The following is a 72,089-nucleotide window of genomic DNA, read 5'->3' as shown; positions in this document are numbered from 1 at the left end:
ACATCTTGAACTGGTCTCCTAAGTACCATGGTGCTGGTGAGGATCACTGAGATGCAGTACACTCCATCCTGGCCTCATTCCAACCAAACAGCCCCTGTCATCCCTCCAACACAGTCCCCAAAACCCTGCATCACATGAGTTCATCCTGTTGCGAATTTCTGCTAAGAGTCTCTAATACCTCTCTGTAATGCTGTACAGGTCCAAAGGACCAGTGAAGGCCACATAGAGTGGCACTTCTTAAGCCTAGAAGGAAAGTGGATGAGTTGAAGTATCGCCCAATTGCTCTAATCAGCGTTGCTTCTAAGCTGCTTGAGAGACCGACTGTTACCTCAGCACCAGGTAGGGAACTGACTGGGCCACAGTGCTGAGGGTCAAGTGATTAGACTGAGGATGCCTTTGAGGCAGGACAGAAGGTTGATACTGTTTTTTTATTTATTTTTTTGTTTGTTTGACCTTTCATGAGCATATGACACAGTTTGGCAGCATGGACTAGTCCTAAAATTATACTCCATGGTCCCAGACAAGAAACATTTATTTCTTATGCCGATGATTTCTAACAGAACAGCAATCATCAAATGTGGAGATGGTTCAAATCTCCCATGTCATATGAACAATACATTTCCCCAGGGATCGGCACTCACTCCAGAGCTCTTTAAAATATATACAGCTAACCTGCCACTCAGCTCAGCAACTGAGTTTGTGTATGCTGATGTGATCTGCCTGGCTATAGCCAGAAGGAGCTTTAAGGAGCTGACATCCCACCTGTCATCTGGCCTTGCCTAAGTACCTTTTCAAGTATTGACTTAAACTAAACTCACTAAAGACAGTGTGATCTTGTTTCCACCTCACCAGCCAGTTAACTCATTGACAGCTGCAGGTCCTTCTGAAGAGCCAGACAATCACGTTGGAACAGTTGCCCTACTTATTTGGGAATAAAGCTTGACCACTTTCTGTCCTTTCGACAACACACCAAGAAGACTTGCTAAAATCCAGTCAAGAATTGAACTCCTCTACAAGCTTGTTGGCAGCTTATGTGGTGCTAGTGCTGCAACCCTATGGACATCTACCAATGCCCTAATTATTGCATTTGCCAAATACAGTGTGGCAGCATGGGGCTCAATTCGACACTGTGACAAGTTGGACTCACTGATCATCTCTGCCCTTTGTGTCATTACTGGACAATTCCAGTCTCCAACCTTCTGGTCCTGGCTGGCATTGGTTCCCTGGCCATTAGGAATGAAGGCAGTACCCTGGCTGCATTACTGGGCACAGTCAACTATCAAGACAGCTTATTTCACAATTTCATATCAAAGCCACATCAAAAACTCTGGAAAAAGTCAAGACACACCTTTTCTGAAATAGTTGAGCCTCCCAGAGAGTACATCAGACACGACCTTTCTAAGGAGCAGCAGCAAAGTGGGACTATATTTTGGATTGATGGTACATTTCTTGGCAGATAGACACCTCAGATCTGCTCCCCTAGTCACATGCCCTTAAGAACAACCATATGAAATGAAAGATTCTTCTTCACAGGAACAGGATACATTGTGGTCATGAGCCACATAACTTACACCTTTACTATTGAGGCTTCTCGAGGTCCCCATCCTGTCCCCGTGGAGCTCAACATGCCATCTGGTTATGGACTGCCTTCTTTATCAACTTGATGGTGGATGGATGCTATGATGTCTGAAGATGGCACTGCCATGTTAGAGTGCTTACATCACTTACAACAACTAATTCACTGTTTGTGCGATCACAAGCTATACACCAGAAGACTTTCTGCACTGAGGATGGGGTGGAACAAAGAGGCCTGTGTAGAACCATTTTATCAATCTTATGTCAGGCAAGGATTTCTCACCAATGGTGGAATCCTCATTATCCTTTGGGTTCACTTCACACTGCTTCAGAGGCACAATATGGACTTAATGAAAGGCAGGATTTGTCCTTCTGAGTAAAAATTCCCTACTGTAGTCTCACGAATATTTCAAGAAACACTCACAAGACAGCAGATATTCCATTTTAAAGCCATGTTGCATCTTGTCAACTTTGTAAAATACAGTTCCTTATATTTAAATGTATAGGCATCTCTCCATAATGATGTATGGACATATTCTGCCTCCATGTATACCATGTGTCTCTTGCTGGAATGTATCATGGAAGGGCAGAGAAGGAGAGAATTTGGTGGTCTGTACAATCTTCTGAATGTTAAACCTAAACCACCACGGATGGATATTTAACCATATTTAACACAGAGTAAGGACTTCTGAAGCTCCCCCATCACTGGTATCATAAGATTGTGTGCTATATATTAAATATAGATATATGGAAAGTCCCCTATTTAAAGTTCACACTGAGTGGAATTCTCTGGAACGAAATGACAATTTATACTTTAAGCGGTGTTGTTGTAGCCATGTCGGTCCCAGAATGCTAGAGAGACAAGGTGAGTGAGGTAATATCTTTTATTGGACCAACTTCTGTTGGTGAGAAAGAAAAGCTCAAGAGCTTGTCTCCTTTACCAACAGAAGTTGGTCCAATAAAATATACTACCCCACCCACCTTGTCTCTCTAATTTATGCTTTGTCATTTAAATGTTCCTTTAATTTATGGTGCAAACACTGGACTAAAATTGGGCTTCATCAGTCATAGTCATAGGAAATATGCTGACATCCATTGTGAAACATACAGTTGATTGAAGGTCTTGATTAAAAACGCATCTGTCTTTTAAGAAAGTAACAGCTACATTTGCAAATCACTTTGTTGACCCAAGACTCTTGTCTAAAAGCTTTTCCACTGTGGCCACAGAAAGTCCAAAATGCAGCAGAACCACGTATGTAGCAGTGAGCTGCAGGGGCAGATTTCAAAGGGTCTAAGACATTTATGAGCATGATTCCCATTGACTTTCTGTGGGATTTTTTCTCTTAAATTCCTTACAGCCCTTTGGAAAACCTCCCTTGTAGAAGCTACCCATGAGTATCTAGCTGTTCCCTGGAACTGTGCATCAATTGTCTCCATGGGAATAAGAGTACCTCTGCAGATCCACTGGTTACAAAGTCTACATGGCTGAGAGTATGGGACCCCACTAGCTATGGCCTCTTTCTGTCCAGCTGCTCTCTCTCCAGGCTAGTGTTGTTGTTATAGGTATGGCAGTAGTGCCTTGAGGCTCCACTGTGCTAGACATTATACAAACACAGAGTGAGACACTCCATGGCCCCAAAGAGCTTACAGTTTAAATACCCAAGACTGACAAAAGGTGGGAGAAAGGATGAATTTGCCCCATTTTATAGCTGGGGCACAGAGGTAGACAGAGAGTAAGTGATTTGCCTGTAGTCACAGAGGAATACAATAGCACAGCTACAGCCTACATTTCTGGAGTCCCAGTCCAGTGTCTTGACCATAAGACCATGTTCCTCTTGGGAGCTTAGCACAGAGGATTTCACCCACTCCAAACCCTCTATTGTTTCTTTGCACATACCTGGTGCAGATCATTAAATGCACACACCTGGTAAATTCCTGCAGATCATTAAATGCAACAGTTAGGAACTGTGAATAGATAAGTGAAGAAAACATTTCCTAAGAAACATTTCATTTATGTTTAAAAAAACCCTACATTATAGTTCTATATAATTTGACAACTAAAATATGCATCTGAGTATCTGAATGATAAATTCTCATTCCTTGTAATCACATATTGAAGGACAAACCTTATTTTCAATTAATCTGCACATTATATTTCAATAGCACCTGTAGGTCATTAGTGAAGTGACATGCTGTGGGGGTGGGGGAAATCAAATGACAATGTAGGTGACACCTGACATTAACCAAACGCCAGAATTTCTGATGAAGGCATCAAAATTAATCTGAAAATGTTACACCAGTTTTAGACATTTTCCTAAGAGACTGAAAATACAAGAGGCAGTCAGATGACATTTTGATTATAATCTCAACTGGCAAAGACCTTTCAGAACTTCCCTTCTCCTCTCAGACAATTAAAACCTGCTGTCACCTTGATCTTTATTGCATTTCTCCAGGTTCTGCCTGGTCTGTTAAGTTCCTCATGTTATTGATCCATCCTCAAGACAGGGTGTTTTGAGCAAACCACTATTTTACACGTCAATATTGCTAAGAGGAGCAAATGGCTCTTTCATTTCATGTATAAGGAAGATGAGACAAATATACAGGGATCAACCGAAATCAGCACTATGTGATTTATCAAGTCACACACTGGTGCTTGAACAAGTAAAGCACAGTGGGCCAAAGCCGTGACTCAGCAGGGAGAGGAAGGAAGGAGGGGACTTAAAGTGACAGTGCGCTTATCGGGGCGGCTCTAGCTTTCTTGCCGCCCCAAGCATGGCAGTCAGGCAGCCTTCGGCGGCATGCCTGCGGGAGGCTCGCTGGTTCCGCGGCTTCGGCGTACCTGCCGCCGAATTGCTGCCGAATCCACGGCACCGGCGGACCTCCCGCTGGCATGCCGCTGAATCTGTGGGACTGGGGACCTCCCACAGGCATGCTGCCGAAGGCTGCCTGACTGCTGCCCTCGCAGGGACCGGCAGGACGCCCCCCGCGGCTTGCCACCCCAGGCACGCGCTTGGAGCGCTGGTACCTGGAGCCGCCGCTGTGTATTATTGTTGTTTTATTACTGCTTGGTACTTCCTGTCAAAATGCTTGTGGTGAGCCAGGAGTGGCGAGGGGCTGCAGGAGGGCCGTGGGCTCTGGCAAGATGCAGCCCCCATGTGACAGCACGAAGCCTGCCTTGAGCCACTACCACAGCATCTGCTGTGTACGAAGCGCGGTGTGTCAGCAATGGGAGGATTCTGGGGGCCCACGGGCGGGGGTGATGGCTGTGCCCCCTCGACATACTGGGGTCAGTGGCACTGACTGGGGACCACCTTCAGTGGAGCATAGGGGCACCAGTTTAATAATACTCTGTAGGGCCCCATAAATCCCAAGGACGGCCCTGCACAGCCCTAATGAAAAATGCCCTAAAGCAACTCCTTTCTCTTATACGAAGTGGGGACCACGCTGGTGGCAGTATGTGAGTCTACTAACTGATGATGACAACCTCAGTGGCAGCACTATCAAAGGATGTCTTGCAAAGTGATGCAAAATACTGCAAGAAAGGCTAACATTTCTACAGCTGCCTTATTGTACTGCTGCTCCTCCTGCTGCTGCCCTGGCTGCACGCTTACCAGGAACAATGAATTGTGCAATGGCCAGAGAAAGAAAGATTTTTTTCCCTATTAAAATTATGTTTAAAAGCATTCAGTTTCACCAGCAGTTGCAGAACACCCTGCCTTAGTGGATTATAAAGCACCATTTTTATGGCGAAGGAAACTGTCATGTCACTGAATGTATCTGGAGCATACTGCATACAACTGTATTGATGAAATAGTGTAGTTGCACGAGTGATCCAGGGAGAGCTCTCTGAAACCAGGGCTCTAAGAGATGCATGAGATCAGATACCTAAGAAAAAAATAGGAAAGTTGGAGATGTTTTGTAGGGGAGAAAGTAAAAGTTTATAGTTAGAGAGTGAAATCCTGGGTCCAGTGAAGTTAAGGGAGTTTTGGAGTTGACTTCAGTGGGGCTGGGATTTCACCTAGTGTCTTAAAACGAATAGCCTTGAGGAGAAGAGACTTTTCCTCCCCTTTTCTCTTAAAAAAAATAATACACATACAACTTATAGGAGCTGCTCCAGACAGCCTACCTGCCGGGTGCTAGGGGCACCAGTGGGCAGGGAAGGCACTGACTGGGAAAGAAGGAAAGCACATCCTGTACTTTCTTAATGGGTGGAGCCGTGGGGACCCTTGTGTGCTGGAAGGGCTTTCTGGCACAATGTCCCCTGTTACTACTGCTAGGGGATTGCAGCTCGGCATTCAGGTCTGCACTTATAGCCTCAGTATAGATCTGTACTCAGCACAGTTCTAGGCACAATTGAGCTCAATGTGTTTTCATCCTTCAAACCGTTCACAGCACCAGCCCTAAAGACCTGGAACAAAAGTTTTTTTCCTTTTTAGTGCACTCTGTCTTTTTTTCCTCCGCTTCTTTTAACTGGATAAACTTTTTGGCAGTATTAGTTTAAACCCCTGTAGCTACAAGTTCAAGTACCCATTGATGGCCTTTTATGTGGAACAAATGAGCTCATATGGGTCCTACTTCAACTTGAATGGACTGCCTACTACAAATGCATTCTCGATTACATTTTTTACCACCCACTCTTCATGCAGATAGAAAATCAATTGTTTTCTCATTGTTGTCTTCCGAAACTCATTACTGCTGTGTCTGTACAGAGGATGCTTATTGCATCTAACTCTTGGCACAGTGAAAGAGTGTCACTTTGGTATGTACTGTATGGCCAAGAATGATTCTGGACAGTTTTCTTTCAATTAATTTCAAAATGAACTGGACCTTTCAACATCTCATCTGCACTCTGCCCACTAATTCATCTCCCCTGGACTTATTTTACTATTCCGAACTCCTAAGCAGCTTCAGATTGTCACTATTTCTTAAAAATCAACTTGCCACTTTCTCCCAAATCTGAATTTTCCATACCAGAAAAGTCACTGACCTGAGGCAGTGTTAAGTCCTGTACCCCACAATCCTGCAGTGCTAGAAATGGGAGTTTTATAATATTGGATTCTCAGTACCAAACAACACTTGCTTCTATCAGCTCAAGGACCTGAAATACTGGAGTTTAATTAAAGTTATTTTAAAATTATTTGTATGTTTTTCAAAATCATTGCCTTAAACCTTTTTCTTCCTCTGGATCCTGTACAACTGGACTCATGGTAACTAAAGCACCTGGTTCTAAAAGTGGAAGGTTACAAAAATAGTCCCAATGACATTTTAATAAACTCCCTACTAAAACATGTCCAAGATTTCCTGTAACACACACAGCGTATACAGAACATATGATGTTGGTATTAAAGGTATTATTGATTTAACACACAAGCCAGTGTATCTGGGGACAAAGTGTGTATGTGTGGGTTGGAGGAGGCAGAATTAGTGTGTGCTGTGCCCTTTCATAGACATCAGGATAGCTTCTGGAGATATTTGGCCATTGAAGTCAATGAAGGATCTGACCCATTGTGACTAAGGCTGCATACCTTTCTTCTAACTCCATCATGGACTTTGGTTTTACAGTCACAGTCAGGTCCATATGGCATATATATTTATTGTCCCATATGGCATCAGAGCCCTTTCCCAAGCCAACAGAACAGGCCATTTCCATTTTGCAGAGCAGTGTGGCCATAGATATGCAACCTAGTCAGAGTTTACTTTTGTCCTTTGCACAAGGCTATATGGTATTGCAGAAATCACTTTTTGATCGAGGACTGCTAATTGGGTGACTCTTTTGTTTGTGTTGATTAGTTAACCCTGGAGGATACGCATATTCACCCCATATTGAACTTTAAAGTATTTGTTTTGTTAAATCGTTAAAAGGAAAACAAAAGGAGACCTGGTGTGGGGAAAATTACCTTGGGTGATAAATGAGAGTCATCATTTGCTGGATAAGTGTAGCACTTCTAATGCACCAGCCTTGCCTATAATAAAATTAACATCAGTTACTATTTATGGAGTCCATTTTTCTCCTGCATTTAAGGAAAATGCCAGGAACACTAACTGCTGTTCCAATAAACTTGACAGGCCTCCATCCACTATTTACCTGAAAGTATTGACACTGCATCTTTTGGATGTTTTTGTAGGTGTGTTCAGAATGTTTTCCATTGTGAAGATGCCAGAAAGCAGAAGGTTTTAAAAAGAGGCGTCTTGAGGGTAATATGGCTAATTTGCAGACTCCAAACAGAAATGTTTGCTTCTAGGATCAGATCTTCAAAAGACCTCAGCACCCACAACTAGGGCACTGTTATGGAAGACCTCAGCTCCCATTTAGGTGCCAAAATAAATGGCCAGATTTCCAATAGAGCTTAGCATGGTGGGCACTGTAGAATCCGAGATCTGCCCCCGAGAGCCAAGTACTTGGAACTTGACTTCAAGCCTTTTGAAAATCTGACCCATAAAGAATAATATATGTTCAGTTGTTAAAGTAGATTGAACCAGGAGGGGACACTCTCACTGCACCAGACAAAGAGGAGGGAAAGGTGTAGGGGAGTGTGGTGTACTTAAGCCAGGGAGAGTAGGGGGAGCTGAGCTTCTCCTGCTGCTTCTTACTTTAACCCCTGAAAACATATGTTGCGTGTAAAAGCAGCTCCTAATTCCAGACTAGGACTGGATATGAAATATTCAACCAGATAGAAAAGGTTGATTGCAATGGTTCCACTGGGTAGAGCTTAGTCCTAGGTCAGTAACCAAGAGCAGGGATTTTGTATAGTTTCCAGTTAAACCTTCTCATTATCAATTCTTTATTTGGTGAGTTTCTCTTGAAGGCCAGTTCTTTAAAGGGATGCTGTCAAGGGGTGCACTCACTGCTAATGGCACCGCCTCCTGGTTGCTCTGGGGATTAGCTCTTTCCAGGTGCTGCACCCTCCTCTGGAGGTGCCTTCACCTGTCATGTCTTGCCTAACAGCACCTTTCTCTCCAGGAACTGCAGCCTAAGGTTAATTGGCCTAATGTGTGGGGGAGGACACCCCATCACACACCCTCCCCCTCAAGCCTGTAACCCTCAGGGGTATGGTTGCCTCCTACCCTGCGTCTGCTGAAGTTGGGCTTGCCGGTCATCCCTCTCTTTTTCCGCCTCACCCACCAGGAGATGCAAATTACCCCAGTCCTCCAGGGTGTCCCTAAACTTTTCCCTGTGGAACTTCAGGTCTTCCTCAGCTATTCGCAGGGCTTGCTCTGCAGATACTAGCTTCCCCTGGAGCTCCCTCAGTTGTTCCCTGAACTCCTGCAATACCCCTTTCTTTAGGGTCTGAGTCCCCACAGTAGCCTGCTGCACCTCTGTGATTGTTCCTATGTCCATCTGGGACCCCCCGTCCCAATCATTTTATTTTTCTTTTCTCTCCCACCACCCATTGGGTGCATGGGTTATAGACCCATAATTCCTTCCATCACTACTGCCATTTCTGGGCTTTCATCATGGGCCTGCAGTTCCTTCTCCTTTAGAACTCTTCCCTGGGCTGCTTTTCCCCTCCAGTAGGGGCAAAGCCTATTTAGATGTCCCAGCTCCTTAGGCAAAAAACAAGCCTTTCCTCTACCTACTCCTCTAGCAGTTGGCACTCTTTGGGGCCTCCTTATGGCTCTCAATTCCTGGTGAGCTTCTTGAACATAGTGTATAAAGGGGCATCCCCCTTTTCCGGTGTCCCTCTGTCTACAGACAAAACATTGTCTTGGCTGGGCCTCTGACCTCCTGGCCCTGGAACTTCTCTCCTGTTCCCAGCCCATACAGCTTTTCTTATTCTCCTCCCTTAGATGTCTAAATAAGTATTGCTGCTGCTCCACCATCTTCAGCAAATACTCCTGCAGGTATAAGTGGGCCTCCCACTGTCTTTGCTGGTTTTCTACCACCTGCCTTAATAGAGCCTGGATCCACCCTTGCTGTTTGTCAGTCCCCTTCGGTGAGAACGGCAACCCAGGGGTCCAACCCGGGAGAGTATAGCTGCCTTCTGCAAAGAAGGCTTCTGCACAATGCAACTCCATAGTCTCTGCCTACACTTTAAAGTATTCCTGTTAACACAGCCCTTCACTCTCCTCTTGTATCGGGGAAACCATGTTATAATCTTTCCTTATCTCTCCCCACCCATCCTGGGGTTAATCTGCACGACAGTTTCTCTTGTCTTCATTAACCCTCATCTCGGAGTTTCCCATTATGTATGATCACTCATTCTCCCTTTGTATCAGGGCTCTTTCCAGGTGCTTCACCCTTCTCTGGCAGCACAGGCACTGACTTCCTGATTTCCCCGGGGATGCTCAATGTCTGCTCCACTCCTGCCCCCAGTGCCCCACCCCTGCCCACCTCTTCATGCCCCTGCTCTGCTCCCACCCCCACTCTGCCCCGCCCCACCTTTTCCTGCCCTGTTCTGCGCCCCCTCCCCCGAGTGCAGCCCATCACTCCTCCTCTTCCTGCCCCCACTCCTCCCCCAGTGCCTCCTGCCTGCTGCTGAACAGGTGATCAGCGGCTGGCAGGAGGTGCTGGGGGGGAAGGGGAGGAGCAGATTGGCGGGGCCCACCTGTGGGTGGGAGGCACTGGGAGGGTGGGGGAGGATAGAGCCCTGGAGCACCCATGGAGTCAGTGCCTATGTTTGGAAATGTCTTCACCCATCTTGTCTTGCCCTGCAGCCCCTCTCACTCCGGGAACTTCAGCCTAAGGTTAACTGGCCTACGGTACCCATTCAGGCCTTGTGTGGGGTGGACATCCTATCACAGATGCTTAATTCATTTGTGATATGATTTGCATTTCCTTCATGCATGCATTGATATCACCAATGACAAAGAGTTAAGCTCAGTTACAAAAATAATATGGAAAGAACCCTCCACTGTCCTAAAGCAATCACTGAAAAATAATGCAAATATTTGGACATTACATTTTAATGAGCCACTGTTGGAAAGCAAATTCAATTTGTTTTTCCTCTTTTTGTAGCTGTACAGCTGGAAAAAGACAATGACTGTAGAAGAATATCTTTGCGTTTAATGTGGATGAAGAAAGGCATTCTGTTAAATATTAAATTCCTTCACAAATTTCCTAAGCATACAGAAAATAAGAAGTAACAGGTTTAAAAAAACACTGTAAAATTTAACTTTATAGGGTGACTTCTTTATGGCATATGCAGTAGCTGCCACATAGCATAAATGTATGTTTTTCATTATATTTTTATTATGCATTTAAGGCACATTAAGGAACAAACAACCATCAAAGAAAAGAAATAAGAAAAGTATTAGATTTAGAAAGTAATCACATCAGTTTTATGTATGGTTATATTTCCTGAAAACAGAGAAAAATGCATGTCAGATGTCCTTTCAGGCTCTTCAGTAAGCCATTCTTCCTTGGAAGAACAATATTAATAGATGTTTTGCTATGTTTGTCTGCTATTGCATACACATTGTCTTTTTTATTATAGTTTCTTATGAGTGTGCCCATTCCGGTTTGAGCAATCCAATACAGCCTCTGGAAAAATATATTACTTCTATATCCTTTCTCAAATGAATGTTACTTTGTTTCCTCTAAGGTGGTTCGGGTCAAACATTCAGGGTTATGCCGATGCAGTTTAAAGAGTCTTTTCATAATCCACAGATTAAATATATGTAGATATAGAAGACATCCTATTTTTATTTTATCCTATTTTGGTTTTCCCACTGGAATACTTAGCCATATAATAATATACATAGCAATTTTTTGTAATTGTTCTCACAGCACTTCACAGTGTGTTAATGTTTTTGTCCTTGTGAGGTAGAGAAATATTATCTCCATTTTACAGACGAAGTTGTTTCCTTCTATCAGCTGTTCCCTTCTGGTTCGCCGTGTATCTCTAGTTCATCAACAGAAGTTTATCCAATAAAAGATATTACCTTATCTACCTTGTCTCTCTGTTCCCTTCTGGGGTATTCCTTTACCGATGCTAGCACGTTTCAATCTGGAGCATGGCCTTTGAAAATAGTGATAGATGTTATCCTAAAAGACCTGTGGTGAAAACTTGGTCTCACTGAAATCAATGGCAAAATTCCCATTGACTTCCATAGGGCCAGGATTTCACCATTGGAGTTAAGTTCACATAAGTTCACAGCACCGGATTCTTAGCTGGAGTGAAATCAGCCTATAGAGCTTCCCGGGTTTTCATTAGCTGCGTTTACACCCACAAAAAGTGGATGTCCTGTCTGAATGATCTCTTCTCCTGCAAAACTGAGATGAAAATCGCCTGAGAGCAGAAAATCATGAGATTTTCAAAACATCTTGGGAAAGAAATTCCCCAGGAACAGCTTTTAGTAATATTGTGGTACTTTTGTCTCCAATCCCTGCTGGAAGACAGAAGTATAGTGGCACAGACAAAATGTGGCCTTATCGGCTTTACGCTTTCTGTTAGGGCTATCAAACAATTAAAAAGATGAATCGCGATTAATCGTGAGATTAAAAAAATAGTCGTGATTAATCACAGTTTTAATCACACTGTTTAAATAAATGGTATTCTTTTATTGTTCAAGATTTTTGGATATTTTCTACATTTTCAAATAAATTGACTTCTATTAAAACGCAGAATGCAACGTGGACAGTGTTCACTTATATTATTTTTTATTACAAATATTTTCATGTGTGTGTGTGTGTGTTTGGGGGTGTGTATGTTGGGGGAAGTGTGTGTGTGTTTGGGGGAGTGTGTTGAGGGAGCACTGTCTCTTTAAGCAGAGCACTCAGGAGCCGGAATACTTTTTCAGCCAGCAGCAGCTGCTGTTGACAGCACTCACTCCTGAGTCAGTTGCACCAGTAGACCGGCTCCCCTGTTCCCTGCCCCCAGCTCAGAGGCAACCGGGTACACTGGCGGGGAAGGAGGACACCCAGACATCAGCCACCCTGTCCCCCTGTACCCGCTCTGCACAGCAGACAGGAAGCAGGCTCCCGGTCCAGAGCAGCTTGGCCAGGGATGGCTCCATGGGGTGGTGGGGGAGGAGGTGGGAGCAGCGGTGGAGCAGGGTGGAGGGAGGAGGGGCACCCCTGCCCCAGAGGCACGCAGCAGTGCCCTTCTGAGCACAGCACCCAAGGCAGTGGCCAACCATGCCAACCCCTAAGTAGGGTGACCAGACAGCAAATGTGAAAAATCGGGACGGGGGTGGGGAGTAATAGGAGCCTATATAAGAAAAAGATCCAAAAATCGGGACTGTCCCTATAAAATCGGGACATCTGGTTACCCTACCCCTAAGGCCATCCCTGTCCAGCAGGGAGGGAATGGTGCAGGCGGCAGGGGCCGGGCTCCTCTTTCCCCCTCAGAAGGTGTTTAACTAATTCTCCCAAATCGCCCACAGTCTCGTCTCCAGCTGCCTCTTGCTCACTGCCACAGCCTGTACTTCCCTCCCCACCAGGCTGCCATGGTGTCCGGTCTCCAGAGGTTTAAGATTAACGCTTGTTAAAAAAAGTGTTCATTTGTTTTGAATTAATCGCATGCATTAACTGCGTTTAATTGACAGCCCTTTTTTTCTATAAATGTCAAGATATTTATTCATTTGGACAAATGTCACCTCAAAGGCTAATTACTTTGTCTTATTAATGACTGAATTTGTATTTATGTAAGATTAACACAAGAAATTTTCTGAAGTAATGAATTATTATTTTACAAGCATCACTAGTTTAGGATCCATCTTACTTTAAAAAAAAGGGATTTTGGGATTCCACATTTGATGCCAATTAATAATACAGAAATAGTTTTGTATTATTTTTCAGAGTTAGAATAGTCATCTTTACCGAAACCCTCAAAAAAAAAAAGTATGCCATCATATGCTATGAATTACTTGTAAAATAATTTAGTTAGTACTTGTATTATAGTGGTACTTTGAAGTGCCAACCGAGATCAGGACCCCCTTGCAGTAGGTGTTGGACATATACATTAATAAGAGGAAGTTTACAGTCTAAATGGACAAGAAGACAAAGGGTGGAAGACAGGAAGTAGTATTATCCCAATTGTCCAGATGGGAACTGAGGCACAGAGGACTGGCTTCTGCCACCCTTACTCACTGTGATGTACTACCTACTTCACAAGTAGTCCCAGTTAAATCAAATCAGATTTCATTAGGGCTTGGAGTAAAGATCCGTCTGGGCATATCCAGTTGCAGGACTCAAGTCTTAGACTATACACTTGCTGTGGCATGGATTGTGTCTTGTTGTGTAACTGTAGCACAATGGAACCTGGTTCACATCAAGTGATCACTAAATAATTACAAATATCAAACACGTCTGAAAAATCAAAGTCCATTTGTGAACAATGTGCAGATGAAAAAAGGCCAAAATTTACCACCTAAACCACTTATAATGAATATATCAACTGATGCTAGGACACAACTTCTTTTTTTCCTTTTGGATTTACCTTTAGTTTAATTAACATGCTGCTAAAATGTTATAAGATTCTTGACCTGTGTGTAATTTTCTGTCTTGTACTTATTTTTTCTAAAGACTTCTTGAACCTATTGTATCCATCTTGAGCATAAAACCAAAATCAAAATCCATTTCTAGTTGCATAATACTTTATTTAGGTAACAGCACAAAGAAGAATGACCAGCAATTGTACAGTATGTGAATACTTTCACTAAGCTATAATAACATTTCTGCAAGTCATAGAAATATACTGCTTGACAGTTAAAACAAAGGTCTGGATTTCTTCTGAACTTAAATTAACATCTAATGCAGACCAGGAAAGGAAAGAGGATTAATCAGAAAAATCTCAGAAATATTCATGTATTACTGTTAGTCATAAAACATTAACTCATATTACATTTACATTTTTGTGAAATATTAGGCGAGTTCCCACTTGATTGAATGAAACAACCAATGAATAACAATAACCACTGGGCGGGGGAGGGGGGAGAATGACATGTTCATACAGTGATAAAAGGGCTATTTCACTTCAGTAACATTAATAAAATTCTGGGAGCAAAGAGAATTGCGTTTCACTGGCCTTTAAGAAAAACACACTGAGCAAACAATATTTACCATCTGTTGCAGTGTTGACTTTCAGAGTGAGTTATTTATTTTGCTGAAGAGTCTATTGAAAAGCAACAATGGGGTGATCTGTTGTTCTCCTAGGGACTTTTGAATTGATGCACAATGGGAAGAGTATTCTTCTGGGATCTCTTTGGGGTGAGTCAGTGGCAACAATGAAGAATTGTGTTTTCACTCTCAAATCAATACGGAGCTCTTATAGTTACTGTTTATATTAACACAATTTCACTTTACACAGCAGTCATGTACTCCTCAGGAGGTCTCAGTCCTCAGGTAAAGGAGGGAAAATAAGACAATTAACTTATTGTAGAAATAGAGTTAGTATTTATTTTTCTGTTCCAAAAAGACTGAGAGATATATGTGGTTGTCTTTTCAGAGGAGCTAAAAAATTTACTGAATGGTTCATAGGCTAATGGCTTTAGAACTTGATCTATATCAGCCAATATTTTAAAAGGTTCTATACACTAATGAGATGGATTTTTTTCATTGCCACTCCCCAGGGAGAAAATATAATCACACAGCTGCTAAGGTAATTATATATATATATATATATTGGGAACAGAATAAATGTGTAAAGTGTATTGGCGTTCACAAGGTATTGAAACACGCAAAGGATCAAATTCTGGGTTTCCTCCTCGGAGCTATTCTGGACCTGGTGGGGAGGATGGAGCTCTAGTGGCTGGGAGATGGTTCCCTCAGACATTCTGCCTGCACGGCCCAGAATATCTCAGTGGTGAGAAGAGGCAGAATGCCCTAAAACACTGCTTACTGATGCTCCAGAAAACATCCCGCTTTCAGACATGAGGCAGGGAGCAATAAAGGACCCAGTGTGGCCCCACCCTCTATCTATCTTACTCCCTTACTTAGTGGCTGCAGAGTTCTGCTAGACATGTTAGCCAAACCTCCGGCTAGTGGGAAATTCTAGGTCAGCATTTTGTCTGTCTACGTGAGTTCACTGGGTGCAAAGACATTTCCTGCACTCCCTTCCCAACTGCTGTTGTGTAAGACAAGACAGAATTTATCCCTGTAGGAAGAAAGGAACCTGCTGAAGCTTTAAAATGATCATCCTAGGTTATATATTTTGCTCTATTTTCAGTGCAGTGTTAGAGACGCTGGGCAAAATTTTGTTCCCTATTATATCGATGCACCTCATTGGCTGACTTATTGCATGCTTAGGCTGATCCAAAGAACACTGAAGACATTGGCACATTAGTGGACTTTGGATTAAGTTCTTAGTCAATAACTGAACTTTCTTGCTTTTTATGAGCTTGTTTTGGATCCATACCATTAATTTCCCACAATAATCTTCTTTCTGTTTTTGTATTTAATTTTCTTGATTAATTTAAACTAATTTGTAGTCAATTATCATGCACTTCATATAATTAGAGTAAATGTGTAATCATGTCATTAGGACAGTTAATTGCACTATTTAATGATGTTATATAATTTTGCTTATTAAACCTAATGAATAAAATAAAACACACATGCACAGCAGACAATTTGAAGGACCAATTCTCAGCTGATGGCTTCCACAGCACTAGGGAAAAGAGCAAAAAAGCTTTTAGTCCATATTATTAGGTGCCTGCAAACTGGGTTCAAACAAGCAAACAATAGTTTTGAGGAGGAGTATAAAATATGTATCCAAGATATGCAATTTCGGCTTCATACTTCTGATTGCGAAGAAATGGTGCCATAGATTAAGTAAATAAAGTAGAGGGGAAAACCAATTCCTTCTGTGAGACTTTCTGCCACACTTTAACTCTGATCAAATTTTTGAGACTAAGTTCTAGATCCATGAAACACTGTCTGAAAAACAGTAGTGCAGAGAGGTACTGCTCTAATAAGCTACCGCAGACGATAATTCTCTGCATTCTCGCTATCATTACCTTACACGGCAAATTCTTTCCAGTATTAGAAGCCTTTGCAAGGTTAGCACTCACAAAACAGTATTCAGTTGATTAATGATTTTGGGAGCCAGTCCTTCAAAGTGCAAGTTATAGGGCCAGACTCTGATCTCACTTTAAATCAGGAGTTACTCTAATTTAATCAACAGGTGTGGTGTAAAACTAGTGTGAGATGGGAACCAAGCACAAAATGTTTAGCAACATGGTAAATTGCTCTGGGGCCTTCTTCCTGAGCTAATAGGTTGGCATGTATGGTAAGTTTAATGACTCGTCCCAGGGAAAATGGGCTGGCAGAACAGAAGGGCCCATTAAAAGAAATGCCAAAGTAATGCATGAGAAACCAAGATAAGACCATATGTGAAAGCCAAGGGAAGATAAGATGTTGAGCAGTAGAGAGTGATCAGTGGTATCCATGGCATTAGAAAGGCCAAAGAGGATGAGGAAGGAGCAGAGGACCTGAGATTTGGGCAGGAAGAGATCAGAGAACAATGGGCCTCAGCAGTCCTTTTGTGGTTACTGAATAGTATTCATGTGACAGAGCCTATAATTTGGATAATCTAGAGGACAAACACAAACTGGTTGGTCCAGGAGATCTCTGCCCTCAGGTATCAAGGCCCTTAAAGAGTCTCAGAATGGGGCTGACCTAAGAGGTGCCACAGATGGTGGACAGTGATCCATACAGGCATAAAAAAGCCCTCTGATCTTGGGGGACACAGAGCACAGTGACCTGCTGTTATGGTGATATTCCATTATAAAGCTACCCTGAAACTAAGACGATCTCTGATCCTTTGGGGGCCTGAGCCTGCATGCACTGAAGTCAGCAACCCAATATGGTAATTTCATGGTGGGTTTTTTAATTATTATTTGTATTGCAATAGCAGCTATGGGTAGGGTTACCATATTCTGTACCTCCAAATGAAGGACACTCCACGGCCCCCGGCCCCGCCCCCAGCCCCGCCCATACCCCCTCCCCAACCCCGCCCCCTCCCCAAAGTCTCCGCCCCCTCCCCTGCTTCCCGCGAACATTTGATTCGCGGGAAGCCTGAAGCAGGTAAGGGGGGTGTGGGGGGGAGGAGGCGCAGCACAGGCTAGCCCCCCCGGCGGCTCCAGCCTGGGTCGGCTCGGGCCCTGGGGTGCCGGCCCCGGCCCACCACCCCCGGCCCGCCCAGCACTGCCGGCCCCCGCCGGCCCGGCTCCCGGCCGACCCGGCTCCCGGCGGGCCCGGCTCCCCGCGGGCCCGGCCGACCCGGCTCCCCGCGGGCCCGGCCGACCCGGCTCCCAGCCCGGACCCCGGCCCGGCACCGCGCCCCCAGCTCCCCGTCCGGCCCCGCGCCCGGCCCTGCACTGCGCCCCTGGTTCCCGGCCCGGCACCATGCCCCCGGCCCCGCACCGCCGGCCCCGGCCGAGCACCACCCAGCCCTCCCGATTTTCCCGGACATGCCCGGCTTTTGGGGATTTCCCCCCGGACGGGGATTTGAGCCCCCAAAAGCCGGACATGTCCGGGAAAATCCGGACGTATGGTAACCCTAGCTATGGGCCCCATTGTGCGAGGCACTGTGCAAACACATAGTAAGAGAGTCCCTACCCTGAAAACCTTACTGTCTAAATAGACAAGGCAGACAAAGGCTGGGAGAATAGGAATATTATTATCCCTGTTGTTCCTTGATGATTCTTACCCCTACCATTTCCAGATGGGGAACCAAGGCACAGAAAGACTAAGTCAGTTGATCAAGGACCTCTGTGGCAGAGCTGAGAAGTAAACCCAGATCTCCTGAGTCCAGTCCAGTCCCTTAACCACAAAGGCATCCTGCCAGAACAGATGAAAATCCTGAATTTTTCAGATGTATTAGTAGACTAGACATTTTAACATCAAGAAATGCTAAGAGAAATCTTTGCAATCATCCTCTCCTAACTTAGTCCTGCTCAAAGGAAGAATGTATGTAACATTTCTCTTAGTTTGGTGTTTTTGTACATAAGATGCATTGTGTAATACTTATGAATGCTCAAATATTTTATAATTCTGTCATAACGAGCAGGAGAATGTCTTTTCTGGGGAGATGGTAACATTTCATTGTTTCCCCCCAACCCTCCCCAATATGAATTTTAGCTGAATTATAGTAATTTCGCAATGCACATAAATGAGAACAATGTAATGACTCTGGAGGCTGTTGAGGACATATCAATCAGCCAGAGATGTCTGAGTCAGTGAGGGAAGCTCTGGTAGTGGGAAGATTTATGAGTCAGGTCAGAGGGTTGCCGTTGATTCACTAGAGTTTGTTTATGATTCTGATGCTAGTAAATGTAAGGGAGAGTGGGCCATTTCGGGCGGAGTGTTGTGCCACCACTGAGCCCATCAAGTATAACTCTCCTGTAGCTCCCCACCACATAAGGGGAGTTTACACACCGCAAACTAAAGAATGGTGCATAAAAAGGGGGATAAAAGCCATGAACCTGCATTTTCTTCAACTGATTTGCACCCTGGAGACTGCTTGGAGGGAGCACTCTCCATGATCTCTTGACTTTAGAAACCACCTTTGTTTTTTGTCCCATAAGCAAGGGGTACAAGATAAGGGAGGATGCATGCTATATTGGTCTGCCATAGTATACTACTTGACAGCTTCAGCAAGGGAAGATTGTTACTTCTTAGCAGTGTTTCTCACACGTAGTTTACCACAACGGAACTCCATTGACTGTTCTGGCTTTCTTTTTGTTTGTAGGTACAATTCAAGGAGTGGATTTTCATATATTAAGCTATTCATGCCACAGATTCTGCTTTGTCCTAGTAAGTGAGACCAGTTTGGATGCTCTTGCTAATGTTTCCTAGGTTGGAATATGGGTAAAATGGAGGCAGGTCATTCTCAGTGGAGGACCCTTGACTCTCAAACTGTGATATCACCATGATGGGTGTAATTTTAGAACTTGAATAAAATAGTGTTTTGTGATATAGTGCTATTGCAGGGAAGGATTTTACTCAGAGTGTGGTAAAGTGTGCAGGTTACTTGATTATTGTTCAAGAGCAGATCCTAGAAGCTTTACTATGCAAGTAGTCCTTACTTATGTCAAAGTTAGGATATGCAAATGATATACAAGGTACTTTGTAATGTATACACAATCTCTAATGAGAAGAACGCAACAGGAACGGGAAATACTTTTAGAATAGTTTTTAGAAGGTTAGAGAATTTAATCCTATCTTCTGTGCTAGGATCAATGCACAAAGGATAGCTCCTAAAGACTTCTGTGAAGTACTAAAGACACACAGACGTGGCTGAAAGTTCTCTTTCCCCCATGGAATCTGTAGTAAATAGAGAAAATCTCATTTATTCTCTGCATATTAACTAAACCTGAGTCAAATTTACTATCTAGATATAGTCATAATCATGGCATTCTTGTTTAATCACTGCTCTGCCAATGTGAGCTAACAGATAACAGAATTACCATGATCAGAACCTAAGAAATCTGCAAACTTATCTAAAACCGTATGCGTGTGTGTGTGTATGTACACGTTTGGCATTTTAATACTATATTATTTTGAAATGTCTGCTAGAATGATGTACTAAACTTCATTACTGCACCTTTCATTCAATATGGCCACTTTTGGTGTGAGGGCTAGGCCAGATCAACTTTTTTACCATAGAAACTATTTAGATAGAAAACTGGGTTTTCAACTAAATGAATTTTTTAGTCAAAGTGTCTTCTTTCTGTGGGAAATTTCAACTTTCCATCAAACAAAACAAAGCAAAAAACATTTTGTTTTTTCACCCAAAATAAAAAAAATCAATTACGAGATACTACCTCATGGGAGCTGTGCTTCATGCCACAGTCTCCTAGCCCAACTACCTCTTCCAGAGACTTGCACGATGCATTGTGTTGGGTGAGCACAAGGGTGAGTGTGGTTCACCATGGGAAATGTAGTTTGACCAGGGAGCCCAGCCCATAGAGGAGAAGGGGGGAATCTGAACTAAACTTCATTGAAACATTGTAGTGGCATTTCTGAATAAAAATATTTGGTTTGCAGCTGCAAATTTGGGGCTGCAGGTGGATTATTTTTCTTCCAAAGAGGTTGAAATTTTGCATGGAACATGTCTCCCTTTTTCTTATTAGCTCAAATGAGAGTCTTCATCTATGCAACACCTGCCACCTGCAACAACCTTCCTGTATCTTTCGGTCTCATTAAGGCCTTGACCCAGTACAGCACCTAAACACGTGCTTAACATCGAGCACATGAACACCCCAAATTACTTCACGTTCTATATACTAGAAATAGTGTTTTGTAGAATTCATATTTTATAAAAATGTTATTTTAATGTTTCATTTATTATTCACTTTAAGAAACGTAACTAAAATATATATATTTGTACCTGTGCCCCAGAAAGCCTATTGACAAAGGGTTCACAGTCGTATAACAGCCACTTCTATCTGGTCTGACAAACTCATACACCTAACACATCGTGTCATGGTACTTATAAGGAATGCTCTGTAAGGTATCAAATGAAAATGTATATCATGCTGGTCATTATAATCGTTGTGTGATGCATGTATGGGTATCAGTTGAAAAGTTGTGAGTATGTACTAAAAGTATGCTCAAACCATGAAATCAGGCAGGGCTGATAAACAAGTTTGTCCCAGACAAACTTGTTGAGATGTCTGTCTGCCTAGGTCTTGAATGGAAATGGAGCAGGGTAAGCCAAAGACAATGGGAATTTCATTCACATCTGACGTCAACAGGAAAAGCAAGTTAACAAGAGGATGAGAAAAAGGGACCTGGCCCCAGCAATCTAGGGAAGAAACAGCAAGAAATTTTTTCAAAGAACTGTGAGAAGTGGGGAAAAAAGACACTGTGGTTATCCATCACTGAGGGGAAAAAAGAGGTTGATGCCTTTTTTATCCAAGAATGGTGGATCCCTAGCCATGTGAGTTGGTGATACTGAGAGGTGGAATTAGGTGAGAAACTGTCTTAGACAAGGATTATAGCCTGTTAAGTTTTAGTCACTAGAAAGCGTATTATACTTTTGTTTTATTTGTAACCACTTTTTGTTTCTATTGGCTTTGTTTAGTAGCCCTTAAATCTCTGTTCTTTTTTAATAACCTTATTCATGGTTTTACTGTAAATTCATCTCAGTGCAATGTGGTGTGACTCCTCAGCTGATCTAACAGGCTGGTGTGTATACAATTCTTTGCAGACAGTGGACTTGGTAATTTCTGTGAGTGTCCAGTGACAGGAGCTGGGTACTGCAAGGGAATGCTCTTCAAGGAGGTTCGGGGATTGGAATGCACTTGAGGTTAACTTGCAGGGTAAAGGCTAGTAGAGCTTTTGAGGAGATTGTTTGGCGGCAAGGGGCTTACAGACTGGCGTATCAGGGAGCTGACACACAGTATAACTCCAGCAGAGGGTAACAAGCTGACTCTCGGACATGAACTCCCTGAGAAAAAGTCACAGTACCCTAATTACACAGCTCGGAATTTGGTCAGGACGGTTGCCGACAAACCAAAAAATTAGATTTTTACTTGGGAAAAAAGAGAATGGTTTGGAAAATAATCCACAAGTCACTCAAGAACCTCCATAGAGCTGAACTATAGATGACTCTGCCCATTCTGGCCTATGTGAGTGCTGAAGGACAGGAATTATGACAAGGGAAACAACCCAAGTGAAGCACATTAAACTTTAATTTCAAAATGCTTGTCACTAGCCTGGCCCTAACATATTCAGCTCTTGCCCACCTTACATATAGCATATCATGTGTTATCAATGAGTCCTCATGGCTTACATCAGACAAAATATAGCAGGAAAAAGATTCAAAAATGGAGGCTGGGGAAATATAAATAAAGATATAAGGAAATGGCACCTTCTGAAGCAGTTAATGACCCGCTCATTCCTTTGCTGCCAACAGTTCCAGTTCCAGATTACTCCAAATCTCTCTTGGTGCCTTTCCTGTTCTGAACACCTTTACCAAAAGGCAGCCGCTCTTTCCCAGTACCCTTTGTTTGTTTTTCTCTACAACCAACAATGTTTCTATAATTGACTATATCTTCGTCAATTGCCTTTATCTCTCTCTTAGAATTTTCTAACTATTACTCCCCTTTGTCCATTTCCTTGAAAATGGACATCAAGTGAGAAACAAGTCTCAGTTGGATAGTCTTATCTTAATTTATGAATCTATGCAACCTTCGCAGGCTATTGTATTCTACCACAATATCCTGCTGAATCAGGTATTATTAAATATAATTTTGGACAGGAAAAATAGTTCATAAGATTGTGGACTTTTTTTCCTTTCCTGAGAGGAAGAATAATGTTGTGGTTTAGACACTGAACTCAAAAGATCTGGGTTCAATTCCAAGTTCTATCACAAACTTCCTGTGGGACTAGAAGCAACTCTCAGAAGCTCTGGTTCAGGACAGCCCGCAACTAAAGTTATGTATATGCTTAGATCCTAAAAGCGTCAATGTGACTAAAGTGCATGCTTAAAATTAAGCATGTCCTTAAGCGCTTTCTGAATGGGGTGGACTTAGGAACATGTATTAAGTACTGTCTGGAACTGGGACTTCAATCTCTCTGTTCCTCAGTCCCACAAGCTTAAAATAAGGATAAATAATACTTCCTTTCTCCAAGCCTTTCTCTGTCTCGTCTATTTAGATTTTAAGATCTTCAGGGGAAAGACTTTTTCTTACTGTGGTATGTACAGTGACCAACACATTGCATTCCTGTCTCAGCAGGGGTTTCTAAGCATTACCTCAATATAAATAATTACTTTGACTATTATAGACTGAACAGTCCTTCAATTTGCATTGCCAAATAAATGAAAACATATATATTTATTACATGTAGAAGCTCTCAATCCAATTCCTTTTCATAATATTGCTGTGACTGAAGGCAACGGCCTTGGATAGATTAGTCAAATCTATTTCAGAGAAGAGTTGGTGCTTGTCTGAAATTGCACATGCCCATTCCCCTGTATTGTTTTGTCCTTTTCTGCTGGTCTATAATCATTAATTTTTATTTCACAGAACCGAACACAAGAGTCAAATGGTATTTCTATTATATTAATGTGGTAGATTCATTCCAATGGGTTACTTTGATTGTCTCCTCAAGAAACTCTTAATCATTTTACTGGTGTGACCTTTTTGAAGCCTGTCATTAGCTTTGAATCATGCTTTAACATTTTTCTAGACTTGCCATTCATTACGAGTCTCGGTTTGCCAAGGTACAAGACAAAATGTGTTTATTATTGCTTAAGTGCAACCTGTTTTGTTACAATTTAATGATATTTCAACAGCTCTCAATATGCTTGTCAAAACAGCACAGCAATTCTCAGCTAGTCAGAGATGTCTCAGGATGTGACAAAAATCCTTTGAAGATAGTACTTTTCTCAAAGGCAAAGAACAGTGTCATTTTTCTTCAACCATCTCCTGGTCTTAAAGTGAGAACATACCTTTCTTGGAGATGTACTAACAAAGGGTAAGTAGAAATTTAAATCTCTGTACAATACCATGTATGGTTTTGTCCATTGTAGCACTCTTAAATACCATTCACTTCCAGAAATGCTTGCCACCTCTTTGCTTTCTACTGGGCAATTTTTATGTAAGTCTTTGTTAGTCAGATTTCTGTATTTCTCCTTCCCTGTGTTTTCCTGCGTGGCTTCAGTGTTTGTGATGCCATTGAGAGTCTGCAGAGGGAACAAACTTGCCTGAATTTAGGGTCTGACAGGACAGTGAAGGAAGAACTGATTTTCAAACAAACAGCTTGTTTTAAAGAAAGAAAATAATATGTTTAATTCATTAATATTATGCAGCTTTTCAAAAGGCATGATCATTTTACATTATTATGATGATTATTAGGCCCCATTAACTTATTTTCTCCTTCTTACCCAGCTGCGTGGCTACATACAAGACACTGGCAGCTGGGTAATGAGCCATGATCAATGCTTATTGTGCTAAATTATATGTGATTACTGTTACCTTGTCCTTTGCCTTCCCAAGGTTAGTTTTTTTGCTCTACCACTGATAAGCTAGATCATAAGCTCGTTGGGTCAAGGACTGCCTTTTTAACAAGTGTCTAGTACAATGGCAATCTGGTAATTAGATTAGGTATTACCGTAATAATAATGTCAGTAGCATTCTAGGTACCTCCCAGAAGCAATTATACACACTTCTTGCCCCCAAAAGCTTGCAATCTAAATTCAGTATAACATGAGAAGTAAGATTCATAAACGAACAAACAAAATGACAAGGATACAGTCACATGTTACCCAATAAGACATTTGCAGAACTACATATCTGGGTCTTTAAATCTATATATCTTGCATTCTCCAGTTTAGTCTGCTTTTTATTGTTTGGTATGCAGTTTAATTTTAAATATGGCTGTTATGATGACTCCTTGCTCAGTCCCTGAGCAGCATGCAGAAGTACTCTAATAAGAGGTCAAGAGAAACTTTCAATAGGCAGCATGACCTAGTGAATAGGATATTGGAGTGGGAGTCCGTTTTATTCTTGGCTGTACCACTGATCAGCTTTGTGATTTTTGGGCAATAAATTCAGTCTCTATGCCTCAGTTTCCTCATCTGTAAAATGGGGATACTGATACTTACATTTTGCAAAATGCTTTGAGTTCTTTAGATGAAAACACTATCTAAGAGCTAAAAGTTCCACTGCAGCATGAAAGAAGAAAATGGGCCAGGGCTACATAGATGGAGGAGCAAAAAGGTCATGTAGATCTGACATTGTATGCCTCTACCAGCCATTATCTCCAGTACAGCAAGGCTGCAGAAGTTGAAAGACCTGCTGTAACCTCAGGATGGCAATGATTTCAATAGAATGGCTCAGAATACCCCACTACCTGGGGAAGAGCATTCTTGTTAGGATCCCTGTCTATCAGGGCTGTGTCCTGATTTCCAGAGTGTGACCTTTAGGGAATTTACTGGGGCTGTCCAGGAATGACTAAAAATGCCTTCATTGGGACCAAGTTGTAGAGAGACACAAGGGTTGTTGGAAAACTGTAAAAGGAAATGTTAAGAAAAAAGATAATAATAAATAGTGAAGCGACAAGGCAAGAACAGGTTTTTTGAGTCATTGCACTGAGGAAAGGATGTTAAAGCCACGTGACAACCATACTTCAACAAGAAAGAAATTGGAAGACTGAAATAACTGCCAAAAAGGGAAGGATTGTCTGGCCCTGCCAGAGAATGAAATATCTTGTAATCTCTTCTCCCACAATGCCTATGTAACCATTATCATTTGGGACGTCAGTAGGGATTGAACTAGGAACTCCAGAGTTAAGAGCATGAGCCTCTGCACCTTGAACTAAAAGACTAAATCCTCTATGTAGCAGCTGTAGCCAACTCAGATGGTTTGTGGAGCTGACACAGAGGGGAACACATAATATGCACTGAACAGTGAATTATACCCATTTGACTCCTGTCCTGGACATCTCATTACATTGTCCCCTGTACTCTGCCTCTTACCCTTTCATGGTTCCCTTACTCTACCCATCCCTGGATTTGTCCCCTTCTCATTTTTGTCCTCCTTCTGGGTTTCAGTCTCTCCCTACTCTGTCTCTTTCTCTCTTCAATCCCTCATTCTAGTTTAACTTTTCTCTGAAAAACCTGCTTCCCCGCTGGCAAGTTCTCTGTGCATTATTTTGGAGATAGCATTTCATTGATTGCAACTGCTCTGATGAAATTATAACATTTAGTGGATATAGATGAGACACCAGTACAGAATATGCCATTAATAACATTACGTATCTAGGGAAACGCTTTTGAGGCTGTCAGAATACTACCTGAGGAGCTAAATTAAAATGTTATATGCCACCAACATAATACAAAAGAAAAAGAATCATGTTTTTGCCATTCTGCTTCCAGCTATCAGAAGCAAAATATCGGGTCTCACCCTGTCAGGTGTTGAGTGTTTCCTGTGTAGTTCTAAGAGCACTCACCTCCTACAGAGTTCAATGCAAACTTTATATAGGGCAACCTTTTATCATTCAGAGATAGGCAAAGTAGTTCTAACATATGATCCATGGCTATCCTCTTCCTGTAACTGCAAAGAGTGTATAAAAGTGATCAGCTGCAGACTTTTATTGCCAGTGAGGTTGGACTGAGACTTGAAATTCGTATCCAAGCAAAGAAGTAAGAGGGTTTAAGAAACTGCTTTCTCTCCTATGCATAGGACCATACCAAATTCATGGTCCATTTTGGTCAAGTTCACGGTCATAGGATTTTAAAAATCATAAATTTCATGATTTCAGCTATTTAAATCTGAAATTTCACAGTGTTGTAATTGTAGGGTCCTGACCCAAAAAGGAGTTGTGTGTGTGTGTGTGTGGGGGGGGGAGTCGTTGCAAGATTATTGTAGGTGGGGTAGTGGAACTGCTATCCTTACTTCTGCGTTGCTGCTGGTGGCGATGGTGCCTTCAGAGCTGGATGGCCAGAGAGTGGCAGATGCTGCGGGAGCCCAGCTCTGAAGGCAGTTCCACTGCCAGCAGCAGCACAGAAATAAGGATGGCATGGTATGATATTGCCACCCCTACTTCTGTACTGCTGCCTTCAGAGCTGGGCCCTCGGTCAGCAGCCACCATTCTCCAGCCGCCCATCTTTGAAGGCAGCAGCGCAGAAGTAAGAGTGGCATGGAATGGTTTTGCCACCCTTACTTCTGCACTGGAGCTGGTGGAGCACTGCCTTCAGAGCTGGCCACCCCACCAACAGCTGAGAAAAGGGATAGTAATTTTCTTCTGGTACAGACCAGCACATGCCTGGGAAGTAAAGAGGAAGCAGGGGTGAAATTATTCCTTTGAGTTACAGTGTTTTCCAGGGTTACTCGTACTCCTTGCAGAGCTCCTTCCTTAGGGTTGTGTTTAAACTCAGAATCCAGCAGAAAGAAATTTCTGGTTTCTCCATTATAGTCTAATATAAAGCAAGTGTTTGCAGTGCTGTTGTAACCATGTTGTTCCCAGGATATTGGAAAGAATAGGTGGCTGAGGTAATATCTTTTATTGGACCAGCTTCTGTTGATGAAAAAGAGAAGCTTTTGAGCTCTGTGTCAGCTTGAAAGCTCGTCTCTTTCAGTCCAATAAAAGATATTACCTCACCCATCTTGTCTCTCTAATTAAGCTTGTGTGCATTCATTTTTCATTATAAATTCCCTCAGTCTTTTCGTTGAGGGCAATGCTGGCAATCTGTTGCAATCTGAGCACTGCTGCTTTAACAAATCAACTTGGATGCTGCTTGAATTACCAAGCTCTGGCCCAAACTACAATTGTGTTTGATTTTGGGCTAGATTTTCATATTCTTACCCACACTATGTAACTTACCACACAAGAAGTCCCACTGACTCTGGGTGCAAGCTAATAGTCATTGTGAGTGTAAAGCTAGCACAGTCTGGCCCTTTGTATTTTAAAACTTTTACTGAATAAAATAAATTATCAGATAAAATCTGGTGCTCACTGTTTCATATGTATCAAATTTCTATGGAAGTTGACTTTTTATTCTCTTGGCTTTGGTTTCTAACCATTGTATGATTATGACAGGAAATTCCTCTGCCTACTAGCACCTCTCCCATGACTACTGTAAAATGCAGTGCTCTGTGCCATTGGTGTCAACACATTTTATGTGGTTACATTATACTGTCTGCATTGTTACTGGGATTTGATCATTTCTTGTGTGTGTGTGTGTGTGTGTGTTCTTAAACCACTGAAGTGTGATTTAGAAATCCAATCATACCGATTCAGTGAACAAATATGCTTATGTCCACTGGAGAGGAGTTACCCCATAAAATTATGGCTTTAATTTTAAGGCTGACCTTTATTGTAATTCAGTTCAAATCCCCTGGATTCCAAATGAAAAAGACTATCCACTAGAGAGTACATTAGATCTGCCAGAATGGATGATTTGGGAACAGTGACACTTTCACTGGGATAATCCAATAACAGTATTGACATTTTTGACTGATCTATAATCATGTCAGTAAAACTCATATAGAATGTTGCTTCTGAAACATCTGACATGTTTCTATTCCAGTTGTTTAATCAGAAGTGGAATGTCCAAGTATTGTATTTGACATACCACATGTTCAGTATCACCTGACTAGGGGAAAAGATCAGTCTTCACTGGTATTCCTCTTGCTAATATACAATGATAAAGCACTGAACCCTGAGGATGAAATGTACTTCCCTTCCTCGCAAATATTCTTGGGAGGGGAAAGTGTGTGAGATGACAGAATCCAACCCGTGAGCAGGGCATGTGGCAGGTTTGCAGCAATTCCCGCCCTGGGCTGGAATAGGCACCATGACCCTTGTGACCCCATACTGAAGGGGTTGTCAAGAGCTGATCTGTGTCATCACTGACCCCTTTCCCACTCCTGCATCCTGTATTGGCACAGACTTACATGGAGTTCAGAACCCAGCTCTGGCAAGTAGAGGTATAGTGCAGACTTGCCAAACCTCAGATGTATTTGGAATTTCTTTGGCCTCTAGAACATCAGGACCTTTGGCCGTGTAGCAGTTATTGGTGCAAAGGCCATAGGTACTGCACTGTGAAAGTGACAGTGAACAGAGTAAGGGAGGATTGGGGATGGGGCTACCCAGATAGGCCACAAAGAAGGCAGTTCTGGAGTCCACATTAGCTATGGTACAATATCCTCCTCATACACTCTATCTGGTCATCAGGCCATTCATGCAAGAGAATTGCAGTAGTTCTGCTGCATAGGTGGGATGGGCCTTTCAAAGTACCTATGCTACTGGTTGAACTTCACCACTAGCCATTAAAGTCCAAACTTAAGCATTCAGCACTATTTTTATGTTTAATTGCAACCATCAGTAGCAGCCTCTTTCACTTATAGCTGGGACCACCACATGGCTTGAGACTTCTCGCACAATTATTCTAAAAAGCACTTCATTAAAGTGGTTCAGTTGCATAGATACAATATGTTTCCTCATATTACATTAGAATGTGAATGTTACTTCTGTGGACAATGGACATAAGCAGAAGGGCTACAGTGTAAACACACATGCTGTGCTTTTGCTATTAAAATCAATTAATTGCATTTTTGAAGGTTTATTATGCAATAGTAAACTGAATAGTAGATTTCTCCATTCACTGCTTTTTTTCTTGTTACACTAGGTCTCTTGGATTTTATAGAATTTATGTCTTAAACAATAGTTTGACATTACATTGTTCAACTGGAGCTTTGTTTCATTTCATTTTCTTATAATCATTTTCTTACTATTCATAGATTTCAATGACAGAAGGGACCACTGTGATCACCTAGTCTGATCTCTTGTACAACACAGGCCATAGAAATAATTCCCAGAACAGATCTTTTAGAAAAAATCATCCAATCTTGACTTAAAAATTGTCAGTGATGGAGACTCCACCGTGCCCATTGGCAAATCTGTTCAATGGTTAATTTCACAATTAAAAAAATACACTTTATTTCCAGTCTGAATTTGTCTTGTGTCAACTTCCAGACATTGCATCATGTTATAAATTTCTCTACTAGATTGAAGAAGTCCATTATTAAATATTTGTTCCCATTTAGATACTTATAGACTGTAACCAAGTCACCCCTTTACCTTTTGTTTGTTAACACAGACAAGGATAATTCGAGCAGAAGTGTCTCCAAGCATCACGCTCACCCTTTTCCTGTGCACATTTCTTGTACATATGCTTGCTCAGGAAGGATAGACAGGGGAAAAAGGGAGGAGGTGTTGCCTTATATATTAAAAATGTACACACTTGGACTGAGGTAGAGATGGACATAGGAGACGGAAGTGTTGAGAGTCTCTGGGTTAGGCTAAAAGGGGCAAAAAACAAGGGAGATGTCATGCTAGGAGTCTACTACAGGCCACCTAACCAGGTGGAAGAGGTGGATGAGGCTTTTTTCAAGCAACTAACAAAATCATCCAAAGCCCAAGATTTGGTGGTGATGGGGGACTTCAACTATCCGGATATATGTTGGGAAAATAACACAGCGGGGCACAGACTATCCAACAAATTCTTGGACTGCATTGGAGACAACTTTTTATTTCAGAAGGTTGAAAAAGCTACTAGGGGGGAAGCTGTTCTAGACTTGATTTTAACAAATAGGGAGGAACTCGTTGAGAATGTGAAAGTAGAAGGCAGCCTGGGTGAAAGTGATCATGAAATCATAGAGTTTGCAATTCTAAGGAAGGGTAGAAGGGAGAACAGCAAAATAGAGACAATGGATTTCAGGAAGGCAGATTTTGGGAAGCTCCGAGAGCTGATAGGTAAGGTCCCATGGGAATCAAGACTGAGGGGAAAAACAACTGAGGAGAGTTGGCAGTTTTTCAAAGGGACACTATTAAGGGCCCAAAAGCAAGCTATTCCGCTGGTTAGGAAAGATAGAAAATGTGGCAAAAGACCACCTTGGCTTAACCACGAGATCTTGCACGATCTAAAAAATAAAAAGGAATCATATAAAAAATGGAAACTAGGACAGATTACAAAGGATGAATATAGGCAAACAACACAGGAATGCAGGGGCAAGATTAGAAAGGCAAAGGCACAAAATGAGCTCAAACTAGCTACGGGAATAAAAGGAAACAAGAAGACTTTTTATCAATACATTAGAAGCAAGAGGAAGACCAAAGACAGGGTAGGCCCACTGCTTAGTGAAGAGGGAGAAACAGTAACAGGAAACTTGGAAATGGCAGAGATGCTTAATGACTTCTTTCTGGGATGTATTAACAGGTGTGTTGTGAGCAAGACACGAGCAGTCATTCTTCCGCTCTACTCTGCTCTGGTTAGGCCTCAGCTGGAGTATTGTGTCCAGTTCTGGGCGCCGCATTTTAAAAAAGATGTGGAGAAATTGGAAAGGGTCCAAAGAAGAGGAACAAGAATGATTAAAGGTCTTGAGAACATGACCTATGAAGGAAGGCTGAAAGAATTGGGTTTGTTTAGTTTGAAAAAGAGAAGACTGAGAGGGGACATGATAGCAGTTTACAGGTATCTAAAAGGGTGTCATAAGGAGGAGGGAGAGAACTTGTTCACCTTAGCCTCTAAGGATAGAACCAGAAACAATGGGTTTAAACTGCAGCAAGGGAGGTCTAGGTTGGACATTAGGAAAAAGTTCCTAACTGTCAGGGTGGTTAAACACTGGAACAAATTGCCTAGGGAGGTTGTGGAATCTCCGTCTCTGGAGATATTTAAGAGTAGGTTAGATAAATGTCTATCAGGGATGGTCTAGACAGTATTTGGTCCTGCCATGCGGGCAGGGGACTGGACTCGATGACCTCTCGAGGTCCCTTCCAGTCCTAGAATCTATGAATCTATGAATCTATGAACCTAAATAGATTCAGCTCTTTATGTTCCTAAGAATAGAGCTTTATTACTTTCCCTTTTGGAAAGGGTCAATACAATTTAATACAAAATTATAACCATTCTGGAAAGTTTTATAAAACCATGCTATAGAATTTAATAGAAACCTCTATCACTGCTATAGTATTCTACAGAATAACTCTAAATACCCCCAGAGAGAGGATTGAAATTTCTATTAAATTCCATGGTTGAGATTTAGAAACGTACCCCCAGGCTGAAAATTCATCTAATGGGTTAAAGTAACATCAATAGAAGCCCCTTAAATTTCTGTGGAATACTATTGGTTTCATCCCTATTAAATTCTATAGAATTTTTCCATAATGGCTGGGTCTTTTTGAAAAATTATTCATGATGATATATATAAGCTCCCAATTCAACAGGGTACTTAAGCAAGTGCCTAAATTTAAGCACTTAAATAGTCCCATTGGATTGAATCTCGAAGTTAGGCATGTGCCATGTTGAATCAGTGCCTAACAGGCTATTCAGGTATATTCCTAAGGTGTTATTTAGTTGGGAACAGTATGATTAGCTACCAAATAATGAGCTATTAAAAATGTAGCTGAGATACATTTGAGGGACATGGAGCTCTTTAGGGAGTGAAGGAAATGTTGTTTTCCACGGAAAAAGAGCAACCATGTAATTCCAGTCTAAATGATTCTTATTTTAGTTTATGGGAAAACCAACCAATCAAAATGAGCGAGAATATAAAAAGCTCCATGACAGATCCCAAGCTAAATAGACAAGGGAGATGGGAAATATTATTTACCTCCAATATGAAGATGGGGAACTGAGGCAGAAAGAAATTGAGTGACTTGCCCAAGTTCACCCAGGGAAGATGTGGTAGAGGTGGGACTTGGATCCAGAGCTCTTGAGTGTCCCTGCACTGCCTTAACTACCAAAACATTCTACTCTTACATAGCAGGAGCTGCAGACTAAAATAAGCCCAAAGTTACTTATATTAAGGATGGCGTGGACTAGAAAAAGTTGAATGCTATGGAATGAGCCATTGCTCATCCTTTAGGAGAGGATGTGCATCCCTGAACAGTTTTGTCCTCAACAGTTGAGTCAATTCACATTTATAATTATTCCATCCCATTTTGGCCAACGAGCCCCTAAGGGTACCAGACTCGTGTTGATATTACCAGCCCTGTAATGTTCAATGACCTTTAGTCTAGAAAACAGCAAACTTTACCAGATTTGCCTTACTGAAAATTCAATATCTGTAGTCTCTCGAACCCAGGTGTGTGTGTGTGTGTGTGTTACTTGAGTCTATGGGTCTTTTGCAACAGTGATTCACAGCCAACTATCCTTGAATTCATTCTATTGCTATATACAGTAACAGGTCTGGAAACGTTTTTTCTTTGCTGGTTATGTAGGAAATTATACTGGAGAAAGACATGAAGTGCATACAAGCATGAGACTTTAGAAAGACATGAACAAACCTTTAGGCTGTTTCTGTCATGGAGACCCTAAAACTGATTAAACTAAGGCATTAATAGCCAGACAGTTTTAGAGATAGAAGCAACTATGCCTATCATATTAGTCAGCTGCTCTGAGTTGATAAACACGTCTAGAAATGAGAGATGCTATAAGTTAACCAGTACGTTAGAATGGATGCCATTGCCAGCATTAAAGCAACTAGCTTATCCTGTGTCCTCAAATGGATGTGGTCTTTTATTAATCAAACCATTCACTCAGACTTATTTGTCAGCACTTCATCTGGTATGGTTCTCCAGACCATATTCTGGATAGTTTAAATACAAAAGACAACAGCAAACAAGTTCCTAGGTCTCTGTGGCTATTTACTCTTTCCCTATTGGATAAGGATCTTTACTGAATGTGCTGTATTAACTAATTAGTGTAATACTTGCCAATTCAATATAAATGTAAATATACAAATCCTGCATTTACTTCCTAATTCCATTGTATTACCACTAATTGCTGTAATATTAAGCTCCATTATCATTAACTAGTTAGAAATTAATTGTAAATGGATTACAATCAAAAGCTCATGTGCCATTTTACTAGAGTTACTTTGTCACATCACATTTATTAACTCTTATCCAGTAGCAGTTGCCAGATTAAACTTCACATCTAAATGGTTTTTTAATTAACTGGTTATTTCTTAATAGTTTGAGAGCAGGCGGTTAATAAAAAAGGGCCTGCTCCTTCTCCCATTGACATCAGTGGGAGTCAAAGGTACAGGTGCATATGTTACAGTATACAGTGTCATTGGCACTGTATAAATACAGTAAATAGATGGATCATTAGTGATTGCAATGGGAATAGGAACAGGCCCAGAATTAACAAAAGAGGTGGGAAGAAAAGATTAACAATGATATATTTAAACTGTTAAATATTGGTTTATTATTACTATTGGCCCTTTTTGACTCAAGCAATTAGCTAATATTGGGAATTTACTTGGTTGTTGCTAGTTGGAGGAGAAATTGATAATGGGTCAGGTATTACTTTGGTGAAGTCCTGTTTATTTGCAAAGAACGTACTCAAAATTCTTGAACACGGTATGAACAAACAGAAATCTAAGTCTGCATTATCAGTGACTATAGTGCCCCAAATAAGCACCATCTTTTGGCTACCTCCAAAGGCCATACCCACCACTGCTTCTCTCCCTTTTTTTGCTCTCTTTCTCTTACCTTTCTGACACACACACACACACACACACACACACACACACAAAATCTCCCAGCTCCTGTGTTTGCAGTCGGCCCTCAGGGAAACCCTGGCACTCACATGGCTTATCTTCTGATTAGCCTTGCCTTGCTTCACCTTACCTTGTGTGGTAGCTTTATATTATTTCAACTATCACTACACAAAGAGGCATTTAATTGTTCTGTCCATTTAGCTTTAATGAAAGATGTTTAATATATGTATTGACTTTTACCAGCTTAGTGACGGATCTCTACATCAAAGACCTACTAGATGGCAGCCACTAATACCTTCCAACATGACATTAATTCTGTAATGTAGAAATATTTCTTTGTTCTCATTTATGCATCCTATTGTAGGTAGAAAGCATAGTCACAAAGGATGGGAGCAGAATTTTTTTTACATAAACCATAAAATAATTCATCCTAAAAGTTATGTGACCCGATGGCAATGACAGTACTGTGGGTAATCTCTTCAAACACGGCCTTCTTAGCGAGCTCACTCAGATTTTTTGTTTGTTTTATTGGCTTGATGCCAAACCACATCATATAAACTCTTAGCCAGGAGAGAAAGATCCTGGATAGTTTGGATATAATCCTGCTTCGGCTCAGTATGTAAAACTCTTTCTGAATTTGATTGGCAAGGCTGCAGAACTGAAAAAATGGAAATTTGCTGCATTCTATTGTCTGTGTGAAAACTAGAGATGGGCAAATAGAGCAATATACGATCCACCAAATGAACTCTTATTTAAACAGATTTGTGTTGAATATTTCTTACATTTCCCTCTATTAATATCTTAGCAAACAAGCATTTTGTGTGTGTGTGTGTGTGTGTGTGTGTGTGTGTGTGTGTGTGTGTGTGTACATACATAGATACTATGTGCAACCAAAGCAAGATGCAGAGATGAGTCTTCAGAGAGGTGTGAACTGCCCCCATTAATCTCAATGAGGGATTAACTGGGAGACCTGTGAATTGCTCCACCTATGGCCCCACTTGGAAAGATGTGAACAGTCACCTGACGCCCCCCCAACCCCCTCCCCCCCCCCGCGCTAGACTGGAGATGTGTGAACTACCCCATTTATCTCAGGCTATTTCTACACTACCAGTTATGTTGGTATAATTTATGTTGCTCAGACTGTGAATAAACCATCCCCTGAGCACCATAAATTACACCAACATAAGAGCTGCTCTGGACAGTGCTGTGTCGGCTAAGTCTCTGAGCCTGGACCAACTCACTTGGGCTTGTAGGGCTTACATTATGAGGCTAAAAATACTGTTGACATTCCTACTGGACTGGAGGCTGGGCTCTGAAACCTGAGGATGGCAGGGGGTGAATCTCAGAGCCCAGGCTTCAGCCCAAGTGATAGGCCTGGTCCCCACTAAGTCCCCAAATCGGACTAAGGTACGCAAATTCAGCTACGTTAATAACGTAGCTGAATTCGAAGTACCTTAGTCCGAACTTACCGCGGTCCAGACGCGGCAGGAAGTCTCCCCCCGTCGATGCCGCGTACTCCTCTCGGCGAGCTGGAGTACCGGCGCCGACTGTGAGCACTTCCGGGATCGATCCGGGATCGATTTATCGCGTCTTAACCAGACGCGATAAATCGATCCCAGAACATCGATGGCGTGCCGCCGGACCAGCCGGTAAGTGAAGACTAGGCCATAATGTCTACACTGCTATTTTTAGCCCTGTAGCTTTAAAATAGAGTCAGTTGACCTTGGCTCTGAGACTTGCTGCAGCAGGTTTCTTATTGCAGTATAGATAAACCTGAATATTGAAGGGCCAAAATACCTAGCAGTAAAGAGACAATGAATGAATGAATTTTGTAAGGGACATATTATCAAATCCAAGATCCAACTAAGCTCTGAATCTCCAAACATCTAAGTTGTGAAGTAGGCACCTAAAATGAAGAGGCTAGTCACTTAAATACTCTTTGCAGGAAGTGTAGCTCAGTAATTAGATTTGCCAGTAGCTCTTTCTCTAGACAAACTGAATTCTATAGATTTCATCCACAAGGAAAGAATGACTCAGTCACTCACTTTTTTTTCATCCATGAAGTTTAAAAACTCTACTAGCCCCCTGAAAGCATTAATGTCCACAGATAATAGCTATTACAATGTTGACCTCTGGGGAGATTAGCAGGTCTAGCAGAATTCTTCATGATCTTTCTTTACTCCTTTACTTTAATGTACTTCTAGGGAGCAATTGTATCACCTCTTATTGATGGGGAGGTAAAGATTATCTGGTTAGCAAAAATGGTCATGCTAGTTGACCTCAGGAACAAACCAGGCAGCCAGTGAAGAGCACTAAAGGAGTTGAAGACTTCTCACCCATCTGCAGATGAAAAACAAACAAACAAACAAACCCAGCAATGGTGAACAGCAATGAGACCTCCATGCTTCAAAGTAATTTTTTTAAATTAAAAATACTCCACTGTATCACAGGGCAGAAGGTCACTGATCCTTTGTCTCTTGCTCATAGTTGCCTTGCAGAACAGTTCCTCCAGCTCAAAGCTCCTGTTTGCTTCATGGTCGCAATTTAGGGAATTAAAGCGTACAATAACCCAATGCTAGACCAGCTGGGTTTAAATTTAGATTAGAATAATAGAAGCATAGGGTTAGAAGGGGCTGCAAGGGTTATCTAATCCAACCTCCTGCCAAGATGCAGGATTTGTTGTGTCTAAACCATCCAAGACAGATGGCTATCCAGCCTCTTTTTGAAAATCTGCAGTGAAAGAGATTCCATGACTTCCCTAGGCCATCTGTTCCATTGTCCTACTGTTCTTACAGTTGGGAAGTTTATCCTGAGATTTAATCTAAATCTGCTATGCTGTAGTTTGAATCCATTGCTTTTTGTCCTGCCCTCTGTGGCAAGAGAGAACAATTCTTCTCCATCTTTCTTATGGCAGCCTTTCTATCATATCCCTCACTTAATCTCTCTAAGGCCTGGTCTACACTGCGGGAGAGGGGGAGAATTGATCTAAGTTACGCAACTTCAGCTACGTGAATAATGTAGCTGAAGTTGACGTACTTAGATCGACTTACCGAGGTGTGTTCTATCAACTCCCATGACTACCGAGTAGTAGTACTATCAACTCCCATGACTTGCTGCTATACCTCTGTTAATGTAACCCAAAACGGCATTTGCTTTTTTTTTTGCAACAGGATTCATAGAATGAAGGCCACAAGGGCTTGTTATGCTCTTCTAGTCTGTCCTACTGCATAACTCAGGTGTTAGAATTTCACCCAGCAATTACCAAAAAATATTTATTCCAACAACTTGTGATTGAATGACCCCAAATCTTTTAGGCCCAGTCTACATTTAAAAGTTAGATTGACCTAGTATGTTGCTCAGGGCTGTGAAAAATTTCACACCGCTAGTACAAGCTAGAGCAGCCTCGGGACTGCTGTAACATAAACTGATAGATGATGGTGCTGAAAGGAGCCACACTACTAATCAGGACTGCCAGATTACAGCTCCTCCCTCTCCTATGCCTCAAATGATCCTTCCCTATTCTGGAACAGCCTCCACCCTTGAAAGGAGAGGGGTCATTGGAGCTGGCTAAACCAAAGGAGGATTCTGCTAGCATAGGGAAATCCTCACATGCTGCGTTAACCTTAAGGCATATATTTGCACCACTTGAGTGGCACAGAGGGGATTTAGGAGAGACCTAGGATATGGCCTATTATGGGTTGCCTTCATTAAGTATTCAATATATATATCTAAATAGCCTTGCAACATATGCATTTACCAACAATTGGGATTATACCAATGAAACTTGCGAGGGCAATTCATGTATATTTGAAGGAAAATAAAGATTTCACAAACATTTGTTGTATGTGCTTTGCTTCCTCTGCATATAATGTCCTTTATCTCACTATATAAATGAATGTGCAGACAGTTGGAGTTAATTTTTCTTTGTATACAATTCAAATCATATATCGCACATGCTTTCCCTCCACCCTTATGTTAAATTGTTCAGCTGTCTTATCCATCATGGAAGGAAATGCTGTACATAATCGGCTACATTAAAAATATTAGGAATCCATATAGCCAGTAACCTTTAATGAAAGTGACATTTTACAGGCTAGATCAGCTACAGAGACATTACATGACTGCTCACTCTGTTGCTTGATATCTCTCCCCAGAGTCCTGCTACGTGATTTCTCTCCCTTTGCTCTCTCACTTTGCCTAATTTTTATCTAGGTTATCTAGGTTTTTCCTTTCACAAGCTGACTGAAAGGAGCAAATCAGAGTCTTTTTTCCCCTTAAAGACTGGATGGGTCCTTTAAAGGATATTGCAATGTTGCAGGCTATCATCAGGATAAAATAGAACATGCTCACGGTTAGACTTTAAACCTGAAAGATGTGAAACAAATCAGGATTGCTGTATCAGATGGCATTCTATGTTGTTGCTTTCCATTCAGGGTGAACCTCTGTTCATGGCACTTTTCAATTACCATATCAGCTGTTCTCTTTCTCGCTCTCTCTCTTTCTCACACACCCACACCCACCCACACACTGCTTACCCTCTTTAGATTTAAATGAATTCATGAGTTTTATTTTCCCCCAAAGCAAGAGCTGCATCACAGTAAATTTCTTCTACCCTCATGTACCTTAATCCCAGCCTGGTGGGGGGGGGGGGGAAAGGGGGGAAATTTGTCCTTTTGCTCTTAATAAAATTGATATCCACTGAAAATAAATTTAAATATGTGAAATTGTACCCGTGACCGAGGTTTGCACTAGTTCTAACTCTTTGAGGAATGCAAAGAGACTGGAAGGTATTAAAGCATAAATTCTAGTCCCCCATACATAGCTCACAGGCTTTGCAAAGGGATCAATGAAAGCTGAATCCTTCCTCTAACCTGGAGCTGCTCAGCCACTCTATAGCCAGTAGTGCAATGTCTGTTCTACAGTAGAGTTTGTGGCCCACACTACTATCTCCCTAGAAGGAGCTTTGGCTAAGGGATGTGTTATATTTGGACCAACAGAGAAGAAGATAGGCATAGACGGGTCATATATATATAATTGTTTACATGGCTAATATGAAACACTATATAATCTAACTAAAAGTTGTGGGTGGACTTCTGTAGGCTCTCAAGTTGCAAGCGATTATTTTGCTCCAGAATAATAACTCCCTAACAAAACAACGTATATGTTCATTCACATAACTGTTTTTTTATCTGTTTTGGGATAATGTGGTGATGGCCGTGCGACAGTATCCTGAACAGCAGGAACAGTCAGTGGTAAGGAATCAACTGGATATGGTATGGAATCAACTGGATCTGGCACCAAAATTTCTTCCACCGAGTAATCATAATTAGGAGTTGTAATGGAATGAGGTTGAATTGGAGGAATAGAAAGTTTTTACTGCAACATCCCTTGACTCTGGTACTTGTCAGGGTTGCAACTGGTCTATATGTCGTTTCCATAAAATACCATCGGATAGTTTTACTGCAAATGAAACAGGTCCTATGAATTTTATAAATTCCCCAGGTATTCATTTCACTCTTAACCATAGCTGCTAGTCCACACTAAGCTTTCTGCTTGAAAATAATTATGACAAGTCTCACGTCTTCAATCAATGTGCATAGTTTTGGATGTGGCTACATCAGGAAATAGGTCCTAAGAGGTATGTAAAGGTCTTTTCAAGAAAAGAGTTGCAGGTGACCCCTAGGTAGTAGCATGTGGTATGGTCCTATAGACAGGCAAGAATTTGCCCATTTTCTACTGATGACTCAAAATGGACTGGTTAGCTTTTAAGGCATGCTTAAGTGTTTCACTAGTCCATTTGTAGCTAGATGGTGTGGAGCCAAACATGCACACTGAATTCAGTTTGAAGCTAGGAACCTCTGAAATACTTCAGAACAGAACTGAGATCCATTGTCACTTACCAACTGTAATGGTAGACCACACTGGCTAAACAAGGTACAAAGATGACCAATGGTCTTGGTAGCTGCAGTAGAAGTCATTTTGAAAACTTATGGCCATTTTTGAATGGGCATCGACTACGACCAAAAGCATATAATCTTCTAAAGGTCCAGCAAAGTCCACATGAATACATGTCCGAGGTATCTGAGGCCATGACCAAGTATTTAGATGAGATGAGCCAGGATCATGCTGAATTTGCTGACACACAATGCAGTGCTTCACCTTTCTCTCAATATCTTGTCGATCCCCAGCCACCAGACATGACTCCAGGCCTTCATCCGTACAATGCCAAAATGACCTTCTTGAAGAGCTTTCAAAACCTGAGATTAACGTGATTTCGGAATGATCACTTGCATTTCCCATAAGACGCAACCGTGATATACAGATAATTTCATGTTGATGTGGTATGAATTGTGTAAACTATGGATTCTTTTGATACAATAGTTTTTATTTTTTTATTTGTTAATACTGTACCTTGTAGTACCATTCCCTTCATAAGAGAAAGTATGTCATCCTTAGCTGTTTCTTTATTAATGTCTGTGCTAGTAATGCGTAACATATCTATCAAATTAAGATAGAACACTTTGTCTGAAGCTTCTTTGGGTTGACGAAAGCTTGGGTCTGGCAGGAGTGATAGCCCATAAGCATTGCTGTGCTGGATATCATGATCCGTGGGCCTCAAATCCTGGTCCACAGGAGTAGCCACACTTCAACCCTCTACTTGACAGCTTGCTGACAACTGCTGACCCAGGAAGCCCAGCCCCATTTGAGGCTCCACCCGAACACCCTATTGGTGGAGTCCCAGAACAGCTGATTGGACCACTGGCCTTACTTAAGCCGGGAATGGGAAGCTGTCCAAGCAACTTGGATCCACCCTGCTCTAGACTGTGCATCTTGTGCCTTTTGCTCCTGCTCCCCGAGGTTGACTTCCCAGCATCTCGACTTGGCTTGGGTCCTGACCTCCGACTTGTGGTTCTAATCTCCAATTTGTCTCCTGCTTTTGATCTCCCAGTTTTCTGACCCAGCTGACATTTGACTCATGACTGTGGACTCTGGCTCTGACCACTGGGAATGGCTGCCCATGATCCAAATTAAATACTATAGGAATGAGCTGAAAGTAGCAATTCCCATAGTTCCATATGAGCAGCAGCGAATGGCAATTCCATGTGTTGGACTAAAAATTGAAAGTAAGGATGATCATCCATTAGTGCAAATCAACCATACAGATAGGTGGAGAACTTCCAAATAATGCTGAACACTTCTCACTCTATTTGCACATATTTCTTCTCAGGAGTGGTGAGGGTTCATGATGCTAAGATAATTGATTTCTCCATGCCATTTGGAAAAATATGGGAAAGAATTGCACCTACTCCATGTGGTGAAGCATCACAATCCAAATGCAATGGTATCAAAGCGTGTAAGAACTTCAGCTGATATCAACAGTTTCTTTGTTTCCTTAAATGCACAATCACATTCTCTAGTCTATTTCCATTTTTTTCTTTGGTTGTAACAATTCATTTAAAGACACCAATGCTGTCACCTGATTAAGCAGAAATTTACCATAGTAGTTAAGCAGTCCTAAAAATGAACATAATTGTGATACTTTCTCTAGTGGTGGTTCTTGAAAAACCACTTTCTCTGGTGATTTCCTTAAGCCTCTGGCATCAATTACATGTTCAAGCTATTCAGCTGAAGGCCTGAAAAATTCAGAAATGTCTTGATATACTCTCAGTCTATGGTCTTCCAAATGTTGTAAGACAGTGTCCAATTTTTGAAGATGATCTTGATCCTTTCCTATAATAAAGATGTTATCCAAATAGTATTGAACTCCATTCAGTCCCCTCAGAATCTCATCCATGGCTTTGTGGAATAGGGCAGGTGCTGAAGTGATACAGAAAGGCAAACCGTGATAACAAAATAAGATTTTTCGTGTGTTGATTGTGAGATATTTGTGAGATGTTGTCTCAATCTCCATTTGTAGGTATGCACTGAGCAAATCCAATTTACTGAGACACTGTCCTCCACTAAGAGTAGCAAACAAATCTTCAATATATGGTAGTGGGCACTGGTTTGGATACTAGTCTGGGTTCAGTATCATTTTGAAATCTTTACAAATTTGGATGGATCCATCCTTCGCGATCACTAGTACAATAACAGTAGCCCACTCACTATGTGAAACTGGTGGCAAGATTCCAATGTTCAGTAAATGATCCAAATCAGCTTCCACCTCAGGCTTCAGAGCATAAGGGACAACTCTGGCCTTGCAATATTTTGGCTGGCTGTCAGACTTAACAGTGAACTGCACTGACACACTGCTCACCTATCCAAGTTCTTTTTCAAAAATTTTGGAGTGTCCTGTATTTCTTGAAAATCTTGAGGTATTTTTGTGACCACTCAGCTCAATTCTTCTTGGGATTCTCAAGCCAAATGATGGTGGATACTTTTCATCCATCACATACAAGGGGTAAAGTGACTGATTGTCCATCTAGTTGAAATTTCATCGGGAGTACCCCTTTTGGGACTAATTTTTCTCTGCTATAAGTCTTCAAAGCTGTGGAGATTTCTTCCAGAGGAACTTGTGACAACGTCTGCTGATAGGTAGATGCAGAAATCAGTGAAACAGCAGCTCCAGTATCAGGCTCCATTCTTATAGGAACTTCCTTGATCAAGGGTGTGACCCGGATGTCATCTGTGACTCTAGCTTCTAATAACAAGCGAAGTGCTGGTCTTGATCACTAGAGCACGTGTCTTTTTTCCATATTATGAATTCCTGACTTCTGTCCATTCTTAGGCTCAGTCGTCACAGGTATCTCCTTGGATGGACAATTACTCTGTGTTGCTGGTTATTGAACAGTGAATTAGGTCACAGTGACATGTCCTTTCTTCTGGCACTTTCTGCAAATGACCTCACATGCTCAGCAATCCTTCTCAGTGGGCATAGTTTGTGCACAATGGCCACACTGAAATCCTTTGCATTCCTGTCCTCTATCTCACTGATGCAGGAGATAAACTCCTTGGTTCACATTAAAGTCCAGAGAATCCTTGTCTGTGGTCTCCATTGCAATATTTACTTCAACAGCCTTCTTGAATGTATGTGCTGATAGTGTCAGTAACTTTTTCTGGATCTGGTCACTGCATTATCCAGAGACAAATTGGTCATGCAGGGCATCACATAATGTTCATCCGAACTGACAATGCTCTGGCAACTTCTGTAGAGTAGCAGCAAACTGTGCTACTGACTCTCCAATTCCCTGATGTCACTGATGGATCTGATATCATTCCACTATCAACAATAGGGTAGGAGAAAAATGTTCCTGCATTGCTGAAGTAATTGCAGTGTATGTGGCAGTTCTGGGCACAGCTGGAGACGATAGCAGTCCGTATGCCTTGGAACTCATCACTGTCAGCAAGGTTGAAACTTTTTGTCCATCTGGAATGGAGTTGCAAACTACAAATTGGTCAAAACATTCAAGGGGCTCCACCCATGAGTCATAGTTTTCATCCAACTCAGCAACATTGCTCACAAAAAATGCCATTTCACTGCTCTCCTGTTGGACTTCACACCTCCTCGCTGTCTCCTCTGCACTATTTGTGCTTGATCCCCCTCTGCTGGCTGTGTGCTTACACGTGCCTTGGGCTGTACTTGGCTCCTTCTGCTGGCAGCAGACCCTCAGTGCAGGCTACAGCTCTCTCTCTCTCACTCTCTCTCTGCCTGCTGGCACATGGTCATCCAAGATGGCTGCTTGCTTCCCCTTTTTGTTATGTTAAGTACTCAATGAGAGCAGAAATCACTTGTGGTGGGGCAGTGTTTCTGCCCAGCCTGCTGAGAGCTAAAAGAATTGCTAAGCGATTGACCTATAGAGATCACAGAAGAGAGATAGGTGGCAGCAGGAGGAGACTGACAGGTGGCCGGCGGGAGCGACCAGGGAAAATGGTGAGCAGTTGGCTGGCAGGAGGCAGCGAGGAACAGTAGCTGGCAGGGCAGTAAGGAGCAGCGACTGCCAAGCCAGAGAAAGTGCTCAGATGGTGGAGCAAGCCAGATGTCTTCTTCCCCGGGTGGGAGGTGAACTCACACAGATGCACTTCCGGAATGGGGTCCTCGCTGACCAAGGATAACCACTGTGAGTGGGGTATGGTGAGAGGACAGAGGGGACACAGTAAAGGAACTTTTGGTTGTAGAACTCACAAACATGAGGCAGAAGTCTCTGCCCCACACACTCTGGGGTGGGTGTCCTGCTCACAGTTTTAGGTTTATGAATCATGCTTGTGGCATTTTCCCTAATTAATGTTGGGTGAATTCTCTCCTTTCATTAAAAGTTTCTTTTCTACACTCAGACTCTGCACTTGCGGATGGGGAAGTATTGCCTCTCAGAGGCGCCCAGGGGTGGTATGTAATTTTCCCAGGTGACTGGGTTGGGGCTGCATCTGGCAGAAGGGTTACACTTGGGCAGACATTTGTAGAGTAGTCTCCTCTTTTACAGTAGAGGCCTGCCTCTAGGCAATGTTATTCATCCTTCATTTTTATGACTATCTACTTTCCCCACAAAATCCTTTAATTAAATAATCAGAATCCAAGTTGCAAATGCTGCATTGCCTTCTTGAGTTCCTATTAATAGCAAAAATAAATAAATAAAATAAAAAGCCTATCTTTAAGAGAGAGTCAATATTTTAGACTTTATTGTACTAAAATTTTCAATTGCAATGTTCTCGTTACTTTGACCACAGTTTTAACTTGTATTAGCCCTTTAGCAGAATAAACCTACTCTTTGTTTAACCAACAAGTGCTGTAACATCTTCTCAGTCAAAGGAAGTAGTATTTTTTCCTCAGAGTCTTGCTACTGTTTCAAGTTTCTTGGTCTCCTTTCAACTGCTTTGTAGGAGAGCTTGTGTCTGACACGTTCCTTCAGCTCATAATGAGCTTTCACTCAAGCCACTGATCAATAGCAGAAACCAGCAGGTCTGTCTCTATTGCTTGTTTTCTCTATCTTGAATCTGCCAAAATAGATTAGACTATTGCCAAGGTCACTCAATATGTTGCGAGTGGATGAAAAGATATCTGGTTGACTCTTTATAGGACAGGAATGCAAAAAGACAATACTAGAACTAAACTGAGTGTACCACGACAGATTAAATCTTCATCAAGGTCACAGAGGGTATTTTTAGTGAACCTTTTTACACACCTGAGTGTGCTACATATCTGCTATAGGATGAGAGGATTTTGCATTATTATTTTTTTTTTTTGAGGCAAAGCCTTGTGGCAATAGGCATGAGAGGAGGGACGTAGTTTGGGACAAACAAGACAGGGTCAGATTTTGCCCTAAGAAAGATACTCAGGTGCAGATCTCATTGAAATTAATGGGTGTTGTGCACACATGTCTGATGGCAGAATGTTGCTAGTAGGGGCGGCGCTAGCTTTTTTGCCACCCCAAGTACGGCAGGCAGGCTGCCTTCAGTGGCACTCCTGCGGGAGGTCCCTGGTCCTGCGGATTCGGCGGCATGCCTGCGGGAGGTCCGCCAGTCCCGCGGCTTCGGCGTACCCGCCGCCAAATTGCCGCCGAATCCGCAGGACCAGCAGACCTCCCGCAGGCATGCCACCAAAAGGTGCCTAACTGCCGCCCTCGCAGGGACCGGCAGGCTGCCCCCCGCGGCTTGCTGCCCCAGGCACGCGGTTGGAGCGCTGGTGCCTGGAGCCACTGCTGGTGCTAGAGAGTGACTAGGGCAGACACACATGAATAAGAGCAGCAAATTCAACAAGAACAGCCCTGTCCTAATTAGCCAGCACCAGGAGCAAAGAGATTCCTCACTTGGCCCAGACCTCTCCCCTTTGGCCTGAATCTGCCTGGAACGAGCTCTCCCCTGGGTGCATCAAGTCCCAATCATCCCAAGTTCCTAGTAGTATGATTTAGGGAGGTAAAAAGTATGGCTCTTAATGGGCACATCCAACCCGTATGAATCCTCCTGGCAAATATGCAAAGACCAATGATTTTCTTACTTTACACTCAGAATGGTTTTGCCCTCTGCTGGTTGGTTGGGGATCTCATTGATTCAAGATGTAGCCCATCTACTTACAGTGTGTGCATGGGAACGTAAAGCCATATCCCAACACCCAAATTCAGCTAACTGTGGGATAACACACAAGACCCCTAATGGTTGGCTTTGCTGCATCTCTCACCTACCCAGTCATTATCAGCCAAGCCAGGGAGGGAGTTCTCAGGATCCCTCTAGAACAAGGAGGCCTCACCACTGGAGTCCTCACCGTTCTCTACACCCTTTCTTTCACAGACCCTCCCCTGCTGGATTTATTTTTCATGCCCTGCAATCTCTTCTCCATCCTTCTCTCCCTCCTATTCAACAATTCCTCTCTCTAGTTCTCTCCTCTCCTCCTGCTCAATGTCTCTGTTCCCTTTCTTCCTCTCATAGTTCTATGATTCCACTAACTCATCCTCTCCTGCCTTCACCTCACCATGGAATATATGAAAAAAAAATATGGAACTAACATGTTGTTTGCCAGCTAAGTCCTTTGCTTCTGTGCTTCAAGCCTTTTGTGGCAGGGTACATGTACATCTAGAACATGGGGGCTGATTGGAGCCTGTGATCACCTCCACCATATAGAAACAGTAATAACAATTTATAATAAAGATGGGTCAGAGCTGTACACTTCAGATCGGATTGCTCCCAATTACACAGGTTTAATGTTGCAAGCTTTTACTTTATCCAGCATTCCCAAAGTGTGTCCTGTGTCATGGTGTGTCATGGTGCTTTAGCCCTCCAGCCAAAGTATCTTTCAGTCCTACTCCTTTGGGGGCATTGAGGTTCTAAGGTAATCAGGAACAAAATACACACAACTCAAAAACAGTGTCTTCCCACAAATCTTCAGTGGGGCCCTGCTCTTTATTCAGGGATAGTCTCCCAAATAGTCCGTGCTTCCATTGATTGCCTCCTGCCAGGGTCTGGTCATCCCTTCTAGGAAGGCTGATCCAGCTAGCAAACAATTGGAATTGCAAGACTGCAACCAATTTTCTCCACCATCAAGAGAAGTAGAGCTTTGTCTTCCTTCCTGATCATCCCCAAACTCTCATCCTTTCAGCTCTCCTCTCCAGGCCTGATATTGGCTGCCAATGTAGCAGGGTGTGACCACCTGGGTCCACAGGCTTTCCCTAGCCCTTTCATTGCTAGTAGAGAGCCTACCAGCCTCCTTAGCCCCCTCACTGCAGGTGTGTGTCCTCTCTGCCCAATCACACCCTTGTTCAGCCAGTTTTAGAAATAGGCACTACTGAATTCAAGAGAAGAACTCCCATTGCTGTGAACTGGATTTGGACTCAAACGTTCCCAAAAGCTAGCAGTTGTTTTGAATCTGGTTTCCATTGGACCGATGTCTCAGTTTTTCTCATCTGCGTTTGTTGTACAAATGACAATAAAGAAAAACATCTGGCACCACTTTATATTTGCTATTTGCTGCCCAGTTACCAAATTCATAATAATAAAGCACTTAATCATGTGATGATTCAAGTAATTAGTCCCATTGACTTCAATAGAATTGTTCATGTGCTTAAAGTAAAGCATGTGCCTAAGTGCTTGGTAGGATTGGAGCCAGAGTGCCCATTGAAACAGATACGAGAGTCAACAAAAGTCTTAACAGAATGGGGCTTAGCAGAATGCCTTCAGCTGTTATTGTTTTCAGTGTCGACTGAGAATGCTCCGCACCTTCCAAGGTTGGGCCCATAATATCAATTATGTTAATAGGTGAAAAAATATGTATTAATTACTTAAAATGCAAAAGAAAACCCATAGATAATAAACCAACACTTTAAATCTAGGAAATATGCAATGCAATTCCTTCTTCATTTGACCTAAAGTCTTCAAAGGCCTGCAAGATTTAAAACCTGTTTAAGTAATCTGACGGCATAGCTAGCAAATCATATTAGCTAAACAAGAAAGGAAATAAAAAGACTGCAGCTTCAAGTATGTCTACAGTTATCTCACAGTGTTATCTTAGTTTCTGATTGAATTTTAAAGATCCTGATCATGATTCACTGAAAGAGGACAGACCAAAGCTCCAGCTTGGATGAAAATTAAACAAGAAGCCTGAAATTCTACTTTTCTTTGGCTTTGAAACATGCAGTGTCCTTCCTAACGGAGAGTTCTTTATTCATCAGATTCAATCTGTGGATCTGCACACGTGCAAGGTCATAGTAGGTCATGGTTTGGACCTTTGGACCCCTTTGAAAGGAGTCACCAAATATTTGCCAGGGTTACAGAAAATATTTTGCACAATCATGGTCTGTGCTGATTCCCGCACCGTCCATTGGCCGGAAACGGTGAACCGCGGCCACTGGGAGCTGCGGGCGGCCATGCAAATGTAAACAAGCTGTACGACGGCCCACCAGTGGATTACCCTGACTGGCTGCAGGTTGCCCACCACAGTTTCCCCATTGCAATTTCAGATTACCTCTACTATAATCCCAGTGCAACTGAGATAAGAATGTGACCTGCTTCTTCATATCGGTGTCTCTATTACTCATATATGTACTGCAACACCCCAGGGGAGGAATTCAGCAACAGGGATGGAATCGGTACCTGTGCATCTCAGCCAGAAGCTTCTGCGTAAGCTGGAAGTCCCTGCTTTGTTAATTGCAAGGCTGTAATGGACTCATATATATCTATGTGGTCTAGCACGGGATAGAGGGCCACACTGAGTAAGTGCAGGTTACATGTACATCTCATTCTCAAAAACACCTGGTTTTGTTTTTTTACCAAAATTTTGGTTCTTTTTTTTTTCCTTTTTAAAAATGGTGTGTCCCATTAAAACACAGCTTTACTATTAGCCAGCAGCTGTCTCTTACCCCTCCTAATGGATAATTACCTATCTTTGAACTCATTAACATCTCATGCTGGCACTATGTCTTGTCTCTGGGCTCTTGCAAGAGATCATGGCTTTAGAATGCCAGACTCTCTATGCTTTGGTTTCACACTACGAACACTTATATGGCTGGTTCAGTGGTTTGGGCAGTAGCCTAGGCTGTAGGAGATCTGAGTTCAACTCTGCACTACCACAAGCTTCCCGTATGACCTTGGACAAGTCCACCATCTCTATCATGCATATGGGTCCAGTACAATGGAGCTATACACAGTTACACCAGCCCTAAAATTGGCCCCTATTTCATAAGGTTAGAGGAACGCTAGATAAAATGAGCATGCATGTATTGCTGAGCTAGGAATGAACAAAAACTCCCTTCCAGGACAGCTATGGTTAGCTGAGATCCTGATGTCAGGGCTGCACTGGCATTGTGCTGCTCCGCCCAGAGGTATTGAGGATAAACGCATTAAATGTTGTGAGGTGCTTAGATATTACAGTAATGGAGGCCATAGACACACCTAAGATAGATAAATATAAAAGGATACACCTGAACATCCAGTAAACATTGAAGGTGTTTCTATTTACACATAAAGCCGTGCATTTGTTTGCTATCGAACTTGACATCAGGTAGACACGGTTTTTATGCTTTGTTTACCAATTCCTCATGTTGTGTTACACAGTATCAACTCAGCTTAAGATATGATGCAATTAAATGACACTGTTGAACTCCAAGTAATTTAATATAATATGGCAGAATGTTTTTAGGCATTTATTTCACTTCCAGTAACCACAATTAATTTGGACAATGGAGAATCCAGCTTGAAATTCAGAGATAGAAACCTGACAAAACTGCCAATGACCTACATTTGATTCAGTGATATTCCCTAAATATAGACCTCTATGATAAAATCATGAATGGTGTGGAGAAAGAGAATAAGGAAGTGTTATTTACCTTTTCACATAACTCAAGAACCTGGGGTCTCCCAATGAAGCTAATAGGCAGCAGGTTTAAAACAAATATAAGGAAGTACTTCTTTGCACAATGCACAGTCAATCTGTGGAACTAGTTGCCAGGGGTTGTTGGGAAGGCCAGAAATATAACTGGGTTAAAAAAAGATAAGTTTGTGGAGGTAGGTCCATCAATGGCTATTAGCCAATATGGTCATGGAAACAACCCAGTGAACAACAGGGAATGGATCACTCAATAAATGCCCTATTCTGCTTATTCCCTCTGAAGCATCTGGCATCAACTACTGTCAGAAGACCGGATCCTCAGCTGGATAGACCATTCGTCTGACACAATATGGCTTTCTTATGTATTTAAATTGAAGGCAATCTCTAATGGTTCTTGATTAAAAAATTGGAAGGTTTTTTTTTCTACGGTGCTTGGCAAGAAAAGTTGCCAAATCCAATTAGTGTGTGTAGCATCCTTTGAATTTCTTTCAACTATAACCACTAAATCTATTAGGGACTAAATTAAAGCAGAATGCCTCTGTCCATCACTTACTGCTGTCAGAAGGTTAGCTACAGTATGTAGAATGAAATTATTTTATTACTTCAAGTGGTGATTTGTCTTTGTTCTCTACTATTGGTGGTTTATTTGATGTTCTAAATGTAGCTTCAGATGGGTGTCTCTGTTACAAGGAAAATAAATTTGGCACCAAATAAACCTTTATCAATATTTAGACAGATGTCACAGCACTGTTGTAAATTTACTTACGAAGCTTACTCCCTTCTAGATGATATAAAAGATCTGTCCCACCCTCATGATTAGCTAGAAAGGGGAAAGCAGCAGACAATCCACTTCTAGCAGTTTTTGTAAATATTGTTAACTTAAGAGGTGACTGAAAGAGGATTAAAGCAACTTGTGCTGATCAATGATTTCAAAGGTGAGATCCATGAGACTACTTGTCTCAGGATCATTACAGTTATCGGGTCACATCCCAAGAGAGATACAGCATTTGTGCAATGTGTAAATGGAAAATCATCGGAATGATCTGTATAGTGCTCTGGTTCAGAACAGCCAAACAGGCAGTTTGGTCCCACTGCTCATTTAGTATGGTCAAAGCCAGACAAGGTGAGAAGGCAGACCTTCTTATCATAAACTGTTTGAAAAATGTCCAGACCTGGAATTTTGACAATATGTTGCAGAAAAGAAACCCCCCCACCAATTTTTGTGAAAATGTTGTTTCATTTTTCAACCAATTATATCTTACTACAACGAACCTATGTTATGCAGACAGCAGATACAATTATGAGATAAATAGCACACTCAAACACCAGCCCAACTGGGACCACAATCTTGACTTTCAGCCTCAGGCACACAGATATCTGCCACATCAGCCAAAAGAGAGCATCCTTTCCTGACAGCAGTAGTTAGTAAGGCCTTTAACCTCGCTGTAGGTCTACATTCCTCTAAGGGCTTGTCTACACAGAAAGTTAATGTGTGGCAAACCAGGAAGGTACAGTGTGCCATTTTGGCATGCACTAACTGGCTATGTGGCAGACTAAAAGTTCTGCAGTGAGCTTTGATGTTGTCTCTGTATAGACAAGCTCTTACTCTCTCACATACCCACACAGATGGCACATAGGGTGACCAGATGTCCTGATTTTATAGGAACAGTACTGATATTCAGGGCACTTTCTTATATAGGCATCTATTACCCCCCACCCCCATCCCAATTTTTCACACTTACTATGTGGTCACCCTAATGGCACACCACATACATACTCAGCGCTTGTCTTCAATGCAATAATTAGCTCGAGTTACTCCACTCAAACTAGCTTAGGGCTTGGCTACCCTTGCGTGTTACAGCACAATAAAGGAGCCCCGGGCGCACTAGCTCACTCCCTATCCACACTGGCAAGGCACGTAGAGCGTTGTGACTCCGCGGCTACAGAGCGGCTGGTACTCTACCTCGGTGAGAGGAATAATGTTTGCTGTGTCTTGGCTACAACGCCTGGGTGTCAGTGTGAACGAGGTGTTGCGTTACTACACTTTGATCGGCCTCTGGAAACGTCCCATAATCCCCTTAAGTCAAGTGGCCCCTCTTGTCATTGTTTTGAACTCGCCTAGGAATGTGGATATGGCCTTTTAAAGCTCCGTTTCTGACAGCCGGCTCCGAGACAAAGCAACCATTACAGTGGAATGCTGTGTGTGAGAGAGAGAGGGAGGTCTGCTGCTGTCTGAACTTACAAGATAGCACGCTGACATGCTCTCAGCCCCCCAAAACTCCCTCTCTCCCCCCCCACATACACACAACACACTTCCTGTCACACTCCACACCACCCCTCCCATTTTAAAAGCACGTTGCAGTCACTTGCATGCTGGGATAGCTGCCCATAATGCACCACTCCCAATGCCGCTGCAAGTGCCGCAAATGTGGCCATGCCAATGTGCTTGAAGCTGTCAGTGTGGACAGACTGCAGCGCTTTCCCTACTGCGCTGTACGAAGGCTGGTTTAACTCAAAGCGCTCTACATCGGCAAGTGTAGCCATGCCCTTAGTTTGAGTGGAGTAACTAGTTTAGTTTGAGTGAGAATGGTCACACTGCAAAACAACCCTAAAATTACAGTGATTAGATTAGCAGCACTGAGCTATTGGATTAGCAGTTGGTGGGTTGGGCTAATACAAGCTTGTTGCCTGTAGCTGTATCCCTGTTGCATTACTAGCTTGAGCATCAGCAGCACTTGAGCTGCATCCCAGGCCCCCTGACAGGCCCGCTAGCTCGGCCTTAAAGGACCACGTAACTTGTGCTTGAGAGTTTTGTGTGTGATGGGAGTTGGGTTAGGGGCAACAATCAAGCTGCACCTTGAGCCAACATGGCAGTCAAGACTAGCCCTGAGACAAAGCATGGCTTGAGTGTTTGAACTTCAAGGGAATTCAAATGCGGAAGTCAGATACCAATCTGTATTGAATCCACTGAAGAAGAAGGGGGAGAAAAAACCCAGGAGGGGGTTAATATGTAAGAAAATTCTGTGTGTTTCCTCCACATTGTCCTATAGGAAAGGGACTTCCTCCCACAGAATTCTGCCCTAAATACAGTGGGTCTTCAAGAGCCTCCTGAGGCCTTGCTCTGAGACCCAGGCACTGTCACTTCCTGGCAGTGCAGCTCCAATGTAGTCCTGACCCTGGGGTCTCCTCAGGCCACATTTGTCCAGGAGCCAGTTATTGTTCCTACCACCACTGGAATACATTCTTGATCAGTTGATCTATTATCCCCTTAGTTTTATAAACTATGGGCCAATTTCAGGGTTGGTGTAAGCAGCTGCAACTCTTCATTCCATTCTCCTCTCTTTCTTTCCCACTCCTCACCTCTACATCAATGTCAGGCTTAATAAAGTCCATCTCTCCATTGACCCTAGAATGGAGACTGCTTATACTCTGAGAATCACTAAATGCTGACTGCAAATGGTTTTTTTGCCATATTTACATAATAACTTCCATCAATGGGCTATGAGCTTGGACAAAACCTGCTACAGCAGAAGCCCAGTCTTTTATCGTGTGAGCTACAAGAACACCACAATTAGCTGGTACTGGCTGTTATGCTCTGTGTGGGTTAGCCACTAAAGCAGGATTTAGCTAGCATGCTATGTCTGCATACCAAGTCTCCTGACCCCATGCTGGATTTCCGTTTAATTGTTTGCACTCATTTTGCAATACACAGTGTCACTGAGAATCATAACTGAAATGTTCTCAGGGTTATTATATGTTACATAGAAGTAATGGCTGGGGCTTGATCATAAATGTGTTACATCACACTTCAGAATACATCCTGATCCCATTTAATCAATGGTAAAGCTTCCATTCAACGGAATTTGATCTGATGTCAAGATCTTTTTATCAGCACCCATACAATAGTCTAATACTCCATGGATTAAAACAGGGCTTCAAAAATGTAGACTGGAACACCTTGAGGGAAAGTTTAAATGTTCCATACCCAAGAAGCATTTTACTTCAGTGTGATTGAAAACTTCAAAGATGGCAAAACTTAAAATTTGCATCCAGGGCTGGTTACATAACTGGAAACAGGGTTCATTAGTAATTTCAGTAACTTCTTTTGAGGATGATAGTGTTTACTTTTCTTGTGTTGGAGGCAATGCCTGGACTGCCACTGTTTTGAGATAAAAAGAAAAAAATCAATAGTTTAAAGAAAGAACCTATTCTTCTGCATTTGATCACCGTTTGAGAACGAGGACGGTGACAGACTTGATGCCAAAGTAGTTGATCTTGCACTTTTAGCTGTTTTTATATATCTGAATACAGTTAACCTCTACACTGGATTACAATGATTTGACTCTACATGTACATATAGTATATATGAGAAAGTTGGACAAGGATTGAGGGAAAAAAAAGAGAGAAAGAGAGAGAGGAGAAATAGTTACTAAATAAATAAAAGCTCTTCCATTCCTTACATTTTCAAAGAGAAAGTTAATCAGTTTGATTTTTTTTTTTTTTTTTTGGATGGCTAAGACCCAAATAGATTTACAGTTTCTCCATAGCAGGCCCAATTCTGACTTAATGTAAGTGTGTGAATTTGCATTAATTTCAATGGAATTACATCTACTTGTGCTGTTGTTGAATTTGACACAGAAAATATATAGCACTAGTTTCTGATGTGTCAAATACCTGCAAAAATGGGTGCTCACCTAGTTTACAATTATGAAGAACTATTTGCACATGCAAAGTGGGATCTTGACTGAACACTTGTTTGATTTGCATGTGCAAATGGCATGCAGAACCAAAGCACATCCAGTTTTGCAGCACTCAGTTGGTGTTAATAAACGTAGCTACAGCGACTTCAACAGAACAATGTCCATTTACACCTGCTAACGATCTGGCCTGCACTTTGTATAAATCTCAAACAGCCTTTTGTAATGTCTTGGGGGGGAGGGAGGAGATAAACACACCTCTTTTTGTGCATAACAAAAGCCCTCCACTCCATTTTTTTCTTGTTCTAGTTGTAAGTGGGAACATCCTGAGAGATAAGATAGCAAAGATCACAGTTGAGAATTTCACAGGTGGCCTTTATTTCTATAATAGGCCAAACCAAAACCACATATTGAACGATCCATGTAGCAGTTTATCAGTGGGCTTCCCTCACCTCCCATGTCCAAATCCCCCTTAGCATATATCCCTCAGGGATCCAACACAGAGCTGGGCTCCACCAGGTAAGTCACATTCAAAAACATTAGTTCTGATATTAGTCCAGGGATGCTGACACATTGAAATTGCAGGAAGTGCAGAATGTCCTTGAACAATATTGCTGTTTCAGTTGTCCAGGTTCATTCCTCTTCTCAATATGACTGCACAGCCTTCAAAGTAAGAAACTGCTCTTGAACGGTCTCCCAGGCTTTGCAACACACAATGATGACACAAGCAACTGTTCCCAGCATTCTTTGTTTTTGTTCTTGTGTTTCTTTTTAGAACTAAACTTTATGAACTCTGTCTGCTGTCTGGGGATTAATTGAATGAATTTACCTCTGAATCACGAAAGCCAGATAATTATGGCAGTTAAAAGGGATTGGGAAATGTTTGAATACTTCATTTGCTTGGACTGAAAGTCCTGTCCTGGCTCTTTAGAGAAAGAAAACTAAGTGCAAAATAAAGTTCCGTTTCCCTTCTGAAAGTATTGGTATTATTAGTTTTTGAAGCCTGTCATGTTATTGACTTGAACAGGGACCACATAGAACTTGGTTGCAACCAAGGTCCTGTAGTGGCACCAAATCTTGTATAAAGGGGGTCAAATAAGGTGTCTAAGACAAGGTTATGGTTTGCTGGTTATGATTATGCTGTCTATATGTGTGTATCATTTTTGTAGTTGAAGTTATGAATATGGGCTCTATACTGTCTGTATTTCAAACTTATTCTATGCTTCTGGGTGACACCCCAGACATGTTGGTGTCAGCTCTGCCTAGCCTGCTTGATAGCCCATTAAGGACCATCAGCTATACAATTGACCCATTGAGAGAAAGCAGATACTCCTTGTGACTCAGCAAAGTATGCAGGAACTTGCCCATGTGACTCCAGACTCCATTTTGCTGTAATTTTCCACAGTAAGAACAAAGAGGTGTTCTTACACCTGGAAAAGACTATAAAAGGCTGATGCCTCATCTCCATCTGGTCTTCAGTCCTGCTTCTTATCTCTGGAGGGACTTTGCTACAAATGGAAGCTCTACAAAAAGGACTGAGGACCCATCCCAGCTGGGGATGTACTCCAGAGACTTGATTTAAACCTGCAGTTTATTCTATCACTGCTACAAGCCTGAACTAAGAACTTTGCCATTACTGTATGTAATTGATTCCATTTAAGCAATTCTAGCTCTCATTTATATCTTTTTCCTTTTATGAATAAACCTTTAAATTTAAAAAAAAGAGTATTTGTGGCACCTTAGAGACTAACAAATTTATTTCAGCATAAGCTTTCATGGGCTACAGCTCACTTCTTCAGATGCATAGAGTGAAACACACAGACAGAAGATATTTATACATACAGAGAACATGAAAAGGTGGAAGTACGCATACCAATTGTAAGAGGCCAATCAATTGAGATGAGCTATCAGTAGCAGCAGAAGAAAAAACTTTGAAGTGATAATCGAGATGACCCATAGAAGGTGTGAGGAGAACTTAACATAGCGGGGGGGAGGGGGGAGCGGAAATTCAATTAGTGTAATGACCCAACCATTCCCAGTCTCTGTTTAGACCTAAGTTAATTGTTTCTAATTTGCATATTAATTCGAATTCAGCAGTCTCTCTTTGGAGTCTGTTTTTGAAGTTTTTTTGTTGCAAAACTGACACCTTCAAGTCTGTCCCTGAGTGATTAGAGAGGTTGAAGTGTTCTCCCACTGGTTTTTGAATGTTATGATTCCTGATGTCAGATTTGTGTCCATTTATTCTTTTGCTTAGAGACTGTCCAGTTTGGCCAATGTAAATTTGTTAGTCTCTAAGGTGCCACAAGTACTCCTGTTCTTTTTGCGGATACCACGGCTGCTACTTTGAAACCTGTCTTTAGATTTTAGATTCTAAAGGATTGGCAACAGCGTGATTTGTGGGGAAGATCTGATTTATATATTGACCTGGGTCTGGGGCTTGGTCCTTTGGGATAGGGAGAACCTTTTGCTTTTACTGGGGCGTTGGTTTTCATAATCATTTGTCCCCATAACAAGTGGCACTGGTGGTGATACTGGGAAAATGGAGTGTCTAAGGGAATTGCTTGTGTGACTTGTGGTTAGCCAGTGGGGTAAAACCAAAGTCCTCTCTGTCTGGCTGGTTTGGTTTGCCTTGGTGTGCATAGAAACCCCAGCCTTGGGCTGTAACTGCCCTGTTTTAAGCAATTTGTCCTGAATTGACTCTGTCAGTTGGGTCCTGCCAGAACCAGCCTTGTTACAAAGCCATTTCCTCTTTTCTGATTACTTCTTATTATCATTTTCTTATTTATCTTTACTTATCACACCTTTAATTGGCAGCATCTTTTCCGGGGTGACTGATTTAGTATATTCCCAATAATGCTAAACATTGTCCCTTTCTACTGATGTAGAAAATCGTACTTGTGGAGGTAGGTCTGCTCAGTTTAAGGTACCTGGCTGAATTCAGACAGTTCTGAAGTTCAGTTTGTTTTCTGTAACGAGTCAGCAACAAAAGGCTAATTACATTATTACATCCTTCCCAAGCCAATACTGGCACACAGAAAAGACACTTGTCTCTTTCATTCCTCTTTGTCATTTTCTGCTGCTTCCATCTGCCCTGTGATGTTGAGAGAGACAGCTCTGCCCCCCCCCCCATTAAGGGTTTTTCTGAAGGTTTCTCGTGGGCGCCCTCATTTCATCACACCAGTTGGTTTCCACATGACAGCTTCATGTGGGGGTCTGTGCATTGTCATCTGGAATACATGCACCCAATATGTTCAGTGCTTCCTTCTGATTCTAATGGAAAGGAGCTGCGGGTTGGGGATTTCTTGGATCTCTTCATTGGTGATGACGTCTTTCCAAACAAAGCCCAAAATCTCTCACAGGCATCTAGTTTTCTGCCTAACATTTCCAGCTCTGACAGCCATATATTAATGCTGAGATTATGTTTGAATTAAAAATCCTCCATTTTGTTCTAGTGCTGTATATCTTTGATTTCCATAAGTCATTGAGTTAGGTAAAGCTGTGGATAGCTTTCCTATCCTTGATGTCAATTCTTTCTTGAGGCCTCTGTTAGCTAGTGTGGTGCTGCCCTTACTGGGTATGTCTCCACAGCAAAGAAAATCCAGCGGCTGGCTCATGCCAGCAGACTCAAGTTCGCAGGGCTCAGGCTGTGGGGCTGTTTCATTGCTGTGTAGACTTCTGGGCTCAGGCTGAAGCCCAGGCTCTAGGACCCTGCGGAGTGGGAGGGTCCCAAAGCTCAGGCTCCAGCCTGCACCCAGAAGTCTATACAGCAATGAAACAGCCCTGCAGTCCAAGCCCGCCAGCCTGATTCGGCAGGTGTTGGCCAGCCACAGGTTTTTTTTGGCTGTGTAGACATACCTACTGCCTTGATATTTTTGCCTTCTAATATGATGTTTCTGTTTGATGTCTGGGGTTCAAGGATGTTTCTTTTAGCAGAACTAATTTTGACCCCTGCTTGGCCTGCTGTTTTTGCCAGGTTGACTGTCCTCGTAACTTTTTGAGAGTTGTTGCCCATTGGCACCACATCATCAGCAAAGTCTAAGCCTTCTAGGTATTTACCATCTACCTGTGCTATACCAGTGTTTGTATTGCTAATACATTTCTTCATTGTCCAGTCTATGGCAATGACAAAGAACAGTGGATATAAAATGCAACCATGTTTCATGCCAGTGTCCATGTGTTTGGCTGTTCGCCCTTATACAGCACTTCACATGGCCTTGGTGATGTTGTTGACTTTAGCTAGGATTCTGAAGGACTGAAGAATAGTCCACAATGTATGGCGGTGCTGGCTATCAGTCTTCTCTCACTGATGCCCAGAATTCCGAGCCTATACTTATCCATCTCCCTCATGATCAGTGAGGTCTTTGATGTTTGAAATATTGTTCTCCCATTCCAATAACTGTTTTTGAAGTATTTTCTTGATACCAGCTTCAAACTTTTCAGGGTTCTGGCTTCCAAATGCTGGTTGTCACCAGGAGCCTTTATGCAGCATGAGGGGTGAGCAGTGTTCTCTGATAAGCAGTCTTTCTTTCTTTCTTTCTTTCTTTCTTTCTTTCTTTCTTTCTTTCTTTCTTTCTTTCTTTCTTTCTTTCTTTCTTTCTTTCATCAGAATGGTAGCCTGGCTCTGTTTCGATGACCAGTGGGATTTTTTACCAGGCTTGGTGCTCAGCCCTTTCCACTTCATCCAGACCTGGGACCAGCAGCCGCATCAAGACCCATTATGACCCACTCATATTTTACTGATGACACTGGTGTCATATCTCTATATTGTTTTATGGGGGGAAAACAACTTGATTTGTGCATATTGGATAATCATTCTAGCTAGGGAAAAGTACATAAAAAGTAGGAGGAAATTAATTCATAAGAATTTACATACAAATATTCCTTCCTTAGTAACTGCAAGCAATGTCCAGATTGGCCTTGCCTTCTAGCTCCTTTGTTTATGAAGAAAGAGAGCAGAGATAGGCAGCTGTTTTACATTTCACCATTCTTAGGATTAGGAAGAGGCATATCCAGAAGGATAAAATAGAAACCAGAAGCAAAATGGAATCAAATCTTTTTTAAAGTTCAGAAAAGGTAGCTCAGTGGTTTTTCCCAACTTTTCAATGCCTCTGAATTTCTGCATTTCTCGTAGGAATCACTATTACCTTTTCATTTCAAGCCACTTGTTGCTTCCATCTTATGGTAGATGGTGAGCTCTTTGTGTGTACAGTGCCTGGAATAATTGGGCCCTGGCCCAAGACCGAGGCCTCTAGGTACTAGCACAATATGAATAAATAATAAAAATCATAAATTAATGTGACAGGAGTGGAAATAGATAATGATAAATTAAGCCCCAGAAAAGCTGTTTTCACAGTTGTCTCAGCACAAAATGAATGAGAAAGCCTTGAAAGGCCTCTTGGGAAAGCCTACACTCACAAGATTTTCAAGCCCAAAAGGTTCAGATACATATTTTAACTTCGGGATGATTAAATCTTTAGATGAGACAGAGCTTTCTCGGAAGCTGGCCTGAGACTGAGGAATGAACTTCTTCAGGACCTAGGAACCATCACAAACCTCACTACCTTCTGCTCCAAAGGCAAGGTGCATTTCTTTGATCTGCTTTCTCGAACATGAACATATACCTACATGTCCAAAATAAACACCCCACTGCATACACTTATCCCCCTGGGTAGGGGGTGAGAGAATAAACAAATGACAGATGCATAGTCACATTCATTGCTTAATACACTCCTGGAAAGTGCTCAGATACTGCAGTGATGACTGTGGTATAAGAACCTACATAGAATACAAAAAATGAGTCTGCCCATCAACAGAATGATGGGAGAATATTAAAGGAACAATATTTAAGCATTCACACTTTAAAAGAAATAAAGTTTGATGTAGCCTGAGGAAAGGTTCTATCATCGAGAGCCAGGAGTAAGAGAAAGAGAGCTAATTGGCTGGATGGACTGTCAGTCACCCAGAGAGACAGGGGAAGAACTTCCCTTATGTGCAAAGGGTTCTGGGTAAGGAAGCTCTCTATAAAACTCCCTGGTGCCTAAGTGGGAGTCACAGTTGTAGGAGGAAGGGGTACTTGGAGCACTCTGTGGGAGTTATATTATGAAAGTATGTGTTGTTTTTATTTTAGCTATCTTTAAAAACTCCTCTCAACTGAATTGTACATGCTGCCTTATAGGGAAAGCTTTCTGCTTCACCCTGCCAAATGGATTGCTTTGTTTCCCTCTTTTGCAGATAAGTATTTCTAAGTCCTCTGCTGATGGTGAATAACCTTGGAAGAGGTGATACTGTTTGTGGGCTCGGAAAGAGCAGGTTTGGAGAAAGCAATTGTAGGAGTTTCAGAACTGGCTGTTTTAAGTCTGCAAATGCAAATTGGATCGTTGTGAGTCTGTTTTGGCCTGTGTGTGCTTTATATCATCTTGTGGCAGAGTGTTGGCTCTTTGGATTTAAAAAAAAGTATTTGTTTATTTACGAATAGATTTGTAAGAATGAAATCTTTCTCTTAACTGGAAAATCCAGCCTCAGAATTTATCCCATGATGGCCCAGGTTAGACTACTGCAGCATCTTTCTATAAAAGATTTGATAATCTTCTAACTCCCCTAATGTTTTGTAGCACCGGAAAGCAATTAATAAAGTCCATTTTGTGCAAGTAGTCTCCATCCCTTTCTGCTGCCATACAGGGGTCAGGCATTTTTTGGGGGTGGTGGTGTGGAAGAGGCTCATAGTGAAGAATACATGAAGAAGTGCCTACATAGCTCTGACCTTTCCAAAGGGGGACAGAGATTTGTCTAGGTGCCTATTTAGTCATTGTCTTGCAGAGATCTGATCAAAGGAATTCTGTTTTCAGGATACTCAAACGTGCACATCACAGCAACACAAGTTATGTGTAGTGCCCTCAGTGCTATCAATGGTCCCTGCAGCTATCCAGAAGAACTCGGCACTATCTTCAGGGCACAGGGAGGCCTTCATGTTTGCTGGACTTCATGGGTAATTCCAGGACCCAAAACTCTCCTGTTTTGCTCATATATGGTTAAAAATGGAGGAACTATTTTTTTTATCTCATGTCTAGTCAATCCAAATATTGTGAATTTGAAAGTTAGACTCAAAGCATTATCACATTGGATTTTGGTTAGAAACAACTGAAGGAGAGAAGCAAAGTTCCTGTGTCTAGGATGGGAATACAGTAACAGAATTGGGACTATTTTGTGAACTCTGAATTGCCAACTATCATGACAGTCATAAAAATAAACAGAATATTTGCTGCTTTGCTTAAAACCCAATTCTTGAACTTCAGTAATTACATGAGAAGTTTGGCTTTTTTTATATAAAAAATGCTTCTGCTCTTCAGGATTGCAGAGAATAGCTTGAAAGTCTGACTCAAGTGTACCCTAAATACTCAAACCAGGCTGAAAGTAAAAAAAAAAAAAAAACAAAAACAAAAAAAAAACCCCTAACATTTCTTTTTTTCTTTTTCTTTTTCTTTTTCTTTTTTTTTTTTTTTTTGAGACTAACTCATGACTTCTGAATGTTCAGGATTCACAATACTGCTGATCATCTATTTTCTTATATTACCTCACTTCTATCTGAGTACATTTTGGAGCCAAAAATCTTGGGGAGAATCGTTCATCCTCACTTACACCATCCAGAATTGCATCCAAATGCGAGAGGTTGTAAACCAATTTATATTATATTTACCTAATGGCTTAGTTATAAGGAAATAACACAATGGCTAAGGTAAAAAGCTCCAAGTGTGGGTGGCTAAAATTAGACGTCTCACTTTATTATAATTTTGAATTTAAATAGTAGTAGGATACTAGAACTTGGCCCCATGTCTTTCAGAAAAACAGTGATAATATCACTAAGTGACACATCTTGGCGGATTTCAAAGGTCACTTAAAATGATCAAAACAGTTTTGTAAATGTTATGCATGACATATATTTTTCTGCTCCTCTGATATGATTAGTGGCTTCTGGCATCTCTTGCAAGTTAACTCCATACCTCATCAGAACCAAGATTGAAGACAGCCTGGCAGGGTTTCTTAACAATGGTGGAGGTGGGGGAGGAAGGAATAAATCTTCCTCAGAATCAATGTTGTGCCAACTTCTGTGCCAACAACCAGCAGTGACAACTTGATGCTTAGACACTACGGTGATAATGGTAAAAAGAAAACCCAAACTCTAATAAATAGGGAACTGACTCTGTTACCTTACTCATACGGAGCAGTGCCTTTCAGTTCACTATAGTACTCACTGAAGGCTGATTACTCTATATTAGAGATCCATAGTAGAGCTGAATTCTGTGTTAGACCTCATCCTGATAAAGAGGAATTGATCACAGAACTAAAAGCTAAAGGGGCTGCTTAGGCCCAGGTGATCATGAGTTGATTACTTTTGTTACATGCCAAAAATCTCAGCCAGTAATATATAGCCCTTGTAAAGCACCAAGTATCACTTTGCAAAGTTGAAAAAAAGATCCAAATTATCTGGGGAAAAGAACTTATTCGCAAATGTGAGTGAGAAGTGGGAACCGTTTAAGAACCTAGACACTCAAATCAGTGCAGTTCTATTGCCAGTGTTTAGGAGGTCAGACTAGATCAGGGGTTGGCAACCTTTCAGAAGTGGTGTGCCGAGTCTTCATTTATTCACTCTAATTTAAGGTTTCACGTGCCAGTAATACATTTTAACGTTTTAGAAGGTCTTTCTATAAGTCTATAATATATAACTAAACTATTGTTGTATGTAAAGTAAATAAGGTTTTTAAAATGTTGAATAAACTTCATTTAAAATTAAATTAAAATGCAGAGCCCCCTGGATCGGTGGCCAGGACCCGGGCAGTGTGAGTGCCACTGAAAATCAGCTCACGTGCCACCTTCGGCATGCGTCCATAGGTTGCCTACCCCTGGACTAGATGATCCCAGCAGTCCCTTCTGGCCTTAACATCTACAAGTGCAGTGAAGTCAGGGGAATTCTTGCATTGACTTCAATGGCTTTTGGGTCAGCCCAAGAGTAAGGTATTTCTGAAAGTAAGGATGCCAGAATTGGGTTTATGTGATCAGTCTGTGGCTTGACCACATGCAGTTCTAATGGAGAATGCTAAACTTAAAGTCGATCTATGCAATGGGATAGAATAGCTACACTTCTGTCATCAGAAATAATACAAATTACAGGCAAGTGCTTCTTCAATCACAAAACTCTAGGTGTCAGTGCTTAAATGTGATGGATGCTGCCCCTTGTTTACTGCTAACCTCTCCTCATTTTCTGTATCTCTGCTGTTTGTTTCCCCTCATGGAAAAAGGGCTAACTATTTATTAAAACCAAATCTCTCATCATGGCCTGTAGCCATTAGCTAATCTAATCTCCAATCTGCTTGCAATATGGTTGTGGCTTCGCGTGTGTTTACTACTACTCTCCCGTTCTGGTGTCATTAACAACTTGGCCATCCTTAAACTCCTGTCATGAAGGAGCCACTCAGGATGCAGAGTGGAGCTTGTTTATTTAGCTGGTCAAACTATGGTATGAAAAATTTTGATAAAGCTTTCAGTGAAAAATTCCCACTCTGTGTGTGTGTGTGTGTGTGTGTGTGTGTTTGGCAACTGAAAATCAAAAATTAATCCAACTGCTGTAAACCAGAAAACTCTTATCTAAAAACTGTTGGGGAGGAGGGGGTGAAGGGGACTGACTGAATTTTTGGTTTTCATGTCTTTTTTTCCAATACAATTTAAAACACATTCTAGGCAAGTGGACACTCTGTGGGGAAAAAATTCATTTTGTTTTCTAAAGCTTCAACAAAATTTCTCACTGACCATGTTTTTTAATTTAGACAATTAAAAAAGCTGTCCAGAACTCCCTAAACAAGCCTTGAATTGGTCTGTCACTTTCATACTAGAAAGTATCAGTGTTCTAAAGACTTAGACCCATCCCACTATTGTGATCTGAACAGCTCTGCCTACTATCTGGAAGAGATCGACATGTTACAGTAGAGGTCTACAGACTTTAGAGCCACTGCTCTGCAGTGTGTGAGTAAGCACAATTAATCAAGAATTACCAGTGCATCTCTTTTCTAAAGATCACCAAAGCAGAAGTTTCATGTTCAACAGGGGGAGCTATCTAGCTTCAAAAGAATCTCTCCCTGGCAAAGCCAGTCTCTAGTACTTGTCAAATACATTAGTGCTATAGCTTTCTTGTTGCTTGTCTCTACTTGTGTGTTGCCTGATGCTCTATTTAAGCTCTGTATTGAGAAATTTAATAGATGTTTTGATGTAACTACTGCTGTTGGTTGTTCCCTAGGGTAAGGTTGTTCTTTTGTAGTGTACAGTTAGGGTGGTGGGGAGATGCACTGCCCCCAGGGGAGCAGTAGGAGTCATTGTGCCTCAGTTATTCACTGTATCACAGTACTCCCCAATTGCACGGTGATGTGAGTAATTCTCTATACCCATTTAAAGAGTATAGCTCAGTTCTCTCGTACAGTCAGCCAGCTCCTTTGGGTGGTATCCTTGATCCACCTATGCTTGCCTTGTCTAGCAGCTCTCCATAACTAAACTCACTTCACTAAACTATGAAGTGAAGCCTCTGTTCCCTGTAAACAATTGTCTGCAATGATGATCTGCCCTTTTGTGGACCATACAAAGGAGGTGGAGATCCCCTCCCTCCTATTCTTCTGAGCAGTTGCATAAGAGCAGGCGACAATGGAGCCCCTATTTAGAATGTTGTGACAGTACTGTACTGATGTGAGATTGTGGTGCCTTTTTCAATACAGATGCTGCAGGCAAGAAATGATTGAGTCTTCTGTGTACATGTCTCTAGAAGAGATGTTTAACTGTCACACTGGGACTTCCTTGAAACTTTCCAAAGAGTAACTTCAGGGCCTAGACTTTTAACAGTGGCCACTCCAAAGCGAGGTACCCCAAATTAGAGGCCACTTCAGAAATGTGGGTTCTAATATCTCTGGCCACATCCTAATATCCATGAAGCAGTTTCATCCATGATACTTAACATACTGAATTGCTTTGATACAAGTGTAATGCTGTTTTCCTAATATTTCTCAAATTATTGCCACCACCTTTCTTCTTTTTCCTTCAGAGGGCATAATCTCTAACATACATATGGAATCAGAGACCACTTCATTTCCAGTATAACTCCATTGAAAGGAAACATCTAGGACGAATCTGGCCCTTGGAATCACAGGTGTTAGACTGGACGACCTAATAGGTATTTCATGTTTATCTCCCTTTCAGTGCAGAATTATTCCCTATGGTACATTTTTCTAATGTTTTGTCTGGTTAATGTTTAAAAGTCCCAAGTGATAGGTCTTTTTGTTGTTGTTGTTGTTGCCTTCTTGGGACACTTACTGATATTCAGCCTAAATATTCCATTAATTTCATGTTTGCTTAGTTATATTCCTTTGTACCATTTACATAGTTATCTTCAATTCTTGTTATTTACACCCATCAAATATATGTAAATAGTTATGTCCCCTTTTAGTTATTTCTCAGCCAAGTCAATCCCATTGGCAAATCAGAAGTTCAAAGAATTTTTGTTGTTACTGTCTATCTAGCAATAGGATTCTCAGAATTGGTGGAATATGAGGTGTAGTTTTACCAGACCGCTATATAGCGACCAGTATCTCTTTCTTCTGTGGCCAGGTTTCTCTGTATAGAAACTACAACAGTTCATTTGCCTTTTCTGCTATCCACAACTCATAGCAAACTAGACATTAGTTTGCAGTCCAGTATCACCCATTAGCCCTTTTTCAAGATGGCTGTTTCCAGGTTTCTCTTCTATTGAAGACCTGTGGATTTTTTTTTTTTTTTTTTGGTTCATTTGTCCCCAGATATACTAGCCTGTTTTTTCCAACTCTGACACAACTGGGTTTGCAAACCTTCTAACTCAGTCTGTAGTGATCTGTGGTTGAAGGTTAGTGAATAGACTGGAACACTCTAAAGTATTTCACACTGAAAACAAACAGGAAGAAAAATAAAAAGGGAAACTCATCTTCAAAGTTTCACCTGTACCATTGGGTACCCCTCTGATGTCACTGTGTGCACCATGGCAAACAAGTCATTGCATATGAGGGGTGGGTGAGAGAGAATAGATGTCTTACATCTGTACTTCTGCTCCACATCTGCAAAGTGGGGATAATCCTAGAAATGTAGGCCTGGATGGGACCTCAAGTGGTCATTGAGTCCATTTCCCCCATGCTGAGGTTGGATTAAATATACCTAAACCTTCCATTCTTCACCCCTTTGTCTATTTAGATTGTAAATTCTTTGGGTCAGGGACTTACTATGGATTGGTGCAGCGTTTAGCACAGTGGGGCACACCTCTCCGCTGAGGTCTTCTGGCAGGACTCAAATATAACTACTGTAATAGGAAGAAGAATGAAACATTTAAACTCGAGATGAATCTTGTAAGTTAAGAAGCCAAATATTCAATTTCTCAACAGGCTAGCTGCAAATGGAAATAAACACTTGGCTGAAAAAGAACCAGCTGTGAAGCTTTGTTGTAGTAAAAGATTGTGGAGCTTGTTTTGAATTACTTTTTGTGCACATTAAGTACTTTACATGTTATGTAAAGAATCCTATCATAAAGGACTGATTGGATATCCTTTTGACAGGTATAGTGTGTGTGTGTGTGTGTTTTTATATCAGGCAAGGCCAGATTACTGGAGAGGAACATAGCAATATCTGAGACAATGCTCCTGAGTCAATAGTGGTGTGTTGTTGTGTTATAACAATGCCAACACATTCACAAAGTGTTCAAACAATCTTCACTGATGGAATATTGATCTTGGTCCTCTCAGTTGCAATGGAATTCTGGAATGAGTGGCTATAAAGCAAGTTTGTGTTTAGTTCTATAGGATAGTATTCTACCCTCTAATTTCCTTTTACATGACACTTACTCCAGCAGTTAGAAAACAGCCCTTTCTCTTCTAAAAAATCTGAGCTTGTTTATGAAACCACTGACAGATTCAAACAAAGGATATGAGATGAAAGCAGACTGCAACATCAAAGGAAACCAAGGTAGAAGGCGGTGATAACTTTTCAATAGACAATTATATGGATATTTGCATTATAGAAAAAACACAATGATCTTTGAATGTAAGCCTTTAAAGACTGAAAACTGCTACAGTTTCCTCAGTTGATCTAATCCCAACAAATAGTCATTTTAGGCTGAATGTTCAAAGCTGCTTGAATATTTGGATTCCTTAATTTTAATGGGAACTGAGAGCAAATCTTCTGCTGGTGTAAAATATAGCTCCATTGAAGGTAACAGGGCTACAACAATTTACACAAACTGAGGCTCAGCCCCTGAGTGTCCTAATCTCCCGGGTGGCTTAAACTAAATCAAGTCGGCATGCTCTTTATTCCCAGAATGAGGAGAGCCAGGATTTGCACTCGTGTAGAATAATGGAGGCTGCATACAGAATTATGAATTTGTCTTTGAACGTGTAGGCCTGAGTATCCTTAGTGTTGTCAATATAGGGTTGTGTTTTTAGGCTTTTGAGGTATGATATTCTCCTGAACTTGAGAGCTTTTGACCCCTTTTTCTTTCCTCACACTAGATGGAATTCTTTCTCCCTATTTCAGATCGTTACATGTGTTTCTTTCCCTTCGGAGAGAGGGTTTTGAAATGGATGGCAGTAGCAGAGGATTGCAGCTCCACAATCAGAGGGGAGCACTTCTGGCGGTGATGAAATCCTCCTTTCCACAATAAAATAGATGGTCAACCTCTGACCCCTTGTATAGGGCCTTCCTTATTATATTTCCATATATTCATATCTGGCCTTACTTAGGGACAATAATCTCAAATCCATCCAGACTCTGGTCTCCTGCATGGTAGTGCACTGTGGGGTAGATGCTGTTGCCAGTTGTGTGAAACAGTATATGAAATGTGACGGTAGGATACCCAAGCCTACAAGTGCAAAGAAAAATTCATACTTCTGTATGCAGCCTCCTCATACTGGGAATAAAGAGCATGCTGACTTGACTTAATTGCTTTAGTGCCAACAAATTAACATGAAAGAATTACAGTGTACCTAGTTGTGGGATGTGGATTTGTCACAGAGCTATGGCCAGTAGATCTGCATAGACAATGACAAATGGTCATATCAGTCACAGTTGTACAATTAGGCATGTACTATATGACAGAAGTTGGATGGAAAACATCCATGAAATCATCCTGTGCTGTGGGGCGTGTGACCAGTACCAGAAAAAAAAAATCATAGTCTTCCAAGGACTCCTGGTGTCACCCCCAAGATACATGGGGGCAGGGGGGTACCCTGTCTTGTAACAGTGCAATGAAAGAGATAAACAAGGGAATATGCACAGAGCTGAACCACAACTGACTGAAATTAGTGCTGGGATGGTGCAGGGTGTGGTGGGGAGGGAAGGAATTGTGTGTATCAGACCCATCAGTATTTGTTCTTGTATCCTCCACACAGTCTCCCTTTTCCACTAGTGTATGCCTTTATGACCCCTCTGTTACTGTCATGAAAGCTGGTTCCAGGACTACAGGGATTTCAGCAAATATGTTGCACTCTGTGAGTGTAGCATGGGCATTCTTTTTAACTGAATTTATTTCAGATGACATTCCTCTGGAATTCCATGGCTTTGTCTTTCTCCTTCTGGCATCTCAAGTTTCTTTCCCTAGTACAATCCTTCCTCCACAATGTACATCATGGATTGGATCTTACATCAGAAATCCTTCTACTATTTTGCCCATCAATTTAGTGTTATCCGGCAGATATTTGACTAAGGGCCTTGCATAAATAGGCCTGTATCAAGGGTGCAGATATCAGCACGGGTTGGAGGAAACTTTCTCTATATCATTAAATAGTGAAAGAAATCAGGAGAATCTTCCATAAGGATTCAGATTCCTGTGATATTGGACAGATGTGTTTTCTTTTGTGGCTTACGCACCATTACAGTAATGCTATTCATTCTCCTCAACACACTTTCCTTTTGTGAAAAGAACTTGTCACTTTGCATCACTGATTCTTGACAGATTACATAAAACAAGACCTTATGTTAACAGCAATTGCATAAGAAAGATGAATATGTTTGTCCACACTACAGGAATGTTAGTGAAATGCTCTTACATTATTGCCTCTAAAAGATGCTTTTTCTCCCCCCAGTGGTGACTAGGGCTTATGTTCCAACTTGAATTCCATGTCCCCATTAATGAGGCTCAGATCTGCTACAATGCCAGGGCGCAAAATTTCTTTTTCTTAAGAGCAAAAACAAGAACATGGAATATACTTAAAGTCCCCAATTTTCTCGTCGTGGCAAGTGAAATTGCAAACATGAGATAAAAGAATCCTATGATGCAGAGCTGCATCAAAGTTCTATCGCAACTATATGGTGAAAGCAGAGACTTTCAGATAAAGAAGAATACTTTCTAAAAAAATGGTTAAGATGACTTTTATGGATCACTTAAACTGATCTATCAGAAATTATAACCTCTTCAAATAGAATTACGATATGTTCTGGCACCCTTTTGTAATCACGAAGACATTAGCTATTTGATCTGGGATTGTCTAAAGAGTTACCTTAAATAATATTGGTTTTGTTTTCTCATTTCTGAAGATGACTTCCAGAGTTACCTTCTGATATAAGGTACCACTGCAGTTAACTACAGTTCTGCTAGGGTAAGGAAGGCAAAAGTTCATGTGCTGGGCCTAGGGAATAGCAGCTGGTTGGATATGATGTATGTTGACATATCCTGTTTCTCAGACTGAAACTGACCTAAGATTTATGTAATATAATGACAGCATGATGTGTGCCTCTGAGTGCTGGTTTGGCCCATTGCATTTAGAGTATAAATTAATGACTTTCACCAAGTATCAGTGTTTTGTTTTTTTTTCCCCATGGAAAGCACTGAAACATCTCAACAGGGATAAAAGTATATTTTACTATTATAATATATACCGCTTGCATTAGTTTACTAAGGCATTGTGAAATATATTGAAGTATAGGAAAATATTTAACCTTATAGAATCCTGACTGATTTTTATATCTCTGTACGGTCCATATTGTGTTGTCTTAGCCCATCCAACAAATGTATTACATTACTAGGTAGAAGTCCAGAGTCAAAATTGATTCTTGGATCCCTGTCTTGGACGGAGGCAGCGTTCTAGGGAGTAGACACTGATTCCATGGTGACCTGGACTGTTCAGTGGACAGGCTAGCTCACTGGGGAAGAGGGGAAAAACACCTAAAGTATCCTTATTGTCTATGCAGTGCTGATCCCTATTTTTTATCCCTCTGCAACTAATAGAAATTACAATACCACTAAACCTGTCATGCCCCCAGTTTCATGGGGCAAGAAGAAAGGAATGGAATGACTCCTGGCATGATCCTCTTTTTTTTTTTTTTTTTTTTTTTTAAAAAGAGGTGTGGTGTGTAGGGAGCAGAGTCCTGAACTCGCCTGTTGCCGTGTCCATAGCTGTTGGTGCCTCCTTAGATGAACCTCTTTCACCCCATTTGTAGGAGTCCATAGAATAAGTCTTTGGCCCAATGGCGTCTTCCTCTTCCTGGTGGACAGTTCTGGCTCCCCAAGAGAGCTGTATGATGGTCCCATTTAAGTCAATAGTAAAATGCCCATTGCTTTCAATATGGACAGGATTTCACCCTTAGACTTCAGGCTTTGTTTCCTACACCACCCTTGGCCTGCCTTTTTTCCAACCCTTCTGTATACAGATGCACAGGAGCCCCCATAGCCCCAGGGCTGAGCTCTGCAATGCACAAGGGAGTGGGATCTCTCTGTAGGTACCTGAATTCTGCTGTCAGTGGAACTGCTGCATCTGAGATACCCCTATGACCAGGGAGGAAAGGTGGGATACTCATACCGTGTGAACCAAAAATGAATGAACAGATTACTTCTAGTTTCTATATACCTTAAAGATCAGGATCAGCTAGAACTACTGGGCCAGATCCTTATCTGTTGTAATTTGGCTTAATTCCTGACAGCTCCTCTGTGTGTAAGTAAGGAAACCTGGATATTCCCCCAGATGGCAACATGACTTTCTTTGTGGAAAGAGAGAAGCTCGCTGAACAGTATTTAATTGTTTTTGGCATCTAGTTAAATAGAACACCCACTATATAAGCCTTTTGAAAAGCTCCTCTTTTAACAAGTGGTAAACAAAGAACTGTCATGCAATTAACTTCAA

The sequence above is a fragment of the Malaclemys terrapin genome, chromosome 7 (assembly GCF_027887155.1).
Source record: "Malaclemys terrapin pileata isolate rMalTer1 chromosome 7, rMalTer1.hap1, whole genome shotgun sequence".
NCBI classification, from domain to species: Eukaryota; Metazoa; Chordata; order Testudines; family Emydidae; genus Malaclemys; species Malaclemys terrapin.
The sequence above is the reverse complement of the archived record's forward strand: the minus strand, read 5'-3'. Positions refer to the sequence as shown.